Here is a 72,089-nt window from a genome sequence, read left to right on the forward strand (position 1 = left end):
GCAAGAATCAATTGGATAGTGAAATGTGGTACCCACACTGCATTGTCTAGTTGATCCTTGTCACGTGGGTCTGTATCACCATAGGCCCATGACTTTAAGCGTTTTTATTCCAGTTGGGTGGTCTTCAATGAGTCCCCTTCCCCCTCCCCTTCCTTCATCAATTCCTCAAGTTCTCATCCTCCTCTTCCTCCCCCATGGCCACCGATGCCTTTACCACCTCCACCTCTACCTTTGTCGGAATTTGCATAGTGCCTCCTTCCTCACTAGTCTTAGCCTCCCCATCTCAATTTGGTTTCCTATTTTTTTCATATACGACCAAGTTGTTCACTTAACACTAATTAAATGTTTTACGGAACATATAATATTAGTTAACAAATTTTTACACATTAGGTTTGATTACATATAAATAATTACTTTTATTATGTGTTACTTTTCTCAATTAATAATATTGTTAATTAATTTAATTTTAATTAAAATACTATTTAATTTGCTAATTAGACAACGTTTAAAATGTCCATTAGAAAATGCTAAAATGTTATGTAACATAAATATTAATTAAAATTTTATTTAAAAATTAGTAAATGACTAATATCTTAATTAAACACATTAGTTTATTTAATAAAACTATTAACATAATGTCATAATCATATATTATTTATTATTTACTATAATATATTTATATTGAAATTTAATAATATTGTTATAATAAAATTGACTCTCCAAATCCACTTATTTATGAGTACTTATAATCAATACTTACCTTACATACAACCAAATTAATGACTTTTTAATATATTTTAAATTCAATATTTATTATTATTATTATTATTATTATTATTATTATTATTATTATTTAGATAAGTGTTTTTTTCCAAGAAAGTATTTTTTTTTTTATAAAAATAGTTCTAAATGACTCATAAAACTTTAATTAATGTAATATTAAAAAAATTAAACTTCTAAACTAGCATTCCCTAAAACCCAAAAAAAAAAACTATTAAATTATATTAAATAAATTTAAATCTAAATTTAAAAAAAGAAAAAAGAAAAAAGAAAACCTAGTTTGGCATTTTGAGAGTGCAGCCGAATCCTTTGAATAAAACAATAATGCAAAAGTTTATTCTTGGCAAAGAAGAAGACAAAAATGTATGGGTTTAATGTTGAGAAATTTGCGCTGTAATTTACTTGTGGGCATAAAAAATGTTTGCAATCAGCTGTGTTACACACTACCAAAGGCTATCGCAGTCCATCTTCCAAACTCAAAATTACACTGCTTTTTTCTTCTTCTTCTTTTCTTGGTTTATTAAGTTCAGACAACCGTGAATTCGTTGTCCATCTCTCATCTTACTTTGGACCTTTCTTTTAAAGTTGCTGGTTCAGTTGAGACCTCAAAGTAAAAGCCCCCTCAAATTATTAGAGTAAACTCTGGAGGACGCTTCCAAGTCCCTCCCTTGCGTTTTACTTGGCGCTCGTGTTCAGAGGTTGATAATCTCGATCTTGAATTGGATTTGGAATATCTGTGAATTTAGACTAAATTCTATACAAATTTTATCGAATTATGTTCAAATCTATACAAATGTTTTGTAATGATGAGAAGATAATCTGTTGTTGTATTCATCTCTGTAGCTCTGTTTTCTTCGTAGTTTTGCTTGTTCACTGTAATTTTCATTTGCAAGTTGTTCAGGTCTGTACTCTGGTAGGCTGATTGGCCTTTTTTCCTGAGAAGACTTTTTCATTATGTCTTCTTTTTAAAATCGTAAAATATCATGCAAGTACGCTGCTTTTGGATGGTTAGGAATAGCAAAATTTGAACTCTGTTCAACTGCAGAAATATTTGAAAAAAAAAAAAAAAATCATTTTGGGCCAGATTAATTAGTTTCCAAAATAAATCGTTAAGCCAAATTACTTGACAATAACTTACCTAAATTTATGAATTACGCAAGAAAATTTCTTCCACCAATGCAAGTTGGGGAATAGAGAATCACAAACAGTAACATTGGATATAAACCCAGCAATGGCATCACAACCAATTGGCCATCAAGCTAAAAACCCAAGCGACAATCCACAACCTGTTGGGAGGGATATCAACAAATAATCACAACGGAATAATTTTTGTCCTTATATGCAAGCAAATATAGTGTATCTCTACTTTTATACGTGCTGAAAATAATAAGAAAAATAATTAATCACACAAAGCCATAAGGACACAAGCAATTTTTTATGTGAAAAACTTCCCAAGTGTGAGGAAAAAAAACCACAGGATCTAGTCCAGTTGAAACTTCCACTACCAACAAAATAATGGGTACACTAAGTCTTCTCTAATCGTATTTAGATGTTACAAATATATCTCATCAAGATAACAACAATTTTAGCAAATACAAAGAGAATTTGAGAGAATAAACCAAAATCATTGTTATTGTTCACGGGCAAAAATCCCAACTCTCAAGTTCAAAATCCGATTTCCACCGTTCAGATTGTAGCTCCTTAAGTCATGAATCTCTCCTCCAAATTTCAGCTTGATTGGACAACAGACGAAGCAGGATCGAAGTCTTGATAAAATTTGGGCAGCATGAGAAAAATCACATTTTTCTCTCTTTCTTTTGAGAAGTGACGGCTTCTCCCTTTTCCACTCTCTTTTTATAACTTTCTTTAAGTTATCACACTAAATGGCTGATCTTTGGGCTTTTAATAAATCTCATGTGGGCTTTCCTCCACATGAAAGGAAATAACCCAACAAATCTCTCCCTTTTCAACTATATAGAGGGAATCACCATCCCGCCGATTGAATAACAAACTTCAAACTTCTCTTTTGCCAGTGTCTTTTTCAACATATCAGAATCATTATCATCAGTGTGAACCTTCTCAAGTTCCAGTAACTTATCGTTCGACGCATCTCTGATCCAATGGTATCGTACATCAATGTTGTAACGACCTGCTTAATTAACATGATTTTTTTTTTCTACTGTAATAATTATCATACTCTAATATCATAACATTATCCTAAGCAGCGAGAAGTATAATACAAATAAACATTTCCATATATAATGATATACCATACTATACAATACCAGAGTGCTATCATGTTTCCCAAAAGAATATATACATGTGTTACTAAATCCCTAAAATTGCCCTCTGCTAGTTAGGGCAAATACAAAAACCCTCTACTGTACTCACTTTGCTGTCAGGGTACTACAGACGCCCCTCTACCTGCGAGCCTGATCTGCTCGCCTACCTGGATCACCTGAAAAAGGTTTCAACACTGAGATGAGCCAACGCTCAATAAGACGATATATGCTATTACTAGTGTGTGGCAAATGAGTCATCATATCATAAAAATCCGTTTCCATATAATCATGTATATCTAGATCTATAAATAGAGTAAAAATCATAATATTCATTACCATTTTCATGTCATTTAACACATCTGTATTTAAGTTACTATTCAAAATACTTCTAACGTACATAAGTAATTTCCTTGTCTCTGTAAATCAGAATATACATAATAATAACTGTAAACTTTTCCTTGTGGATATCTGTATGTCATGATTTAACCCCTTATGACGTGGTTGTGCGACCCATAGGCGGGATCTACACTGGCTAGTCGACAAGGTAAATCACTATATTCCTTCGGTCGATCTGCCCACCTCTACCCATATCTGATGGGGAGCCTGTCCACATCAAGGGCGCTATACGATTGACCTACAGCCTATTATCTGAATAGGCGGTTGCACTCTGTAAACTGTATACTGCATGTAGCTACGGTACCGTGCTCTGTAAACTGTATGGTCCAACAGGGTCTGATACTATATACATATTCATATATATACTCTTTCACTATTTTCATCATGTTTTCAAAATTACCATAACGCTATCTTTCTATTCTGTACATACTATAACTGTAGCATCTCGATGCTATCTCTGTATAACTGTTTATATATTCTGTAAATGTTCTGTCTGTATACTTTGAATGTTATGGTAATAGAAAACATGGCATGCTTTAAACTCTGTAAATCATAATATTGGAACTACGTAATCATAATATTGTATCCGTAATTCGTATAATCATGGTGTTAAAATTTGTAAAATCATGGTACTATAATTCACATAATCATAGCACTGAAATACATAAAATCATGAAACTACAATTCATAAAACATACTCCCATACTACATACATATTCTCAAGCCACACCATACTTGAGTACATAATTTTCATAAATAAATACGCTGCATAATATTAAGAAATTTCCTAGCATAGCATATATCACTTACCTTATCTTTAAAAAACCCCTACTGTACTCTAGCCCGATACCCGCAGGGCCTCCTACAAAACACCTTGAAACCAATATTTGCCATAACTAAACATTAGTATTTTTCTGTCTGTATCATTTCCTATAACTACCACAAGGCCAAAACGAGACTAAAAGGTCTTACCCTGAATTTGGGATGATTTCCAACTCCGATTTCCCGACGATCTACTTTGGTAGATGCGTAGAGAACTTCGCCAGGAGCGTCATGGTAGCTTCAGATCGTCGATTCGGTCACTGGTGCGGCCAAAAATGAAGAAAGAAGGGAGAGAGAGTCGTAGGAGAGAGAGAGAGGAGAGAGAGAGCGGCGAGAGAACTAATAAAAATCCCGGTTTTCCTCCTTTTATACTGTCAGGTTCGTCGATGAGCGACGTCACTTCATCGACGAATCTTTAGTAATTTCGTCGATGAAGCCCTATATTCGTCGACAAAATTCAGACCACCCTAGACCCTCTCTCGATATTTTCTCGTTGACGAAGCCCTGTGTTCGTCAACGAAATCCTTAAGGCTTTTGTTGATAAAACCTAGTATTCGTTGACGAAGTCTACGGCCTCTTTCTGTTTCTGTTTCTGTTTCTATTTCCTCTACCTCTTACTATTAAAATATTATTATTCTTCGGGTCACTACAAATGTGCTTCAATCTTTCATGAAAACTAGAATTCTTAGCAAGATGAATAACACTCTCATTATCACAAAACAACGCATAACTCTGCTGCTTGAAACCAAGTTCTTTCAAGAATTTTTTTGCCCATAGCAACTCTTTAGTCGTTTCCGTTGCTGCAATGAACTTTGCCTCTGTCATTAAAAGAGCAATACATTGCTAAAATCTCGATTACCAAGCTATAGCCCCACATGCAAAAGTTATCAAATAACCCAAAGTAGACTTACGAGTATCCACATCCCCAGTCATATCTACATCTGTGTAGCCAACTAACAATGGTTGTTTGTTTCCCAAACCAAGTCTCAAACTGGAAGTTCCTTAAAGATACTTCATGACCCACTTCACTACATTCTAGTTCCCTCTTCCCAGATTTGACAAGAATTGGCTAACTACACCAACTGCATAGGCTATATCTGGTCTTGTGCAAACCATTGCATACATCAAACTTCCTACTGTTGAGACGTAAGGAACTCTTTCCATGTCTTCCTTTCCCTTATCTATAGAAGGACATTCCTTTGTACTTACTGTGAAGTGGGTAGCAAAAGGAGAGCTAACCACTTTAGCTTTGTCCATATTGAACCTCTGAAGTACTTTCTCAATATACTCCTCCTATGACAAATATAACTTCTTGGCACTCCTATCACCACTGATTCTTATGCCAAGAATTTTCTTTGCTAGCCCCAAATCCTTCAGAGCAAATGACTTACTCAATTGCTTCTTCAACTGGTCAATCTTTGAAGCATTCCTGCCAACAATCAACATGTCATCCACATAAAGCAGTAAGAAAATAAAATAATCATTAGAGAATTTTTGAACAAATACACAGTGATTTGAAGTTGTCTTCTTGTAGCCTTGCTCCCTTATGACAGACTCAAACTTCTTTTACCACTCTCTCGGTGCTTGTTTCAAACCATATAGGCTTTTCTTCAGCTTGCACACATAATTCTCTTTCCCTTTCACTCTGAAACCCTCTAGCTGCTTCATATAAATCTCTTCCTCCAAATCACCATGAAGGAATGCAGTTTTCACATCCATCTGCTCAACATCCAAGTCAAGACTAGCTGCTAAGCAAAGCACTGAACGAATCGATGACTTCTTTACAATTGGAGAGAAGATCTCATTAAAGTCAATACCTTTTGTTTGACCAAACCCTTTTACAACCAACCTAGCTTTGTACCATGGCTGTGAAAAGAACTCATTTGACTTCTTATTGTAAAACTACTTGTTCTCCAAAGCTTTTTTTCCTTTAGGTAGCTTCACTAACTCAAAGGTGTGGTTTTCATGCAATGACTACATCTCATCTTGCATGGTCTCAACCCACTCTGTCTTGTGTTCATCTTCCATGGCTTCTGAAAAACACTGGGGCTCTCCCTCGTCAGTCAATAACACATATTGTTCTACTGAATACCGAGTTGAAGGATGTCGGTCTCTGGCTGACCTCCTGGATGGAATTTCTAGTGGAATCTCTAGCACTGTCAATTGCTCATCAGTCTCAACATCTCCCTGAACCTATAAGGGAACATCCACATCACCGCTACCTTGGTGGTTATCCTAAACATCATTCTCAACCTGAGATGGAAAAATTTTAAAAGGAACTAGATCCACATTAGTCAAATTGTCACCTTGCTGAGATATAGATTTCTCTGCCTTCTCAATATCTTGAATCGTCTGATCTTCTACAATTACGACATCTATGCTTCTCACAATTTTCTTCTTAACTGGATCACAAATCTTGTATCCAAACTCATTTTACCATAGCCAAGGAATATACACTGTTGCGTTTTCTCATCAAGTTTGGACCTTTCATCTTTTAGAATATGCACAAATTCTTTGCACCCAAAAACATGTACGTGATTATAGGAAACATCCTTACCTATCCAAATTCAGTCTGGCACATCAAACTATAGAGGAACATGTTGATTTAAGGTGTAATCCCAAGAGGGGGGGGGGTGAATTGGATATTAAAAATAATTCACTTAATTTTTTGTTACACACTTCTTATAAGCTTACCAACTACTTCTAGTTGCTCAATTATGTGCGAGTGTGGCAATCCTATCTATGCATGCAATATACTCAATTTAAATATAATACGGAAAATAAAGAGTAAAAGGAAGAGAGAAGACAAACGTGATTTTACGAGGTTCAGCCGACTTGGCCTACGTCCTCACCTTGAGCAACCACTCAAGGATTCACTAAAAACCCTGCTCCTTAAAGTGGGACGGAGCTTCCCTTACAAACTGTTGCTTACAAGAGGTACAACTCCCTCCTTATCCGCTGCTCATAAGAGGTACAACTTCCTCCTCACACCCGGTTCACAACCCGAACCGTGTTTACAATGAAATCTGAAAATAACACTCAAAACACTGCTTCTAACAAAAGCTTGTGAGTACAATTCAATTTCCTAGTACATTAACATATGATATAACTTGAAGCTCAAGAATGTATGAGAAACGATACAATCGTTTGATGTATGATATGTGTCAACACACAAATTTGTATTTAATCAAAACTCCCAAGTGAAAATATATTTGGAATGCTTTGGAGTCCACTAGGGTTCTTGATTCACTTTGTAAAGATGTTCAAGTATATTTGAAGTGAGCTATTTAACAAAAATTTGACTTGAATACAACTCAATCAAAAATCACAAAGTTTTCCTTCAAGTTCCAATATTTTAATCAAAGTAAGTTTTTCAATAAGAAACCCAATGAACAATGTATATGAATATGTGTTTATGTACTTCTTGAATTTCAAATCAATCAACCAAGCTAACAAGTTTTTCTCAAAACATGATCTTCTCAAAAATCAGTTTTTATATGTGAATACACACTCAAGATCAAAACCTCTTTATAACGATAAAAATGTAAACAGATGAGAGGTTCTTGAAAAATAATAACTTGACAGATCAAACCTTAATACTGGATCAAAGTTTAGTTGGATGAATGAATGTCCTTTTGATTTCAGTAGAGATTTTCCCAAACGAAGATGGAAGAAGATTGAAGTGCAGAAAATTGGCTCTAGGGTTCAATTCTTACAATGAGATGTATATCTTTCTTGTTATATCTCTTAGCTTGTCTCTAGGGTTTAGATATTCATAATATATATTATATTACCCTTAGAATTAATCTCAGCTGTTGGATTAATAAGATACTTCGCGTGTCTTTTTAATAAAGAACTGATTTTTAGGCTTTCCCGCAAGTTTAGGCAACCGAACTCGACTTCGGGCTCCTGAAGTATCAACTTCAGGCACCTGAGTTTCCAAGGTCAGGCGACCAAAGAGCCTCGGCCAGGTTCTGTCTTCTCCATTTAATTCTTCAGGCGACTGAATTTAATCTTCAGGCAACCGAAAAAATTCTTCAGGCTATTGAGGTTTGAGATCAGGCGACCGAACTCCCCATTCTCTCAAATTTTCATTCCTAACTAAAAAAATCTGCTTGGCTTCTTTTCTTGGGTCTTTCATAAAATATATTTTTCATGATTTTGAAAACATTTCAAGGTCCATGAGAGTTTCCTAATGATGTGCATGAAATGCATGAATCCTAAAACCATTCTAAGTTATAATGAGCCTCAAATTAAATCATATGAAAATGTTAATACATGAGTTCTAAATACCCTTTCCCAAGATATTCTTGAACTTTGCCGCTTGCATCTTGATTCTCGTACTCTTTGAGTTCCATGGATCTTTGCCAAGATTTGTTAACTTTCCGTGCATGCTTAGTGTAAGTCCTATTCACAAACTTAATGCACAGATCAAATATCAAGTGATTTGTCATTATCAAAATAAGATTGGACTCGTAGAGTCAACAAAACACATCGTGTAAGATTCAACACGTGAACAACAGTGCTTAATGCCTCCCCCCAAAAGGATTTTCGCAACTGGACTTGTGAATACCCTATTGTTTGCAATACTTAACGAGTGTTCTGTTCGTCCTTTCTGCTATGTCATTCATTGAGGAGTTTTCGAAGGAGTCTTTTGATGTTGAATACCCTGTTGTGTGCAATACTCATCAAATGGATCAGAATACTTTTCACCGTTATTAGTCCGGATGCACCTTAGTTTCTTTCTAGTCTGTCTCTCAACTAAGGCTTGAAATTGCTTGAACTCAGCTAACACTTGGTGTTTTTCAAGGTATATACTCACAACTTCCTTGAATGATCATCTATGAGGGTCACAAAGTATCTAGAGCCATCAAGTGTTCTCATCTTCATAGGGCCACACACATTCGAATGTACCAAATCCAGTATCTCTGACTTTCTCAAACGAGGAGAATTCTTGAAGGAAACTCTGCTTTGTTTCCCTAACAAACAATGAGTACACCTTTTTTGAAGTATACTTTTTAGTCCACATAGTTGACTTTTCTTCCCCAATGGAGCTTGTCGCGACGTCCCGAGAGCGCGTGTGCCCCGGGCGGCGAAATCAAAAATTAATTTAATATTTTCATGGAAAAACATGGATATCGGAGTCGCCACTAACCGTTAGTACGGTTAGAACACATGATTACTACCCCGTTAGGGGTAGAATCGGTCTACATTACTAGAGTTGGGGCCGGGAGTTCGGTTACGCGAGGGGAAGGTACGAGCACCCCCTACGCGCCCGTTCTTACGAACGGTACCTAATTAATTTGAAATTATCCCTAAGTTAATCTAATAATTATTTAAATTACTCCTTTTTATGAATTTATAAATACATGTAAAAAATAAATAAATAAATAAATAAATAAATAAATATATACATGTATATATTCCCTCAGAGCTTAGGGTACGTGATGCCCGAAGGCTCATACCCCCGCAATAAAATCATAGGGATTAAAATCGAAAGTACTTAATAACTAAAATATAGTAATACTAAAATAACAACAAGCTAATACAAATACTAAAAATAACACAATCGAATATACGTATACTTTAAAATAGAATATAGTAAAAATAATAATAATGCTAATGATGATGATAATTACAATAATATTAATAATAATGTACAAGTAGTATACTTATGTTTCTAATATTAATACACGAACAATATAATAATATTACCAATAATCATGTACAAAAGGGTATAATTTTACTGCTAACCCAACACCTATAATACTAATAATAATATGCAAGCAACGGATTGCTCATACTAGTAAGATCGATGTGATAATAGTACTGATGTAATCGATGTAGTAATAATATTGATAATAATATCTAATGAATACAGTAATGTTACTAATAGTGATATACAATCAGCGTAATAATAATCTTACTAATAATGATATACAAGCGATAGGAAAGTTTTAAGCTATGAACACACATGAATACTAACACCAAAAATATGAACTTGGAGATTAAAATTTTTAAGAACAAATATTATAAATTCCATGATGATACAATATAACAACCAACAACCTAAACATAAAGATCCACCATTAAAATACTATCGACAACAATAAAATTACAATAAAAATATTTAATATGTCCATCTAATGTAACCAAGATTTGACCTTTAAACACTGAAACTCCCAACAAGAATTTGCATCAATAATAATAAATTAATTAGTATAAAATACCAACCACAACAATAAAAATATTTAATATGTCAAGATAATGTAACAAAGATTCGACCTTTAGACACCAAAACAACTCCCAACAAAAATCCTGTAACACTAATAATAAATTAATTAGTATCCCAACAAAAATATAATCATAGTTGCATCTAAGAAAGTATTTAGAAAATAAAACTCCATGATACTAAAAAAAATATAAAAAGAGAAAAAGAACCCGCATGTGTGTGTGTGTGTGTGTGTGTGTGTGTGTATGGGTTAAGGGAACTCACCAAGGGGTTGCAGGAACTGAGTATGGGTCATAGGAGTTGCAGCAGCAGAAGGAGACGACGACGGCAATGGGCGAAGTAATGGCTAGTGGTAAGAGGCGACGGTGTCTAAGCAGTGATGACGAAGAGAACTCTTCCAGCGTCGGTGGTGGTTGACGGTTGTTCCGCGTGGCCGGAGCTATGCAGAGGGGCTGCAAAGCTGAGTGGCTCTCGGCTGTGGTGGCCGGGAGAGACAGATAGGGCCGGCTGGGATGCTGTGCTGGTGGTGCGGCCTGTGCGCGGAGTTGACGAACGGTGACCGAAGATGAGGGGAAGAAGAAGCAGCCGGCGAAGCAAAAATCAAAAGTAGGTTTTTTTTATTTTTTTTTATTTTTTTTGCTGTACGCCCCGCTGCCCTGTGTGTGCAGCGCCGCCCTGAGCTTCTAGTGGTGCCGGAGCTTCGAACGGAGCAGGGGCCTAGGGTGGCGATGGAGGAAAGCCTGGCGGCTGTTGGAGGAGGGCCTGGAGGCTGCTGGAGGTATTGTCAAGCCGTGAGTTGGCTGTGAGGCGAGTGCAGTGGTCGTGAGGTGAGTTGGATATAATGAGAGAATGGAGAGATGAGGAGGAAGGGAGGTTGAAGGGTGAGGGATCCGACTATGTGGAAGGAAGAGAAGATGATGGTTTTTTTTTTTTTTTGTATTTTTGGCTCTGTGGCTGTGCTGTGCGCAGCGCCCCCCGCCCCCTTCTTATAAAAATAATTTTGGAAAAAACCCTAAAAACATTTCCTTTTTGGTTTATGGTATTTTTCTTTTTTTGGAAATAATATATACTACTATTATGGTAATAAGGAAATAATAATAATAATAATAATAATAATAATAATAATAATAATAAGGTAAAAATAATAATAATAATAGTAATAACAAAGATAAATAAATAAATAAAATAATAATAATAATAGTAATAATAAAGGTAAAAATACTAATAATAATAATAATTAAAAATAATGTCAATAATAATGAAAATAATAAATAATAATAATAATCATAATAAACAATATAAATAGAAAAAAAAATAAAAGTAATATTAATAATACAAATGAAAAATAATAATAATAATAAAGAAAATAATAATAATAATAAAAATAATAATAATAATAAGATTAGTGAAAATTAATAATAATAATAATAAGAATAAATAAAATAATAATAATAATAATAAAATAACAATAATAATAATAATAGTAATACATATATTGGGCCTGGGTAAAAATGGGGTGTCTACAGAGCTAATCCTTTCTCACTCATGTGAGCCTGTCTCTTGTGCCATAACTCTATTGTACCATTATCCTCCATCACATTAACTATGTTATTGGAGATTTGCTTGCAGAACGTATAATGCAGAGTGTTACATGCCTCGAGCCACAAACATAGCACCCCTAGTGAGCTTCCACTAGCCATCACTGAAAGTGCTGCAGTACCCTTCATCATCAAGTTTACCTGCAGAAATCAAATTCAAACGAATGTCAGAAATATGCTTCATATCTCTAAGAACTAAACTCGTGCCATTATTTGTCTTCAGATACACATCCTCGATTCCAATGACTTTAACCAAGCCATCATTGCCCATATTTACTGTTCCAAAGTCACCAGATCTATAGGATATAAAGAGATCCTTTCGAGATGTAGCATGAATTGAGGCACCACTATCAATCACCGAGCTGGTCTCATGGTATGCAACATTTATCAACTCATCATCATAAACAATGAAGAATTCTGCGGAGTGGTGGTAGTAACTCTATCATCACCATCTTTGTTATCTCCATTCTTCGTTCCCTTCCCTTTCTTATTCTTGTTTTTTTCTTCAATTTCCTTCAATATTTCTTGATGTGTCCTTTTTTCCTACAACGATGACACTTAACATTTACAAACTTGTTGGACTTGCTTTTTCTATTATCTTTATTCTTCGGACCTCTGCTCTTACTTCTCCCCCTCTATCTTGTAACCAAGATCTCAAACTGTGAAGAGGATCCCTATGTTTTTCTTCTTCTCTCTTCCTTTAGCAAACAACTTTTGACCATATCCATTGTGATTACACCTTCTAGAGTGAAGTTAGACAATGAAGTTCTAAGCGTCTCCCAGGAGTTTAGTAATGAACCAAGCAACCATAACCCTTGTATCTCATCATCAAACTTAATACCCATTCCAACCAACTGATTAATAATTCCTTGGAATGTATTCAGGTGATCATATAAAGGAATCCCATCTTGATACCTCAAAGCCATCATTTGTTTAATCAGAAACAACTTATTATTTTCTGTCTTTCTAGCATATAGTTGTTCAAGCTTACTCCATAGAGAACGTGCATTTGTCTCTCCACTAATATGATTCAAAATATTATTGTCTACCCACTGCCTGATATACCCACACACCTATCGATGTAACAAAGTCCATTCCATATTAGACCTCTTTTTTTTTCCTAGTTTTTCAACACGAAACACCAGTAGGTAATAATCTTTCACATAAAGAAGATCCTCCATTTTTCCTTTCCATATGTGATAATTTGAACCACTGAAATTAATCATTCTGCTCGTATTTGCTTCCATAACTCAAACTACCAACTTGACAATCTGTCAACCGGACTCTGATACCACTTTGTTAGGAGAGATATCATCAAACAACCACAAAGGAATAATTCTTCTCCCTATATGCAAGCAAATATAGTGTACCTCTACTTTTATACGTGCCGAAAATAATAGGAAAAATAATCAATCATACCAAGTCATTTTTTACGTGGAAAACTTCCCTAATATAAGGAAAAAAAATCACGGGAACTAGTCCAGTTGAAACCTTTACTATCAACTAAATGATGGGTATACCAAGTTTTCTTTAATCGCAATTAGAGGTTATAAATATATCTCATCAAGATATCAATAAACTTGACAAATACAAAGACAATTGGAGAAAATATATCAAAATTGTGGTTACTGTTCATGGGCAAAAATCCCAACTCCTGAGCTCAAAATCCAATTGCCACCGTTCAAATTGTAGTTTCTTGAGTCGTAAACCACTCCTCCAAATTTCAGCTCAATCGGACCATCAAATTTTTCTCTTTCTTTTGAGAAGTAACTCCCTTCTCCCCTTTCTTTTTTTAACTTCCGGGTTATCACAGTAAAGAAGTGGGCTTTGGACTTTCCTCCACATGGAAGGAAAGAACCCAACACAACCTTTACATGTAAATATGAAGACAGTTACACATATAAAGTTGCCATTCAGCCAGCGGCCGGTTAATGATATGTACCTTTTGAAGACACTTGCTGGGTATAATATCGGTGAACAATCCATGCCTGTGGCTGCTATGCGCTGTATGATGCTATCTTTCTATTTGTAAAGAGACATAAAAAGGACAGAGCGAAAGAGAGAGAGAGAGAGAGAGAGAGAGAGAGAGAGAGAGAGAGAGAGAGAGGATGCAAATGAGCGGTTTGTGTGCATGCAAAAGTGTGACAAGAAGTCCCTAAGCTATGGATACAGAAGAATATTTTAGGAGAGAATGAAAGAATGGTGGAGATAGAGCAGAGTAATCCAGATACAGAGTTAACCGCCCCAAGTGTTCTCTAAATTATTGTATCTTGGGGAATCTCCTGCCGGTGAGGAGTTCAGCCTCACATGGCCAGCTCCCACACTCTTTGAGCTATAAATGCTCCAAGATGAGAAAGGATCTCAGCATCTCCCCTGCCTTCCTCACTTCTTTACATACTCTGTTTCACTCTGTTCTGGCCCTCTCTGCTCGCATATGGCTCGAATTGGGTTCGCCTTTGCGGCTTGTGTTTTCCTTGTGCTTTTTATTTGTCAACAAATCCAGTCTGCTGAAGGTAGGCATTTAGCGAAAAATGCATTTGATGAACTTCAATCCACAAGCCAGTCCCGATTGCCACTTGTGAAGGACATGGACTATTTTCGACCCACATCCCCTGGTAATAGTCCCGGTATTGGACACTCTGCTTCATTAGCAAAGTCTCGGTTGCCTCCAGATCACAGTCCTAATGTCAAGCATTCTCTTCGAAATTAGGCAGCACTCTCAGAGTGCGAATGTAAAAATATCCTTCTGTGCGTTGTTATGAATTCCTATGGGAAATTAGCTAGCGGTTTGTCTTTGTATGCGGTGGCATAAGAGCTTGAAATTTAGCTTGCCTAAGAATGCATGCTTTGTACAAATTGTGTATTCGTGCATGTAATGTAATTAGGTAACCTAGGTAGTTTGGCCTTATCGAATATTTTAATGGTTAGATTCATAAATTATCAACACAAAAAAAAAAAAAACAAAAAAGAATTTTGGCCATGGAACTCGTCCATGGCTAAATGTCATTTTTCATAGCTCATTATCTTTTTGCGACAAAAATGTGTCATTGCCAATTTCGTCACCAAAAAATTCATTGTGAATTGGTCTGCGGCATCGCCATAATTTTTCCAAAGGCAATGCTTTCCCTTAATCCGTTGCTAAACTAGTCATTCAAGCTTTAAACAACTATTTTGTCACCGATAAATTGTAAAGTCGTAGCAAGAAGTTTTAACTATGAATTATACTATGTAGGAAGGGCAGGAAAGAATATGGGACACCAAGTGAGTTACTTTCTATTGTATGATCTAAGTCAAACTTCTAATTAATTGAAAAAAAAAAAGGTAATGTAGTTTGCATTCTTTAATTAATTATCATTCTAATGGCAGAAATTGATCTTATAATATTAGAGAAAGATAAAAATAATTGTTGCCTTTTGAGAGGTATAGTAAATCTGAATTACAAAAGAAGGTGTAGCATATCTCCCATCTCATGCAGCTCCTTTCTCAAATTTAAACTTACAATAACTTCCAACATCATTGTCTTTATGCTCAAGACATTCTTTAAGGGTATTATTGAAGACTATACGAGGATAAAGTAACAAAACTTATCTCCAAAAGCCTAATTCATAAGTCCAGGGAATTTATAACAACTACGTTAGCATAGTTGTGAGCCAAATATATTATTGTAGGTATCCATTTCATTTCTATCTTCAACAAAAAAAATTATCAAGAATAAAATTTAAGTCACTAGTTGGAACAAATATTCGATACATCGAGTCAAATGCGTATAAAAAATTACCTAATTTATTTAAATACATAAACATGGTGAAATTAAGTTAAATCCCGTTATACACCCCGTGTATCTAATTATGTCGCGTAAGCAATATGACCCTACACAAGCTTATGTGATACGATTAGAGTAAATGAGAAACATAACCCTGTTGTTGAGTTCTTTTTCACTTCTCTGCGTGGTGTAAGTAGTTTATGTCCTACAGTTAGAATGAAATATAATTAGAGTCTACTTAGATGCGTAAACATATGAAGAATATCTTTTATTTGTATATTCATATAATGGGCACCAATCTATTAATTTAAAATAGTTAGAATATTAGTCTTTAAAAGAAGTGATTTTTTATATATTTATTTTAGTATGCTCTTAATATCTCTCATGTATTATGATATAGATGGAGACATCATTTATTTTTTATATAAACATTCCATGAAGAGTAATTTACGGTCAAAATTAAACTTGACAAACAACTAAATTTACCATAAAAATACATTGCATGTGTCACGAATTTCTTGAATCTTTTTCCTAAAATATGATTAAAGCTCTAGGACTTCTAGTAGCAGCAGCTCTAAATCCCCAATGGAAAATCTACATTGCTTTTTCTTTCTTTAAATGACATAAAATTTTGATGTTTAAAGACAAGTTTAAGTTACATGTAAAACTTGATTCACTTAGGCAAATATATAGAATTCATGAGTCCAAAATCACCTCTTAACAAGTAATAGACAAGCATCATAACACACGTCCATGAAAGGACCTACTTATATCATTCATCAAACAAGCTAGTATATTCTTTTATGGGAAATATTGGGAAGGGACTATTACTTCATGTAAGATTTAGAATCCATCAACTATAGAAAATCACATTATCATTTGAATCATAGAAATGAGATTTATAAATTATTAGGCGTAGATCTCAATGATGTGGGTGCCATAATATATTAATGGGACCAAAAGCTTTTCATTCCTTTTCACATAACAAGAAGAGAGAAGGTATGTAAAATAGAGTGTGCCACTAGCATTTTCCTTCTTATTTCTTTTGTGACACTAGTCAACAAGTGAATTCTTGAAGTATTCACCCACTCATTTTGCTGCGATTCAGACTTAATCTCGCTTGCCCATTTGATTTAGCATTACTCATACTTAAACAGCAAAGCTTGCTCCATTGATGCCAAAGCTACGGACCAAGCAGGGCTCAATTTCATGTCAACCGACTTTCGAAACTAAAAGGATCTCCACCACTCTCGCAGACTCCTCAACTTGCCCAACCAGCTGAGACAAATGATAAAATCCTATTCCGCCAGGACTCTCGCACGCCACCCACTGCCACTCCTATTTAAAACCGATTCTTTGGCTCTTCCATAATTCAACATTGTGCGGTATCTTAACTATCAGAATGTGAATGGCCGGTTGGAGTTCACTTTTTTGGGCCAGAATATTGCATGTGCCATTGCTGTCAAAGTGCATAGCAGAATCCATGTACTCTACGCTTGATTACGATCGAGGATAAGACTAACATATATAATGCACAATGCATGTTGTGATAAAGTAACTCTATCCATTAGTCATCTTTGAGTAATTCAAGGCAGTATAAATGTAAGAATAGTGTGTAATATCCTTTTTAATTATTTATTTTTTTAATAATTTAATTATTTTAAACCTTTTTGTTGGTTTTTATTCAATTATGTGAATTTTATTTTTTGTATTTTTACATTTACTTTTTTGTGATAGTAAACTATTTTCAATTGTAGAACAAATTGAATATTTGTGGTTATTATTATAGTTTGATTTAAAAGAGAATATAGCAAAGGATAGCTCCCAAAAAGAAAATGTTGTAGAACAAGATAGGCTCAATTGAAGATGATTGATAGAATGGCCAAGTGGTTGGTAAAATAGACAATGACAAAAGGATCAAGCTCCAACTTAGATGAAAGAATCAAGCTTCCAATTGAATGCAAAAATTGAACCTTACTCATATTCAATAGATGAGCTCTATTCAAATTCAATAGATTAATGGGCCTTACTCATTAATATGGGCAAATCTAGAAGATAATGTAAACAGTTATTGATGAATTTATCAAGGAATGTAATTATAAAATAACAAGGCATATTTTTGTAGTGAGATTTGCATGCAATAAAATTTATTTCAAAGGTTAGCTCAAAAAGTTGTAGGACGAGACAAATAGGCTCAATTGAAGAAGATAGTAGAACGGCCAAGTGGTAGAATAGTCAAGGACAAATAGATTGAGCTCCAACTCAAATGAAAGAATCAATCTTCCAATCGAATGCAAAAATTTAACTTTACTCATGTTCAATTGATGAACTCTATCCATATTTTGACAGATTGATGAGCCTTACTCATAAATGACAAATGAGCTTTCTTCATAAAAATGGATAGATGAGCGATGCTTATATTCAATAGATAATATCTACTTATGCATACTTAACAAATGAGCCTTGCTCATATTTGAAAAATGAGTTCTACTCATATTTTGATGGATGGGCTTTGTGCCTACTCGACAGATGGGTTCTACTCATAGAACTCATATATCTTATTTACTTGTCTCAAAAAGATGAGATTTTCTTATAAAATTGCATGCATGATTGCTCAGTTTTGAAAGCTTGAGGGGGTGAATTAGGTATTTAAAATTTTATTATGCGGAAGCTTGATTTATTTTAAACATTTTTAACAATTTCAATCACAATCTAAATCACCACAGAACTACTAATCAATGAATGACTATACCAATAAGCAATCCTAGATATATATGAAATTTAAAAACACAATATGAACTTTACCTTCAGCAAATTCAAATACCAACGCTGAATTAAATTAATCAATGAGCAAGTATTCATTTAAAATAAGATTCAACAATATAATTCAATCAAGTACCCTTCTTATACTTGAACAATCAACCAACAAAGATAACTTTACCTCAGCCAATCAAACTTAACTCAAAGTTTTAGCAATCATTTGATTCTCAACTAGAAATTTAAACAATACAAAACGTTAACAAATCGATTTGATTATTCAAAGTAATCCAAATCCAAATTCAGCATTCAACCAATTTTCCTAATAAATTTAAAACATACACAACAGTTAAATAGTGTAAAAAGTAAAGAGAGTTAGAGAAAGAAGATTGAACACACACATTTTTTACAAGGTTCGGCTTCCCGCCTACATCTTTACCCCAAGCAACTTGCTATGAGGATTTTCCTTTCTTACTCTGTTCAATAGGTGGAGTAGCTTCTCTCCATTGAAAGGTGGAGACTCCTCTCTAGCAAGAACACTCTCTCGCTAGGCAACAACTCTATCCTCGAGTCCTCAAATTGCAAAACAACAAATTAGTTGTTTGTACAAGTAGATTACTCTCATAACAGAGCTGATTTTGTACAAAGATAAACATACTATGTACTCTAAAAAGCAATTTGCAATGAAGCTCACAAAGAAATTAAAGGTTTTCTGATTTGTAGTATGAGAATTTCAGTAGTATGAATTAGAAATCAAATTTAGAGCTCAAAAAATAAGCACATCAGCTTTTCAAGCATGAATCAAAAAGTATTGAATGTACTTCAAAAGTATTCGTTTCCCTAATGCGCAAATAATAAACCTTATACAACTTAAGAAAGAATTTTACCGTTTTCCCCAAGTTTGGAAACCATATCTTGTAATTTTGGAAAGAAATCAACACAGTTCATAAGTTTAAAACATAGACTTTAGTCACTTGAACAATATGTTCAGTCGCCTTAACCATTTAAAATAAGCACTCTAGAACTAGCAGTTGCAATTCAGTCGCCTAAACTCATAAGTTCAATCACTTGACCCTGCTCGGGTGACTTGAATTTACTTCAGTCGCTTATACCAATATAATTTTGATTTCTTCACACTAACAGTATGATGTAGGATGGAAACTATCTACCTAGTCTTACGGTTCAACCCTCACACAAGCATATACACTTAAAATACTTTAAATTAGGAATTCAATTAACTAAACATAAACACCATAAGTTATGCATTATTTCACATGTTCAAGGATTTTGAAAAGGTATATGACTTGTCTAGAAATTAAGTCCCAATTGGTGCTTTTACAAAGGAATCAAGTTAAATGCCGAAAAGTTGCTTTTTCAAAGATTCAATAATATAAATTCTATGTTAGCAAACTAATATTCATACAATTGATTTAAGCTAGCAAGTATCAATATTGATGATGGAGTCGTTGGGTGTAATTTGGGTGTGGCCATGTGGGTGTTGGAAGGAAGGTGGTCATGTGGTGAGTGGGGAAGATGATGATGGAGTCTCTGGATAGAATAGTGGTTTCTCACCACCAAATCTCTAGAGAGAAGGCGTAGCCTCACACTACACAATCAAATTGATTGGACAAAGCTAACAAGCTTTAACAAAGGAAATTCCTTTAAATATTGAATATCAAATCTTAACTGTATTTTCGGGTCTTACAATGAAGATAGGTAAGCTAACATTGAGAAGGGAGGGGTGGGGGGGAAGGAAGACAAGACATTAACTTAGCTAATAATTCCCACACAAGCATGGGAGACATAGCTAATTAATACACACAACTTACTAACAAATTAAATACTTAACACAACTTACTAAATTCACATATTAAACACTCTCACATGCAAACTAAGCTTAAGTGTCTTGCAATATTACAAATTAAATACAAACATATGCTAAAGAAAGTCAAATCCATGTGGAGCCCATTAGAGCATGTGGGCCCACATGGGTCTTCTTGCTTCAACACTTCACTTTGAGTCTTCAAGCACCTAATAACCTTGAAATAACATACCCAAGCAAAATATAAAGTCAACACAATAACAAGGTCTTCCATCAAAAGTTTTCCATCCAATTCAAGCATATGAGGTTCAAATTGAATGGGGTCAGTCCTGACATGTTCATTACATTGACTTGGATGTGTTGGAGCTGATGGTGGCCAAAAACTCCTCCTGAGAGCTTTTTGCCCCTTTAGAAGCAAAGTTAGAATACAAACAAACTTAGTGGATTTTAGCACTCTGGTATCCAAGTCAGGCATACGAGGTCCAAACCCAACGGGGTTAGTCCCGACACATCTCTGACATTGAGCTTGACGTGTCAGAGATGATGGTGCCCAAACATTCCTCCCCGATTGAAAATTATACGCTTAGAGGCGAACTTAATGGGGTCTGTCCTGACACATCCTTTACATTGACCTGGACATGCCGGAGCAGAGAGTCCCAAAAAATCCTTCTTAGGAGCTTTTTGCCCACTTAGAAGAAAAGCTAGAATATAAACAACTTAGCAAAATTAGTGGATTTTAGTACTCAGGTGTCCAACTCAGCCATACGAGGTCCGAACCAAGTGAGGTCAATCTCGACACATCCATGACATTGAGTTTGATGTGCCAGAGCTAATGGTGCCCAAAAATTCCTCCCCTATTGAAAATTATCTAGTTAGAGGCAAACTTAGTAAACATAGTTGATTTTAAGCATGTAGGTGTCCAATTCGGGCATACAAGGTCCAAAATGAATGGGTTCAGTCCCAACACGTCCGTAACATTGAAATGGACATGCCAGAGCTGATGGTGGCCAAAAAATCCTATCCGAGAGCTTTTTTCCTACTTAAAAGTAAAGTTAGAATACAAACAAACTTAGCAAACTTATAGGATTTTAGCACTCAAGTGTCCAAGTCAGCCATATGGGGTCCAAATCAAGTGTGGTTAGTCCCAACATGTCTGTGACATTGAACTTGACGATGCCCAAAATTTCCTCCTCGATTGAAAGTTATACAGTTAAAGGCGAACTTAGTAAAACTTAGTTGATTTTAAGCACTCAGGTGTCCAATTCAGACATACAGGGTACAAAATGAATGGGTTTAGTTCGGATATGTCCATAACATTGATATGGACGTGCCAGAGCTAACGGTGCCCAAAAGCTCCTCCTCGGAAGCTTTTTTCCCACTTAGAAGCAACGTTAGAATACAAAAAAACTTAACAAACTTAGTGGATTTTAGCACTTAGGTGTTCAAGTTGGACATACAAGGTCTAAATCGAGTGGGGTTAGTCCCAACATGTCCGTAATGTTGAACTTAATATACTGGAGCTCACAGTCCCCAATAATTCGTCCGTAATTGAAAATTATGCGCTTAGAGGCAAACTTAGTAAACTTAGTTGATTTTAAGCACTTAGGTGTCTAATTCAGGCATATGAGGCTCAAACTGAATGGGGTCAGTCCCAACACGACTGTCATATTGACCTAGACAAGTCAGAGCTAACGGTGTTCAAAAACTCTTCCCCGAGGGCTTTTTGTCCTTTTAGAAGCAAAGTTAGAATACAAACAAACTTAGCAAACTTAGTGGATTTTAGAACTCAAGTGTCCTAATCAGGCATACGAGGTCCAAACTGAGTGGGGTCAGTCCAGACACATCTATGACATTGAGCTTGACATTTCAGAGCTGACGGTGCCCAAAAATTCCTTCTCGATTGAAAATTATGCGCTTAGATGGAAACTTAGTAAACTTAGTTGACTTTAAACACTCAGGTGTCCAATTCGAGCATACGAGATCCAAACTGAATGGGGTCAGTCCTGACACGTCCGTCACGATGACTTGGATGTGCTAGAGTTGACGCTGCCCCAAAACTCCTCTCCAAGAGCTTTTTTCCCACTTCGAAGTAAAGTTAGAATACAAAAAAAACTTAGCAAACTTAGTGGATTTTAATACTCAAGTGTCCAAGTCGGGCATGCAAGATCCAAACCGAGTGGGGTCTATTCTGACTAATCAAACTTAGCTATTTAAAATTGTATCATTTTTTTTTAACAATTTTCGATTATTCGATCATTTTTTTCTATCAAATCACTTATATTTATAGTATGTGTACATATATGTTTAAAAATTGTATAATATTTTTTTGTATAATTATTACTTTGTAGGGTTTGTGGCTATCACAACATCAGGAAAATATCAGGAACTATAGTTGGATGCAACTTTTGAATTTTTCCATATTTTTTGTTATTTGAACAGAATGAATTTTTATCTTTTAATTTGAATTTGCATTTGTATTTGAATTTTTTTATCAATTTTTAGTTCAATTTTGAATAATTTATGAATTTTTTTAGTAATTCTGGTTTAATATTATGTATGCTAAAATGTAATTACAAGTTTTTACAGGAATTAATTAATGAATTAAAAAAAATTGTTTATTTTAAAGTATTAGTGATGCTTTGAAACTTGTCACTAATAACACCACTACAAAGTATTAGTGACCGTTTGAAAAATTGTCACTAATTATGCCCCTATTAGTGACGATTTGAAAACTGTCACTAATAGTACCCTTACAAAGTAGTAGTGACGGTTTTCAAACCGTAGCTAATAGTTGCATTAGTGAGCATTGGTGACGGTTTTCAAACCGTTGCTAATACTTGAGCTTTAGTGACGATTTTGAGCCGAGAAAAATGTAGAATTTATAGTGACGTTCTTAGGCTTTTAGTGATGAAATGAAACCATCACTAATACTCCATTATTAGTGATGGTTTTTAAAATTTGTTACTAATAAGTATTAGTCCTCGTCATTTTAGCGACTAAATTGAAACTGTCACTAATAATGACTAAACCGTGACTAATAACTATTAGTGATGTGTTAGCTTTACTGTAATCCTAAGACGGGGGGTGAATTGGTAATTAAAAAAATTAATCTCCTAGCTCACTCCACTAGTAGCAGTATTATACAAGCCTAAGGTCAATCTAGTGCATATAAAATAGCGAATTGCACAAGTGATTTAATTAAGCATGCACGATAAAGCAGTAAATAGAAGCAACACTAGAAATGTTATTGAGGTTCGGCAAACTGCCTTTGTCCTCGTCTTGGCTCACAAGCACAAGGATTACACTATAGGCCCACTTAATGGGTGGAGCGACACCTAAACACAAACAGGTCAATTAGCATAGGGCTAACCTCAACCTACACAACCAATCATTCCAGGCTGGATTATCGCCCCCTCAAGTCGTGCTTAGAATGCAATAGAACACACCAATCATGTAATGACAATAAGTTCAATGGTGTAAATGTGCAATCAACACTCAGAATAGTGATTATCTCAAATCAGGCACAAGAGTGATGCGAACCTCAATCGACGTGCGTTGAAACCCAACAATCAATATTGGAATGTTTGCCCAAGAAAGCTAAAATTCAGATTTTTGGATAGAAAACCCTAACCCAACATTTATAAATGAAACATGAACCGAAGGTATAAAGTAACAAACCTTGACCCAGTGATTATAATTAAATCACGAAACTGAAGGCGTAAAGTAACAAACTTCGACCTAATGATTATAATTAAATCACGAACCGAAGGTATAGAACTTGAATGCCACAAGGAAGAATAATTGATAAGTTCACAAGTTCTTTAAAGAACCAAAAGAAGAAACAAAACCTCACGTTTTCTTGATTTCTATTCCATTATTGACTTAGGTGTGGGCTATTCCCTAATAGCCTTCACCTTTTCCGCATCCACCGCTATTCCTTTCACACTAACAACATAGCCAAGAAACACAACTTTGTCCAAGCAAAAGTAACATTTCTTTAAATGAAAATGATCAATATGCTCATCTAAGCTCTTGCTATATACCAAAATATCATCAAAATATATCACAACAAATCTACCTATAAATGCTTGCGATGCATGATTCATTAACCTCATGAACGTACTTGGTGCATTAGTCAGACCAAAAGGAATTACTAACCACTCATACAATCCATATTTAGTTTTAAAGGCAATTTTCCATTCATCACCCTCTTTCATTCTAATTGTATGATACCCACTTTTCAAATCAATTTTTGTGAAAATACATGACCCATGCAGTTCATCCAACATGTCATCTAGCCTAGGAATGGGATGTCTATACTTTACCATAATGTTGTTGATAGCCCTCCAATCAACACACATTCTCCAAGTTCCATCCTTCTTAGGCACAAGTAGCACTGGTATCGCGCGGGGACTCATGCTCTCTCTCATGTGTCCTTTAGCCATTAACTCCTCAACTTGCATTTAAAGTTCCTTTGTCTCATCTGGATTACTGCTATAGGTTGGTCGGTTAGGAATTGTCACACCTGGCACAAAATCAATTTGATGCTCTATTCCTCTAATAGGTGGTAATCCACTAGGTACATCATTAGGAAACACGTCCTTATATTCCTGTAACAAAGAGATAACAAAACTAGGCAAAGATTCGTCAAGTTCATTAGTACTAAAACATACCTCTTTGTACAAGTGTATAAATATAGGCTGACTTCTATAAAAAAGCACTCTTGACGTCACTCGCCTTAGCATAAAAACTCACTTTTTTTTTCTCTCATTTTCTTCACTCTCTCTTTTCTTTTCACTCTCTTTTTTCTTTTCACTCTCTTTTTTGCTTTCAATCTCCTTTTCATCATTTTTTTTGAACTCTCTGTCTCACAAATTTTTTTTAACTCATTCTCTTTTTTCAATTTCATTTGATCTTCATACACTTGTCTTGGAGTCAACGGGAAAAGAGTAATAGTTTTACTGTCTTTTACAAAAGAATGCATATTCTTGAATCCGTCATGAGTGACCTTCCTGTCAAATTGCCACGGTCTGCCCAATAATATGTGACCCACATGCATTGGAATAGCATCATAAAGTACTTCATCCTTGTACTTCCCAATTGAAAAAGAAATTAGCACTTGCCTATTTACCTTAACATCCCCACAATCATTCAACCACAGCAACTTATACGGTCTAGGGTGTTTTAAGGTAGGTAAATTCAATTTTTCAACTAACATAGTTCTAACCACATTAGTACAACTTCCCCCAATCAATGATCATACTACATACCTTGTTATTGACGTGGTATCTAGTATGAAAAATGTTCTCCTGTTATATTTCCATGTCATCCTCTTTGGCTTGAGCACTTAAAGCACGCCTAGCCTCAAGTGACTCACCCTATACCGGATACTCCACAGCATCATCACAAGTGTCCTCAGGCGGTGGCATTTGGTCATCAACGCTCTCGATTTCGGTTTCCACCTCAACATCAACACATGCTATCATGGTCCCTTTATTTGGACATTGTGAAGCTATGTGACCTACTCTCAAACAACGAAAACACTTAATATCACGATTGCGAGTTTGGGATTCGATTTTACCTTTGTTGACATTGGGGACTTCATCTCTCCTTTTTGGAAGTTTGGTTTTGGCCTTTAAAACAGATCCTTCATCTTTCCTTCAATTTGACCTCCATGAGGTAAAGGAGCCCGAATTTTGAAATGACAGAGTTCCTTTTCTTTTAAGCTATCATTCCTCCTTTATTGCCATGTGCACCATGTCCTCCAACTCCACGTAGTGTTGCAACTCCACCACATTGGCAATGTCCCGATTTAGCCCATTCAAAAACCTTGCCATGGTAGCTTCCCTATCCTCCTTTACATTAGCTCGAATCATGGCGATTTCCATCTCCTTATAGCAGTCATCCACGTTGTTGTAGCCTTGAGTAAGACTTTATAATTTCTGATACAAGCCCCTATAGTAGTGACTAGGGACAAACCGCCTCCTCGTGTTGACCTTCATTTCCTCCCACATCTTAATAAATCTCTCATGGTTTCTCCTCTTGTTTGTCACAAGTTGATCCCACCATATTATTGCATAGTCAGTAAACTCAATGACAATGAGTTTTAACTTTTTCTCCTCGGAGTAGTTGTGGCATTCAAAAATCAACCCCACCTTCCTCTCCCATTCCAAGTACACTTCAAGATCATTTTTCCCTTGGAACGATGGTATCTTCATTTTGATGTTTCCTAGGTTTCTGTCAGTCCCATCTCACCATCTCGAATCTCTTTAGAAACCTCTACCACGCCTTTCTCCCATTGGTACAAACCTACCCTCACCGTTCAATAAAGCTTGATCATCTTCATCTTCGAACTCGTCCTTGTGGTCGTCATCAAAATCATCGACGTGTGCACTCCCTTTCTTGCCTTCTAGCATTAGGGACTCTTTGGGGATGCCCCTCACGCCAAGTAGCAATAAGAATGTCTTGCCTATCCATCCGATCTTGAATCTCATCAAACACCACGTTCATGCATTCAAATTGTTGTTGCATAGCCTCCAACATGAAAGACAACTCGTCCCTTCCTTCTTTATTTGATGTGTCACCCCTAGAAGACATATTTTGAAACTATAGAGAAATGTTAGAAATAATTCCTCACAACACTCCCTCATGTGTTTGCGCTCAAATTATGTCACTAACACTCGTGTTTCACTCTTAAATTGGCTTTTTCCCGATATTAGTCTCACACTCTCTTGCCTTTTTCCACTCGTAGTTTCCCTTTCTCAGTTCTTTTTCTAAACTAATAAACTTGATCAAGAAATTCAACTTGTAGTATTTAAACCAATACCGACGGCAAGAAAATATTATAGAAGTAATAGATCAAAGGAAGAGGACAATAGTCAGATTTTGAGAGAAATGAAACTATAGAAGTCATGATTCAAGAAAGAAAAAAATTAACTTTGATAAGTACGAAATGATAGTATCTGTTGCTTCAATATCATCTTTTTTATTTTTATTTTTTGCTCTCTTTTCTTTTTTGACGTCTCTTTTTTTTTTCTTTTCTTTTTTGATGCCTCTTTTTTTCTTTTTTCCCTACTTGGTACACATTACAAAACAAGAACAATGAATAATAAACATAAGCGGAACAAGATAGGATGATAACAAGAAACAAATGATAAAAGGATAGTAAACCTAATTTTAGAATCCAAGCTCTGATACCAAATGATGCAAACCTCAATCGATGTGCGTTGAAACCCAACAATCAATATTGGAATGTTTGCCCAAGAAAGCTAAAATTCAAATTTTTGGATAGAAAACCCAGACCCAACATTTATAAATTAAACGCAAACCGAAGGTATAAAGAAACAAACCTTGACCCAGTGATTATAATTAAATCATGAAACCGAAGGGGTAAAGTAACAAACTTCGACCCAATGATTATAATTAAATAACGTACCGAAGGTATAAAATTTGAATGCCACAAGGAAAAATCCTTGATAAGTTCACAAATTATCTAAAGAACCAAAAGAAGAAACAAAACCTCATATTTTCTTGATTTCTATTCCATGAATGACTTAAGTGTGGGCCATTCCCTGATAGCCTTCACCTTTTCCGCATCCACTGCTATTCCTTTCGAACTAACAACATAGCCAAGAAACACAACTTTTTCCAAGAAAAAGTAACATTTCCTTAAATGAAAAATATCAATATGCTCATCTAAGCTCTTGCTATATACCAAAATATCATCAAAATATACCACAACAAATCTACCTATAAATGCTCGCAATGCATGATTCATTAACCTCATGAGCATTAGTTAGACCAAAAGGCATTACTAACCACTCATACAATCCATATTTAGTTTTAAGGACAGTTTTCCATTCATCACCCTCTTTCATTCTAATTTGATGATACCCACTTTTCAAATCAATTTTTTTGTGAAAATACATGACCCATGCAGTTCATCCAACACAACATCTAGCCTAGGAATGGGATATCTATACTTTACCGTAATGTTGTTGATAGCCCTGCAATCAACACACATTCTCCAAGTTCCATCCTTCTTACGCACAAGTAGCACCGGTACCACACATGGACTCATGCTCCCTCTCACGTGTCCTTTAGCCATTAACTCGTCAATTTGCATTTGAAGTTCCTTTGTCTCATCCGAATTACTGCTATAGGTTGGTCAATTAGGAATTGTCACACCTGGCACAAAATCAATTTGATGCTCTATTCCTCTAATAGGTGGAAATCCACTAGGCACATCGTTAGGAAACACGCCTTCATATTCCTGTAACAAAGAGACAACAACACTAGGCAAAGATTCATCAATTTCATTAGTACTAAAACATGCATCTTTCGTACAAGAGTACAAATATAGGCTAGCTTGTATAAAAAGCACTCTTGACGTCACTAGCCTTAATATAAAATTTCACTTTTTTTTCTCTTATTTTCTTCACTCTCTTTTTTCTTCTCATGCTCTCTTTTCTTTTCACTCTCTTTTTTGCTTTCAATCTCTTTTTCATCTTTTTTTTTTTTACCTCTTATTCTCACAAATTTTTTTTTTTTAACTCATTCTCTTTTTTCAATTTCATTTGATCTTCATACACTTGTTTTGGAGTCAATGGTACAAGAGTAGCGGTTTTATTGTCTTTTACAAAAGAATGCCTATTCTTGAATCCATCATAAGTGACCTTCCTGTCAAATTGCCACGACCTACCCAATAATATGTGACCCACATGCATTGGAACAACATCACAAAGTACTTCATCCTTGTACTTACCAATTGAAAAAGAAATTAGAACTTGGCTATTTACCTTAACCTCCCCACAATCATTCAACCATTGCAACTTATACGGTCTATGGTGTTTTAAGGTAGATAAATTCAATTTTTTAACTAAAGTAGTGCTAACCACATTAGTTCAACTTCCCCCCATCAATGATTATACTACATACCTTGTTATTGATGTGGCATCTAGTATGAAAAATGTTCTCCTGTTGTATTTCCATGTCATGATGGCCTTCATTTCCTCTCACGTCTTAATAGATCTCTCATGGTTTCTCCTCCTGTTCGTCACAAGTTGATCCGACCATATTATTGCATAGTCAGTAAACTCAATGATAATGAGTTTTACCCTTTAAGTACGCTTCAGGATCATTTTTCCCTTGGAACGATGGTATATCTTCATTTTGATGTTTCCTAGGTTTCTGTCAGTCCCATCTCGCCATCTCAAATCTCTTTGAAACCTCTACCATGCCTTTCTCCCATTGGTACAAACCTAATAGAATAGAAATCAAGAAAACGTGAGGTTTTGTTTCTTATTTTCGTTATTCGGAGAACTTGTGTGTTGACTTTTTGGGTCCATCTTATGTTTTGATCATGACAAACCACAGTATCTCATCTATGTGCTTTGAGTATTTGAACAGGTTTATTTTTCTAAGCATGAATGATAGATGAGAAATGGAAGTCGAGACGCACTTAAACAAGCATACCCTGGAGTTTTCTATGGAATTGCAAAGGAGCAGCGCATGAAGACCAATTTTATTTTCAGTTGAATTATTATATTTTATTTTATTCATGTTGGGTCTATAATAATTCAAAGGTCTGTAATAATGAATACATGACATGCATGGTAGGGACTATAAGCTCAAGACCATTGTTTGACCTTAGGGATTGGTCGACCGACGCCGAATTTTTTCGTTGTCCTAAAAAAGACCTAGAATGACCCTAGGACACTCACACATGCATATATATATATATATATATATATATATATATGTATGGTCATTTGAATAGGGTGATTGCATGCTTAAACAAAACTGAAATGCACTAAATATGCACATTCGGTCGACCGTACTCTCAAGTACAAATTCCTCCCAATTGACCGAACCGGTGCTAGGTCAACACTTTGGCCCCAGCCCGGTCGACCGAACTTGCCTAGTTCATTTTCACTCAGTCGACCAAACTCACTAGGAGTCAACACATTGACCATCTGGTTGACTAAGCCCAAAATGCATAACAACGTCCTGATTGACCGAGTTCCCTCGTGTGAGAACTCAACGGTCTGGTCAACTTAACTAGTTAGTTCAAAAAGTTCTTGGTCGACTGAACCGAGCTAAATAGGAAAATCTCCCTAGAACCTCCATGTACGGTCAATAGAACTTGTAGTTCAAATGATGCCTGGTAGACCAAACTATGCACAACTCGGTCAATCGAACTTCCTTCAATCGATCGGTGCTCTCGGGTTGCCCTATTATTTTTACTGCGGTTAAAGTTTTTAAACAGGGTTAATTTTCCTAATGATTTTTAAAATAAACCTAATAATACCTTGTGCATCCCCAAAGGCTATAATTTACCCCTCTTATATATATATGTCTTCATTTTTCCAGATTAGAGAAAGATTAGGGAAAAAGATTAAGAAAGATATTCTTTCAATTTTCCAATCCTATTTTTCACATACTACTTCCATACACTCTTATACTTCGAATTTCTTGATTAATCAAGCTTTGTGAGAGTTTCTATTGTGTTTATTGTAGCTTTCTTAATACTCTCAATACTGTGCTTGTAGTTCGTTGTTGATTTTTCTTGAGAGTTAAGCAAAGAGTTATCCCACTAATTTCATTCGATAAATTTAGTGTTGGGAAAAACTCAAAAGCATGAAGATCTTTGCATCATCATTACAAGACTCATATAGCTATAATTTTTTGTGTGCAAATATTTTTCAAGCTACAATATTTCAAGCTACTCTTGCACTTATTTCATTGAAGGAAAATATTTTGAGTTAGTTTGAATATTTGATTAACATCTTTGAAACTCTGATTTGTTTTTGAGATTTGTTATAAGTTTTTTCAAAGAAATAGCTCATTAGAACACTCTTGAGCATATACGTGATTATACATTGCTGAGTGTTTGCTTGCACAAAGATCATTACGTACATACTCTCACATATTTCTTGATATATTGACATTGTTTAGAGAGTAGTCACATTAAACTTCATTGAGCTTATAGTTCTTATCTTTTGGAAGTGCATTGGTTATTGCATGCGCGTATTGGTACAAATCTACTTGTTGGAGAAGCACTAAAATTGTACACAAAATTAATATTGTAAATCTGTTGTATTCCAGGGGTGGCCTGATGAGGCAGTAATCCAGCCCGGTAAGGATTGTGTAAAGGTTGGGGTCAGCCTTGTGAATTTGATTTAGGGCCTTCTCCATCCAAGAGTAGCCTCCTCACCTGTAGTACTGACAGAATCTGTGGTGTTGGACGCACACACGATCCCACAAATTCGTACTCTTGTTCTTTAGGAGGTCTGAAAACTACCACCTTCATACGACAGTAAATCATAGCATAACGGGAGAACAACCAATCCATCCCCAGAATGACATTGAACCCCGACATGTCATATACAACAAGATTTACCAGTAGCAGCTTTTCCTAAATTTCCATTAGGTAGTCTACCAACATCTTCTTATAGAAAGATACACTCCCAGATGATGTAGTAACAAACAACACCTCATTTATGTCTTGGGTCTCAACCCCACACCGTCCTATAAGATTTACAGATATAAAGGAATGGGTTGCACCCGAATCAAACAAAACATAAGCTTTATTCGAAATCAATAATAAGGTACCTGTCACCACATTACCTGCATGCTCAGCATCCGCTAAAGTAAGAGAGTATACTCTGGCCGGAGCTATATTCGTCTGAATGGTTCCCCGAGGTATCTGATTGCTCCTTCGGTTCCCACTAAATGCCAGCACATCTTGCTTCGATGCATGACAATCACGAGACATGTGGCCTGGTTGGCCACAGTTGTAGTAGTTACCCCCAAATGACTGGCACTCACCCTTGTGCCACCTGTGGCATCTGGTACAATGATCACTAGTCTGGCTTATCTGAGAATCTTGGTGTCGCGACGTCCCGGGAGCGCGTGTGCCCTACTTAGGCACAAATACATGCTCAATAGGATAGTAACATGATATGGACCTATCGCATGATTACGTGTGAAATTCATGCATGGAATGCATGGATGCCAATGTAACCTAACTAACTACTTTGCTTAGCTTTCTAGGAAAAGTCCCACTAACGAGAGATTTCAATACAATCATTGCTGGGCCACAATTTAAATTCAACTCTTCCCTCAATCGGTCCATGTATCTCAGATTCTATGAAGGGTCAAATTATGATCTGAGATTGAGGTTGACCCAGGTTGGTCAACCCATTGGATTTGTTTGGTGCGGACTTGTGGACTTTAGTGTGCACTTGGGCCTCAAGTATTTTAAAATATGGGCTTCAATATACTTCATGATGGGATCAGGCCCTAATTTTAAAAGGATTTGGGCTTGGATTGTTTAGAAAATATGGGCCTGGATTTTTAGGGTAATAAGGCCGAAGCCCATTTATGGAAATCTGGTTTTGACCCATTTTGAAAATCAGGCCTGGACCGAGTTTTTACTTAGGAAAAGGTTGAGCCTATACTTGTTATTTCTCAAAAAAATTGGGCCCGAGTTATTTGAAAAGGGTTGGGCCGACCCATATTTTAAAATGCTTGGGCCAAGTGCTCCATTTTTTTGAAAGGATGGGTCTTGGTCTCATTATTGGGCTTTTTCAGAATACTAACTAAGTAGTATGTATGTCTAAATGTATGTCAAATGCATGATATAATACAAAGTATTTCACATATATGCAACACACTATTCATGGAGAATGATGTGGCTCTTGTCCCAACCTAGGGTAGGTACGTATGTATAGGGTTCTTCATGGCTCTACCCTAGTTAAGGAAGACTATAGACAAGTATGTGTGGGTAGGTTCTAACCCTATTGACAAAAGGTTCCCAGTTTGGAATTTCATCCTCCCCCATTGGGGTCCGGATAAAACCCATACTGAGTGGAGTGGTTCGCGGGTCCCATCAAGCTCTGCCACGAAGGGACTGACGCTATTACACTCCTATCTAGTCCTAGTAAGGAAAGCTCGGGTATAGAGCGTGAGAGTGTGTGAATTCAATTTTTTAACCTAATCCCGCTATCCCCACATTTATTCACATGCTATAAACAATATGGAAACAAGATATCTACCATTAATATATATATTCAAAAGACAAGGAAACACAATATATGCAATTAATATGTTTATTCACAAAAATTTGGAGACAAAAAATAAGGAAACAAAATTTTTTTTTTTTTTATTAATTAAGGTTATTCACAAATTATGGAAGTAAAATATTTACGATTAATCAAGGTTATTTATGAATTACTATATTTGCAAAATAAGGAGTAATTAAAAGATTTATTAAATTTAAACTTGGGATAATTTTCAATTAATTAATGGCTCGACTCTCTACGTCCCCAGCGGAGTCGCCAAGCTGTCGCGACGTCCCGGGAGCGCGTGTGCCCCGGGCGGCGGAATTAAAATCAATTTAATATTTTCATGGAAAAACATGGTATAGGAGTCGCCACTAACCTTTAGTGCGGTTAGAACACATGATCACTACCTCGTTAGGGGTAGAATCGGTCTACATTACCAGAGTTGGGGTCGGGAGTTCGGTTACGCGAGGGGAAGGTACGAGCACCCCCTACGCGCCCGTTCTTAAGAACGGCTCCTAATTAATTTAAAATTATCCCTAAGTTAATCTAATAAATCTTTACATTACTCCTTTTTATGAATTTATAAATACATGTACAAAATAAATAAATAAATAAAATAATAAATTAATGAAGATAATATATACATATATATTCCCTCAGAGCTTAGGGTACGTGATGCCCGAAGGCTCATACCCCCCGCAATAAAATCATAGGGATAAAAAAAAAATCAAAAATAATCATAATAATAAAATAATAACAAGTTAATATAAATACTAAAAATATCACAATTAAATATATGTATACTTCAAAATAGAATAAGGAGAGTAATAATAATAATAATAATAATAATAATAATAATAATAATAATAATAATAATAATAACAATAGTAATAAATACAATAATAATACTAATAATAGAAATATTAATAGTAGTAATAATAAATAATAATAGTAATAACAATATTAATAATGGTAAAGATGATACGTACATAGAATATTATGGAAATACAATAATTCAACTATGGAAATAATTAATAAATATATCAACATGGAAACAAGATTATGGAAACAACTCAGACTACAAAGATATTATGCAAGCATATACAAGTATGATATGGAAACATAGAAAAACCTAAAATTGAAACACAATAATAATATAAAATATGTATGCTAATATACACTCGAATGCGCATGAATATGCAAATAATTATATAAGGCAATCACAATAATAATACCAATATACAAACTATACACAACAGGAATGTGCATTCAAAATAACATAAATATACAAATATAAAAGACAATAATAATAATCACATAATATGAAAAAAAATATATACATATATATATAATAAAATAAATATGCAACATAATAATATGAAAAATAAATATACAACAAGATAAGCACACAATACAATGATATGCATAATAAATGTACAATAAAATAAACATGCATCGCAACAATATAATTATGCAAAATAAATACACAATAAAACAAGCATGATAATATTAACATGGCAACGATATTAAAGTATACAACAAGAAAAATATATCAAGAATACTAAACATTAAATAATGAAACATAATAAAGAAAGAAAGAAAAAAAAAAGCTAAAAAACATCATCATCTCAATACCTAATCCTAAATAGTACAATACCAATTAAATATATATGTATACATTTACACACACATAACACAACAACAATTGTACAATAATATTAAATATTTAATATATACGACGAATACAAATATATGACCTTTAAACACAAACTCTGACGATTAATATCTCATAACAGTAATAAATTTATAAATATGACAAGAAACGATATAAACATGAATATCAGCTAAAAAGTCTCACCACAATATTACATATGTAACAAATACGATAAAAATTTAAACTTTAAATATTAGAACAAGTTCTTACAATAAAAATTCTATGATAATAATAATACAACAATTAATACAACACAAGTAAAATCAAAATAATTACGTTAATACAATTAATATAATAATAATAATATGCAAGCAATTTACTAATAACAATATACAAATAACAATAGCAATAAAACTTAACTAAATAATAATAAATGACAATCAGTGTGTGTGTGCATATAAAGCATGCATAAATAAATAAGAACAAAATTTCCACTTTATAAACTGAACCTATATATATATATATATATATATATATATATATATATATGTATATTCATGTTTGTGTGTGTGTGTATAGACAGCCGTGCAAAGGTGCTTACAGAGGGAGGCTGAGGGATGGAGTAGGGATCGGAACAGGACCGGAGACGAAGACCGGCGCACGGTCGCCGGGAGCTGTGACGGCGGGTATCACCAGAGTGTTGCAGCGATCTGGAAGCTGCTGGTGGGCTGTGGACTTCTCTGCGGCCTGCTGGAGGAGACTCGGGTGCTGCCGGAGAACTGGGGTCGGTGGCCGCTGTTGGTGCTCGTGATGGCTGGGGGGAGTGACGGTGATGGTGACACCATGCGGGGTTACAAGATATGAAGAGTGGCCGTGAGCAGGGAGCCGCAACAGGAAATCTTCTTCTGCTGGTGCGGCTGTGGAGGATGGTCGGTGCAGGGGGTTCTCGGCTGCAGTTGGTCGGAGTGGTTGCGGAGGGCGAGGGAGTGGTGCTGAGAAGAGGATGGATGGGAGGCTGGGTGAAGAGGGTGGCAGGCAGTGCTGTGGTGGAGGCGGCGGTATTGGTTGTTGAGAAGAGGATGCCGAGGGAGGCAAAGAAAGGTTTTTTTTTTTGTTAGGTTTCTTCTCAGTTCCTCTGCCCCCCCGGCTGTGTCTGTGTCCGTCTGTGTGTGCGCTGCCCCCTCATATAAACATTTTTTTAGCAACCCTAACCAACCTCTTTTCCTTTTTTGGTTTTTTGCATTTTATGGTATTTTTTCTTTTTGGAAACAATATATATGAGAATAATTATTAATATGGTAATAATAATAATAATAATAATAATAAGGTAAAAATATATATATATATATTAAAATAATAATAATAATAATAGTAACAACAAAGATAATGAAATAATAATAATAAACAATATAAATAAAAATAAAAATAAAAGTAATAATAATAATACTAATGAAAAGATAAATAATAATAATAATAATAAACAATATAAATAAAAATAAAAATAAAAGTAATAATAATAATACTAATGAAAAATAATAATAATAAATAAGATAATAATAATAATAGTAATAAAATACTAATGATAAAATAATAATAGAGTACTATTGATGAAAATAAGAATAGTAAGAATAATAAAGTACTATTAATAATACTAATAATAATAATAATACAGAAAATAATAATAATAATAATAATAATAATAATAATAATGATAATAATAATAACAAGATAAATAAATAATAATAATAATAATGATAATAAAGATACTAAAAATAATAATAACAACAACAATAATAATAATAATAATAATAACCGAAATAATAATAATAATAATAGTAATAACAAAGATAAATAAATAAAATAATAATAATAATAATAGTAATAATAAAGGTAAACATACTAATAATAATAATAATTAAAAATAATGTCAATAATAATGAAAATAATAAATAATAATAATAATAAACAATATAAATAGAAATAAAAACAAAAGTAATAATAATAATAAATAGGAGAATAGTAATAATAGTAATAAAAATACTAATGATAATAAAAAATAATAAAACTAATAATGAAAATAATAATAATAATAATAATAATAATAATAATAAAGTACTATTAATAATACTAATAATAATAATAATACAGAAAATAATAATAATAATAATAATAATAATAATAATAATAATAATAAAAATAACAAGATTAGTGAAGATTAATAATAATAATAATAATAAGAATAAATAATAATAATACTAATAATAATAAAATAATAATAATAATAGTAATACATATATTGGGCCTGGGTAAAAATGGGGTGTCTACACTTGGCACTCGGTATTTTGACAGTAACCTGGGCCCTTACTCCTCTTCTTCCACAATCCCTGTTGAGATCCTTTCTGAGAACCAGAAGGTACTGTCCTCTTCCTCGATTCCTGATCCACCTCATCCTCTTGGATACCGGTCTCAATCACTGTGGCCTTATCCACCAACATCGAGAACTTGCAGATCTGAAGCATACCCACCAGTCTGCGGATATCCTTCCTCAAACCTTTCTCGAACCTCCGAGTCTTCTTATACTCGCTCGAGATCATACATGGTGCAAAGCATGATAACTCTATGTACTGTGCCGTATACCCCTGCACCGACAAACTCCCCTGAGTTAACGCAGAAAACTCATTTGCCTTCGCATCACGTACAAAAGTCGGGAAGTATCTGTCGAAGAACACCTCCTTGAAACGGCTCCACGTCATGTCCTCAGGACCACCTCTCTGCTTCTCCGGAAAACTCACCACAGTCCACCATCGACCCGCCTCCCCAGATAGCTAGAAGGTGGCACAAAGGACTCGCTTCCTATCCGTGCAGTGCAGGACCTCCAAGATCCTCTGAGTCTTCTCCACCCAATCCTATGCTATTGTCGGGTCAGGTCCTCCAAAGAACGTCTGAGGATGCATGCATGTGAACCTCTCAATGGTGCACCTCGTAGCAGTAGGAGAGCGCTCGTGTCTCCTCACACTCCACCCGATCTCCCATAATACATGCCTCGTCAAACCTCGAGGTAGAAGGAGACTCATCAGTCACAGTCTCCTCGGAGCCACTTCCCAGGTTATTATCCTTGGGCTCTATTCTGCAACATAATAGGAATCTATCAGTGTCCCTGCAACACATACAGTTGACACAATGATCTACACTAATCGTGTTAACTACTCCCTACCAAGTCTAGGTCTGTCCTATCACATCGACATGAAAGTCATCAATGATCTGCCGTGCTTTTACTGGAATCGTCATCCCAGGAAAAACATAGAATACCGTCGACAAATCCCAGTCTAGCAACCGAACAACCCTCAACCAACTCTACCCATATCCACATCCTATACTCTAGTATATACTCACAACTAAGCCTAACCAAGTCTACAAGATCTAGTAACCTGGTTAGCTCTGATACCAAGTTGTCACGCCCGAAACCCCAAAATGGGACCCAAGGGTGAAAATGTAATCTAACCTGTCCCTGTATCTGATCAAACATCCAAAGATACAGTAGAATGTATGAGGGTCCGACCCCGTGGGGTTCCCAGACACCCTAAACACATCTAATCACAAACATATACGCAGCGGAAAAAGGTCATCTATATACACATATACAGTACCATACCAGAGTCTATACAAGAGCAGAACATGGCCCTATCAAAAATGTACATACAGGTGCCCAAACACATCTCAATGTGGCAATCCATCAAAAGTACAATCCTAGCACTTACCCAAGCGCTAAACGCAGTACACCAGCCACTACGCTCTCTACACCAGGATGCTAGTTCCCATTACTCGAAGGACCTGTAAAAATGTATGTACAGCGGGGGTGAGACACCTCTCAGTAAGGAAGAAGGCAGGTTATATCAGTGTGTTACATTTGAGTGTTATCATGATACAACATACACGTAGTTAAATGCATTCTAGTACTAATTTCCACAGTGTATACACGCACCCATACACATACACATGATTAGCAATCCCGGTGTTGTCACACCCTTCGGCCCAAAGTCAGCCCGCGACATACGGAGTTGGCTCGTAGCCAACCCGCGAACACAGCGCCACCAACATATGGCTAGTCCCCGACTCCTATGGCATCATACCAACGCATAACTGGTGGATCTACACCCTTCGGCATGATCTGCCGGAATAGGCTCTCACCCTCGGATATAGAGTCTGACACTCTTGCCCACATGGCAGGCGGTAAAATACACGCCCTCATTTATAGAATCGGACACTTTCAGTACCTGAAACAATTTTAGAACCACGTTCCTACTAGCATTTCAACATATCACACACACATGCACACTTATATAACCAAACAAACCACACCCATTTGGTAATCTAAATCATGGTTTTCCAAAAAAATACAGTTTAAACAAGTCAAGGAACGGTCATCCCAATATCACAGTATAAATCACACATATACTTGATTTTCAACAAAACCAGGGATGCAGCCCGTCGCCCCCTTTTTCAAAAACTATAATAATGAAAAACTCATAGTTTTCCTTGTTAGATCCCCCCAAATGAGTAGCTAAAACACATATAGGACCATGGACCACAGTTCCATCGAGTCCAATTTCAAAAATAACCAATATAAACATAGTTCCCCTTACCTTTTCCCCGAAAAGCAAATCCCGAACTCCAAGGCCCCTAAACAGTGAGCCGAGTTCCAAAACCTACAAATCACAGTACATAATATACTCACAAGACTGTTACCTACAAAACTACCGAATCAGAATTGAAAACTGAGCCTTACCTCTATTTTTTCGCCAAAACCTGAAATCTTTGAAACGAGGTCCCGATCCATAGAAGTTGTAGAGAATCCTTCCACAATCCTCGTGGTAACTTTATATTCCCAATTCCATCAACGATCGGCGAAGAAATCTAAAAAGAGAGAGAGTAGGGAGAGTTCTAGAGAGAGAGAGAGAGAGAGAGAGATAAGATTGACGTTTATTAGCTTAGAAGTAAATAATATTCTATTTATAGCCCTTTTGACCTGGCCCAATTCGTCAATGAAATGGTGTTCTCGTCGACGAATTTTTCACTGACTTCGTCAACGAATCGGTGGCCTCGTCGACAAATCTGAGATCACCGATTTTTCTGAAACTCCTTGGCTTCTCCTCGTTGACGTGTCTCTGAATTTCATCGATGAGAAGAACAAAGACTTCGTCAACAAAATCTGGCTTCGTCAACGAAATATGCCAAATTCCCAATTTGCCCCTCTCTTATTTATTTAGACCTAATTATCACAGTTCGGGTTTTTATACTTGCATGCTTAAATTGAATTATATATTACTTGCTCAAATCTATTAGGTACAAATTTTATGGGGAAATGTTCAATTTACAGACGGCATGCTGCCAAGGTTTTGGTAAATTTTTCCCAAAGTAAAACCTTGTACAAAGATGATTATAATCAAATAAATGTTAAAATATTTTTTGAAAGGATGAGTGCAAATCGATTGAATATTAAATTTCACCCTTGCATCATCATCGAGAACATTTAGAGGAGCTAAGCTCTATCTCTAAAGAAAGAAGATAAAAAACTCATATGCATCATGTTTTACTTTTTGAATATTAAGGCTTTTCTAATAACTTTAAACATCATATCCTGCTTTTCAAGCTCTATGTTTTGATATGGATTGTTCTCAGTCATGTGCTTTATTTCATGCCTTAATATATATATTATGATGCATGTGTGACCTATAGGGATGATTATACTGGTCGAATGGTAAAATGAATAAATCTTAATCCAATATATTCATTTTAAAAGACTTAAAAAAAAAATGATTTCTTATACTTCTTGGCATGTTAAATGAAATTTGTCTTTCACTGGTACAAACAACTTATTTCATATAAGCTATAATTGAAATCAATAGGGGGAGCATACAAAACCAAAACTCTATCATATTATGCTCTCCAACACTTTTTAGCTTAGATCTGTTTTGAATTATGTGTGGCATGTGCTTAATGTTCTTATTGAAAATCATAATTTGAAACGTGTTAACTTGCCATATAGTATTTGTTTTTGCCATATGATCTTACATGTAATTGTTAAATCTTTAAGATCATTGTGGTTGTATTTTTCTGGTTATATTTTTGTTTGTGCTTAATTGATAAACTAGAAAAAATTTTGTTTGCAAGATCTTTAAAGTCTTCTTTTTAGAGCAACCCCCAGTACTTTTTGCAATGCATGGCTATCGTATCTCTTGCATGATAATAATTATACTTATGTTTCTCGTTTTGATCCATACTGGACTATTTGAGTTAGTTATTGTGGATAATTGTAAATTTGAACTCAATCAAGTCATTTCTATACAATTATTTTTTGGAAAAATGCTCTAATTTCAAACAGCATGCTGTCGAAATTGCTAAAAATTTTCCCAACCATATCTTGTATTTAAATGATTATTATCCATTGCTTGCCTATAAGCTTCAATGTTTTTATCTTGGCCCTTTTTGCTATTGCCAAAAGGAGAAGACAAATTTGGGTAGTCATTAAACGTTAAAATGTTTACACTTTCTTTATGCATATTTTTAGGGGGAGCCTTTCTTGGCTATATCCACTTTTGCATAAGGTATTTATTATCATAAAAAAGGAGGAGATTGTTAACCTTATAGGTCATACCCTGTTTTGATTATGACAAATAATCAGTTATTTAATTTCTATCAAGTTTGTGTGCAGGTTCATATTAGCAAGATCATTTGATGGCATGTGAAGACTTAAAGAATAAATACCCAGAAGATTCATTTGTTATAATTTATATTATCTTCATTTTGAATCTTTAATAGTAAAGTAGGAAAGGTCTGTAATAATTAATGTATATCATGCATGTAGAAACTAATAGGCTTAAAGACCTTAGAATAACCCTAGGTCCTTGCACTTACATGTAAAATAGTAGCCAAAAAAATAACATATATTATCAGGGAAATGAATTGAATTAAAATAGGACTTAAAGGACTAAAAGAATAGGGTTTCAAGTGACCGAACCTTGGTATTCCAAACACCTCGATCGACCGAACCGTTGACTAGTCAGTGTATTGACCTGATTTCAAGCGACCGAACCCAAAATGACTTCACCGTCCTCGGTCAACCGAACATAACACCTGACTTTTTCCAAAAAATCGGGTGCCCAAGCTTCATGTTCAAAATAACCCCGGGCGACCAAATGTTCAAGATTGGCATACCGAACTTGAGACCAAGCAACTGAACCTTAGACATACTGAAAAATCGCCTTAGTCAGCAAACCGAATCCTCATTCAGGCACCCGAACTTCAAAAGTTCACTTTTTCTGTTGTGACTATTCGGGCCACTGAACCTATAGCTCGGTTGACCGAAACTCTTTGGTTGCACAAATTTTTATCGTGGTTAAAAAGGGTTAAATAGGGTTAATTTTCCTAAATATTTTTAAAACAAATTTAAGAATACCTTTTGTATCCCCAATGGTTATAAAATTGGGCAAGTCTATATATAAGGGTTCATTTGCTCTTATTAGCAATTAATTAGCAACAAATTCTCTAAAAATTTTCAAAGCCCATTCTTTCATACAAAGTCTATATACTCTCATACTACCATTCTTTGAGAAATCTAATCTTGTGAGAATATCCTTGAGTGATTAGTCATTGTTGGTTGTTGCTAAAAACCCTCATTTGTTTATTATATATTTGATTTTCAGATTAAGGGTTGAGCTTAGTCCCCCCCCCCCCTCCCCGAGATATAATTTAATAAATCTTTTGTGTGGGAATTCATTGTTGGTTGTTGCTAAAAACCCTCATTTTTTTTTATTATATATTTGATTTTTCAGATTAAGGGTTGAGCTTTTTTCCCCCCCCCCCCCCCGAGATTTAATTTAATAAATCTTTTGTGTGGGAAAACTTAGAGCTTGTGGGTCTTAGCATTCATATTGTAAGACACCTTAGCTCATATTTTTGATTGTGCAAAAATCTTTTCACAAGCTCATTTTTGAATATTTCTTTGTGCTTTGATATTAAGAAAATATCTTTTGAAATATTCCGATTACTGTTTGTGAAAGTCTTTGAAACCCTAAATCGTTATTGATATTTGCATCAATACGTTGTTTCAAAGATTAGCTTGTTGATACACTCTTATGCTTGAATTGAGATAGTCATTACTTTAAGTGTTGATTACACACATACACCATTGAGCTTATAGTTTTTACATTATTGGTGTGCATTGATTAATACTGGTACAAATCCATTTGGTTGACAAACATATATTTTGTACACATCTTGTAATGTAATTTATTGTATTCCAGGTGTGGGCCTTAAGAGGATGACTTGCCCTGGTAAAAGTCTTGGATTGGCTTTGACCCAGTTAGGAAAGTTAGGTGCATCATCCTAGTAAGGTGTTGTATACGTTGTCGCTTCACCCGTGAAGTGAGCCCTTAGTGGAATCTTTGTGCTTGTGAGCCAAGGTGGGGATGTAGGCAGTATTGGCTGAACCCCGATAACATTTCTTGTGTCTGCTCTTAATTTTCGCAATTCAAATTTCAGCACTTGAATGTTTGTGATTTATTATTGTGAATGATTGAGTTTTTCCTAGGTCATACATACTGCTGCTAGATAGTTATACTTGGGCAGAAATTTTAATTATGCAATTCACACCCCTCTTGGGAATACACCAATTCCTACACAATGTTATATTTTTATTCAAAGATTTAAGTCTACTAATTATTTGATAGCAAGAACATAGATCAGCGTATTATTCAAGATTACTTTTAAAAAGGATCTTAGTTTCTATTTTTGCATGAAGTACTTTAAAATCAAACCCTAAGTTTCTCCAAAGCATTTATTTATAAAATTATTTTTGGGAGATATTGATTTAAGGGTAGATTTGTGAAGCATCTCATTCGTCATATAAAGATCATATTAATACATATATAATGAGCTTCAAGCTTTTATCATATGAGTATGTACAAGAATTTCTATTGCACTCACTAGTTTGGTTAGAAGCAATTCGAGCTTTGCATAAATTGAAATTTTTATATTGTATTCACGGTTCGGGTTGTGAACCGGGGTTGAGGAGGAAGCTACGCCTCTTGTAAGCAGTGGATTGTAAGGAAAGCACTGTCCCAGTTAAAGGAGCAAATTTTTAGTGGAATCCTTGAGTGAGTTGCTCAAGGTGAGGACGTAGCCTGGGGTAGGCTAAATCTCATAAAAACTATGTTTGTCTTCTCTCATCCTTTAATTCCTTTTAATTTTCGCTTGCATTTAAATTATCCGTCATTGTGTATGAATTGAGCATTTGATAATGTTGTGAGTAATTGGGTAAAATTATATGCTTGACAAAGACACACATTAAGTTGATTAATTGTGAAACATTAAGCTAGTTATTAAGTAGATTACAAGTTTGTAATTGATAGTTTTCAAAATTAGAACTTGAAGGACTTAATTTTTGAAAATACCCAATTCACCCCCCTCTTGGGATAACACTGGAATTCACATTTGGTATCAGAGACAAGTTTACATAGACTTAACCATTATTTTTGTAAAAGATCACAATGGCACATACCGGTGTAACCCCGTTCGGTGAGGGACATTCGTCCACTAGACCACCAATCTTTTGCGGTGTAAATTACACCTACTGGAAACGAAGGATGAGTGTATGTCTCTTAAATGTTGATTGGAAAGTGTGGAGAATAGTTTCTAAAGGAAATCATGTTCATATGAAAGTAGTTAATAAAGTAAATATACGTAAGATAGAAGATGAGTATACTAATGATGATTGGAAATCTGTTCAAATAAATGCTACTGCAATAAACCTTCTATACTGTGCACTAGATGTTAATGATTTTAATAGAGTAATGGCCTATAAAAGTGCTAAAGAAATATGGAAAAAATTAGAAGTGACATATGATGACACTAAGGAAGTAAAAAATAGTAGGACAGATATGCTTACTAGTGAATATGAGGCATTTCAAATGACTGCTGATGAGTATATTCAATCCATGTACAATAGATTCACAGACATCATGAATTCATTAAATGTTCTAGGTAAATCTTACCCTACTTATGAGTTGATCAGAAAAATCCTTAGGGGACTACCGCCAGTTTGGGAAGCTAAAGCTACTTCTATAGCCAAAGGAAGGAATATGAAAGAGATGTCAGTTGATGAAATGATCGGATCGCTCATGACTTATGAGCTAGCAATAAATGAGAGGAAAAATAAGCAGAATAAAGTAAAGAGAATTACAACTCTTAAGGCATCGTCTAGCAGCTCTAGTGAAGGAAGTGACTCAGAATCAGAAGATGACATGACTTTACTAATAAGGAAGTTTGGAAAGTTCCTAAAGAAGAATAAGAAGTTTAATAGAAAATTTTGGAACTCGAAATTAGAAAGAGGTGAGTCTAGCAAGAGGAAATAGAAGGAAGATTTGCCAACTTGCTACAATTGCATAGAGGTTGGACACATCAAGCCTGAATGTCCTAAACTAATCAAAGCCTCCAAGAAAAAGAAGAAGGCTCTTAAAGTTGGTTGGGGCACCCACAACACAAGTAGTTCAGACACGGAGTCTGTGTCTAATGGCACATGATGACCTTGAGGTATAATCATTTTTCTCAACATCTTCTTATTATTCCAGCGATTCTAAAAACCAAAATAGCATGCTTTCTTATAATGAATTGCAGCAAAAATATTTGTACAATCTTAAAATGCTTAAAAATAAAATTAAGAAAATTTCTGCTTTGAAGTGTAAAGTAAAAGAACTCTCAAAGCTTATTGAAAAGCATAATGAATCCCATGCATCTGTGATAAAAGAAAAAGATTTAGAAATTAAGGAATTGAGAAGAAATTTGAAAGACAATTCTAAAGTTATTCATAAATTCACAGAGCGCGAAAGTAACTTTGAAAGACTTCTTGGGGCACAGAGAAATTCCTTTGATAAAGAAGGACTTGGTTTTAACGGAAAGGATAATTTGAAACAAAAACATCTTTTCATGGGTTATTTTGTAAGAGAATCAAAAGGCTATGCTCCATCAAAAGACTCTTATAAATATACCACATGCTTTAAATGTAGAAAGATAGGTTATATAAAATTTGATTGTCCTTTTAAGAACAAAGATGTTAAAATGAAAAAGGTATGGAGAGTTAAAGGAGATTCAAGCAATAACCCCTATGGACCCAAGAAAAAAATGGGTACAAAAATAGTTACTTAAATATCTATTGCAGGTGTGCGTGAGATCATCCTCCACAAAAAATAGATGGTATATGGACGGCAGATGTTCACGTCATATGACTGGGAATAAAGCTAAATTCGCATCTAACACAACAAAGGACGAAGGATTTGTCACTTTTGGGGACAATGCAAAAGGGAAGATCATAGGAGTAGGTAAAGTTGGTAATGATCCATCACTTATCATAAATGATGATTTATTGGTTGATGATTTAAAATAAAACTTATTAAGTATAAGTCAACTGTGTGATAAAGGTTATGAAGTATCTTTTCAACATGGCAAGTGCTTTGTTGAATATAAAACTGATAACAAAATTCTATGCACTACTGAACGTCATGAAAATGTATATACCACCAGTTTTGATAGCTTAACTTCTCAATGGGCGACATGTTTCTCTGCTATAAATGAAATTAGTTGGATTTGGCATAGGAGATTAGGACACGCAAATAGAGACTTAATATCAAAACTAGTTAAGGGATCCTAAGACGAAATTCGTGAACGATCAAACCTGTGATGCATGTCAATTAGGAGAAAAAGCAAGTTTTAAAAAGAAGAAAGTAATCTCCCCTACTAGACCACTACAAATGCTACACTTAGATTTATTTGGTCCAATCCCAACTCAAAGTTTAGGAGGAAAATCATATGCATTTGTTATCATTAATGATTATTCTAGATTCACATGGGTACTACTTTTAGGTTACAAAGATAACAGTTTATTAAACTTTGCAAGAACATTCAAAATGAAAAGAGATATACTATCACTTAAATCAGAAGTGTTAGGGGTAGTGAATTTAAAAATCAAGGTATGGAAGAATACTGTGATTCACTAGGAATATTTTATAACTTCTCAGCTCCTAGAACACCTTAAAAAAATGGAGTAGTATAGAGAAAGAATAGGTCTATACAATAAATGACCAGAACTATGCTTAATAAACACAAATTGCCTAAGTACTTCTGGGCTGAGGCAGTAAATACTGCTTGTTATATTCTAAATAGAGTCCTGATTAGACCATCTCTAAATTAGACTCTATATGAATTATGGAATGACCATACAATGAACATTTAGGAAAGTTTGATATGAAATCTGATGAAGCTATCTTTCTAAGATATGCCTTAGATAGTAAAACCTACAGAATATATAATAAATGAACATTAACCATTGTAGAATCCATTCATGTTGTATTCGATGAATCCAATCCATTTGCTCAAAAGATTGATGAGGATGAAATTGAGATTAATAAGGAAATTATCTTTTGAAGATAACTCAGAAAAGAGAAATGAAGTCAACGACATATCTTCTGAAGATAATCAAGTAGAAAAAGAGATTAATGAAATACTTAGAGAATGGAAGAACATAAAGAATCATCCTATATATCAAATTATAAGAGAACCATCACGTGGAGTAACTACTCGATCCTTACTTAGAAATATGATTAATCATTTTGCTTTCTTATCACAAGAAGAACCTAAGAATGTGGGTGAAGCAATTGAGGATGAATCATGGGTAATATCTATGCAATAAGAATTAAACCAATTTGAGAGAAATAAAGTCTGGAGATTAGTTCCTAGGCTTGAGGATAAGACAATTATTTGAACATAATGGATATATAAGAACAAGAAAGATGAACATGGAGTAGTTGTTAGAAATAAGGCAAGACTACTAGCCAAGGGATATAACCAGTTGGAAGGAATAGATTTTGAGGAAACCTTCACACCTGTAGCTAGAATGGAAGCCATTTGAATGTTGTTAGCCTATGCTGTTTTTAAGGATTTCAAGCTGCATCAAATGAATGTCAAAAGTGTATTTTTAAATGGCTACATCAATGAAGAAGTATATGTAGAACAACCCTCAGGTTTTGAAAGTTATAAGCATCCAAATTACGTTTATAGACTAATTAAAGCCTTGTATAGTTTAAAGCAAGCTCCTAGAGCTTGGTATGAAAGGTTAAGCGCCTTTCTACTAGAAAATGGATTTACTGAAGGAAAAATTGATACAACACTCTTCATAAAAGCTAAAGATGAAAATCTGCTCCTAGTACAAATATACATAGATGATATCATATTTGGAGCAACAAAGGAAGAGCTGTGTAATGAGTTTACATAGTCTATGCAAAATGAATTTAAGATGAGCATGATGAGAGAACTTAACTTATTCCTTAGACTTCAAATCAAAAAAGAAAAACATGGAATTTTTATAAATCAATCAAAGTACATTAGAGACTTGCTCAAAAGGTTTAATATGGAAGATGGTAAAATTCTAGGAACACCTATGAGTTCTTCTTTAAAATTAGACAAAGAGGAACAATGTATACCAGTAGATGTTAAACTCTATCATGGGATGATTGGTAGCTTACTATATCTGACTACCAGCAGGCCTGACATAATGTTTAGTGTATGTTTATGCACACGATTTCAAGCTGCACCTAAGGAGTCTCATTTATTAGCTGTCAAAAGAATACTTAGATAGTTGATTGGAACCATTGAACTTGGATTAAGGTATCCTAAGTATACTTCTTTTGAGATTACTACCTATTTGGATACAGATTTTGTCGGTAGTAAAGTGTACAGAAAAAGTACAAGATGCACGTGTCACTTCTTAGGACATTCTTTTGTATCTTAGTTTTCAAAGAAACAAAATTCAGTTACTCTTTCCACAGTAGAGGCAGAATATATAGCGGCTGGAAGTTGTTATGCTCAAACGCTTTACATGAAATAACAACTTATGGATTTTGGATTATAATATGACACAATTCTTATAAGATGCGACAATACGAGTGCAATAAACATCTCCAAGAATCCTATATTACATTCATGAGCTAAGCACATAGAAATTAGACATCATTTTCTTCTTGATCATGTGCAAAAAGATGTGACACTTGAGTTTGTTTGCACAAATGAACAATGGGCGGACATATTCACGAAACCACTTTCGAGGGATAGGTTTATCCAAATTAGATGGGAACTAGGTCTGATGCATAGTCGAGAAGTTGCCCAGTGTCACATTAGACTACATAATTAAGGAGGAGCAACTTACATTAAAATTAACAACTGGTTAAAATTTTCACTTTTGGAAAATTTGTTCACATTTGGTATTAAACTCAGAGCATGGTTATTGCATGTTAAATTCTTATGGACACATGACACATGTTTGTGCTCACATAAACCTTAGGACTTTAATGGATTGATTTTCTTATCCATGTCTATGTAAATTGAAATATTGTGTATGTTCACATTGAAATTTGATTCAACAACGCAAATATAAATTAGCAAGGGGGAGAAGTAAATTGAATAACACAAGGAGATATATTCCATAGCACAATTTTGACACGTAAATGTTGAAATGTATTTTGATTGCAAAGATAAGATATATTTATGTCAGAACAATTTTTTTTCTATATCTTTTTGTTGATGTCAAAAAGGGGGAGAAGTTAGTAAGAAAAAATGGTTGCTTTGCTTTCCTTTGTCGAAAGGGGGAAAATGCTTTGCTTTTCTTTGCTTTTTCAAAAAGGGGAAAATGGTTGCTTTTCTTTCCTTTCTCAAATGGGGGAGAAGTTAGTAGGAAAAAAATTTTTTTCTTTTCTTTTGAAATAAAAGGGAAGATCTTTCAAAAAGTCAAAAAGGGAGAAGTTGTACTAGTAAAAATATTGTATATTATACAATGTGTATGAATTTCATGGTGTGTAAACTATATTGTTATATTGCTGAATTCTAAATTATGCATTATTTGAGGGGGAGCCTTGTTAGACGTAACCCATTTTTGCTCATGTGTTTGTCATCATAAAAAAGGGGAAGATTGTTGACTCTATGAATCTAATCCTGTTTTGATAATGACAAATCACTTGGTATTTGACCTGTGCAACTGAGTTTGTGAATAGGATCATGATTTATAATGCACAAATGGTAAACTTGTATGGAAGCCACGAGAAACCTAAAGTACATATCACTTGACTCAATCCATGGAACTAGAAGAATAAAATGATGAGGAAGCAAACTTCAAGTTCAAGATCTTCAATGGAAATGGTTATTGTAGACACCCTATTTTTACCCGAGGCCAATATAAAAAAATTTTATTATTAATATTATTATTATTATTATTATTATTATTATTATTATGTTTAATATTATTATTATTATAATAATAAATAAAAAAAGATAAGAAAGTAGGGGGGCGGAAACCTAGGGTTCCTCTACTCCCCCTCATTCCTCTATAAAACAAAAAAATGTTCAAAAATGTTCATATGAGTGCAAGGTCGCAATTTGTTCCCTATGGGCCTACGCTCACACAGAAAAATGTTCAGACACAGAGAAACGGTCCTAATAGGGTGGAACCAATTCCTATGCCTTATCTGGAATTGTTCCCCCAATTGCTCGAAAGAAGGCTCATTTCCACGATCCCTGGAGTAGCCATACGACATCCCCTACCACAATGGTATGACCCAGATGCTAGGTGCGCGTATCACTCCAATTCTCCGGGTCACACCGTGGACAGCTATTGGACATTTAAGCACAAGGTACAATCATTAAGGGATGCAGGTTGGTTACCGTTCAATGAATAAGCAGCTAGGGATCCAGAGTAATCTTTTACCCGATCACAGGGAAGGAAGTTGTTGTAAAAAGATCTGGGAGCTCAAGCCAAGCAAAAGAATATGTCAGTTATGGATCCTGGAGCTCTAGTAAGAAGTTTGAATGGATAGATTTGCTCTTTGACCGCATGAACGAAAGTACACAAGGGGCAAGCTTTTGACTATCTAGTTTATTTCATGTAATGACGTCATTTTAATTCCCTTTCTTCTTGTAGTCTGTCGACAGTGTTTTCTCGGACAATTTCCCTTTCATAAATAAAATGAATTATGCATTCCCTCACATCACTTGAGTCATGAGTTCAGTTGCCAAAAATTTGTTTGCTCATGTTTCATGCAAAGATAAGGAAAATGATAATACCAATATTCATGAGCGAAAAAGTAATGTTAATCTTGAAAACCAAATATGGGAGGCGGAAGGAGAGGAAGATGAAACAATTTCCCTCACCCTATGAATTCATATGTTGCGAAGAAGTAAAGAATCTTGAAGGAATTCAGTAAAATATTTATGTCGTGCTAAGAATTTCACGTCAGTTCGTTACTCATGTTTTGATCAAATGATAGATGATCATCTTTGGCCAACCAGTATTCAAAAAAAACCAAATATTGATTTACCATTTGTTAACCTATTTGAGCTTTATTGTTAAACCCATTTTTCTTAAAAGTCAGTTCACCAAAAAATTAACCTGAGTTGGATCTCCTAGCATTTGGCAAGTCATATTAGACAACAATAAGCTATCGAAATGATGGCACACCATTTTTCTGCTACCCAAAATAAAGTCAAAAAAGAAATCCCTTGTAAGCCTTTTTGAGTTTGGAAAATTTAATTCTTGATTAACTCGTCAAAAGATCACACCCCATACTGGGGCATTTTTAAAAGGATCAGTTCCAAATAAGGTCCAAATAAAATGTCAAAGTTCCTTCATGAAAGGAAAAGCAAAAGGAGCGGTAAAAGAAGAATATATAGAAAAATGAGAGAAAAAGAAGGAAAAATAAAGAATGAAACAAAGGAGTAACTTCATATGTAATCTTTGGCCAATTTACCCTTGATAAGATCAATAATTTTAAGGCTTATTTAGCCTTTTTCTTCTTTAACCTATACCCTTAACCCAATTTAGGGGCATTAATATTGGACTTGGAATTCGAAAATCTGGTCACGGTTAGAGATTGGGTTGTTGTTTACAGGCACGTTGGATAAAGAAAGTTCACGCATCATCATATATTTGATGCATTGCAAAAAAAAAAAAAAAGCATACGTGTCATATCATGCATTATGCATAAATATCCCCATGTTCTGGAATCACATCAAACAACATGCATGCACTCTTGCATTCTAGCATCACCGATAGCCACATTCAATGCATCATATAACATCATTCAGTCATACTCATCTTTTCATACATCTCTTTTCATCATTGTCCAAGCAACCTTTGTCTCACTAAAGTTTGAGTCATTATTGTGTGCTTCAGCGTTCGGGTTCCTACACTCGCTGTGAGTCACCCTCCATGAACTATAGCTTAGTTCCTACACCCGGTGCCAATCACCCTTCGTGAACTATAGCTCGGGTTCCTACACCCAGTGCAAGTCACCCTCCATGAACTATAGCTCGGGTTCCTACACCTTGTGCAAGTCATCCTCTGTGAACTATAGCTCGGGTTCCTACACCCAGGGCAGGTCACCCTCCGTGAACTATAGTTTGGGTTCCAACACTTGGTGCAAGTCACTCTCTATGAACTATAGCTCGGGTTCCTACACTTGGTGCAAGTCACCCTCCATGAACTGTAGCTCAAGTTCCTACACCCGGTTCGAGTCACCCTCCGTGAACTATAGCTCGGGTTCCTACACGAGTGTGAGTCACCCTCCGTGAACTATAGCTCGGGTTCCTACACCCCGTGTCAGTCACTGTTCCTAAACTATAGCTCGGGTTTCTACACCCACTGCGAGTCACCCTCCGTGAACTATAACTCGGGTTCCTACACTCGGTGCGAGTCACCCTCCGTGAACTATAGATCGGGTTCCTAAAGCCGGTGTGAGTCACCCTCCGTGAACTATAGCTCAGGTTCCTACACTAGGTGCGAGTCACCCTCTGTGAACTATAGCTCGGGTTCCTACACCCGATCCATGTTATCCTCATGTGCTCTTAAAACTGGTGCAAATCAGTTGTCATAGATCATTTTTGTCTCTTTTGTTATATTTCGCCCAGTCCAAAATTTGTGTCTTTTATCTTTGCAGGCTTGTTGTTGTAAAAACATAGGAGAGTTCCTACCATTGAAGCAACAAAGTCTACAAAGAGGGGCAGTTGTTGACACCCCATTTTTACTTGGGGCCAATATAACAAAATTTTATTATTATTATTATTGTTAGCTTTACAGTGATCCCAAGAGGGGGGGGGTGAATTGGTATTTTTAAAATCCTTCCCCTAGGTATTCCTCCTAACAGCAGTATGTTCACAATCCTATGGTCAATCTAGTGTGAGTAATATCAGAAATTAAATAAAGCAGTTTAATCAATTACACAAGCACCAGAAAGCAGTAAAGAGAAGGGTGACACACAGATATGTTATCAAGATTCGGCCAACTGCCTACGCCCCCGCCTTGGCTAACCAACACAAGGATTATCACAATAACTTGCTTACTTAAACGGGTGGAGCGACACCTAAACAAACTAGGTCAATTAGCACAGGGTTGACCTCAACCTTTACACCAATCCTTATCGGGTTAGATTACCGCCCCCTCAGGCCACACTTGGAATCACTCAGATATACAATCAAAATGTACAATATAAGGGTGCTTTCACGTAAACCTGATTTGTACCCCAAATGCGCACAATCACAAACACCACCGATGATTTAAAATGTAAGCTCAATGTCGTCTAAATATTTCAACTCTCAAATATGTTTTCTATCAGTGTAATGCGTACGTGAGAGTGTCAACAAGCAATCTTTGTATTTCAATATGTTCTTAATCAAGATGCTCAAACAAAGATATCATGCAAGTCTCAAATATTTCAAATAGTAGTATGCGTCAGTCACTTCAATTAGTGTTTATGCTTGGTTTGCAAAAGCTAAGCAATCTTTGTATTCAACAAGTGATATGAACTTGAATAAATATTGCCACAAAGATTAGTATATCAAACACAAATATCCTTCCACAAAAATGTCAATATGAATATCACAAGATATTTGAGTAAGTTTGAAAGTATTTTTGCAAGCCAAAAACCAATACAAACTTCCTAAGATATTGCAATGAGAATGCAACACTCGGAAGTTCAACACAAGTCTTCTTAAGACAGGCTTATCAGAAAAGCCTCCTAAGAATACTTAGATTATGCTCTCGTGAAAAAATCGATTCAAACACTCACAAAATGAGAAAACAAACCTCCAACCAATAACACTCAAATACACTTACAAATGATACTGAGATGAAGTAGGTAAGTTTGAGTGGATTTGGAAATAGTATGAGGAATAGGAAGTATTTAGCTTGAGAGAGAAATTTGATTTTTGTTTTTGCTAATCAATGCTTATTTCTCCCAAATGAAAGGGTATATATATAGACATACCAGAATTTTTGACCGTTGTGGACCTATTAGGGATTGTTAGAAAAGTTTAATGATGTTTAAAACATTTTAACCCTATTTAAAAATTTTAACTGCGATAAAAAATTAGGTGCAACCCGAGAGGTCTGGTTGACCAGAACAAGTTTGGTCAACCAAGACTCATATGGTTCGGTCGACTAGGAGGATTTTGAACTAAATGGTCGGTAGACCGAAAGTTCCTTTCCAAAGGCGATTTTCCTATTTTACCGAGATTCGGTCGACTAGACCATTTTGAACTGGATGGTTTGATCAACTAGACCACTACGAATTTTCCCGAGGATTCTCGGTCAATCAGGTAGTTGGAGTAGAAAGATGGTTCGGTTGACCAGATGATCAAAATGTTGACCAAAGAGGGTTTCGGTCGATCGGGGCTTTTTGAACTACATGGTTCGGTCGACCAAGGCCTTGGTCAATAGTTGACCCAGACCTGTTTCAGTCGACCAGGGCAGAATGAACTTCCTGATTCGGTCGACCGAAAGTACACAAAGTGTGCATTTCGGTCCCGTTTTAATACACACAAATCCTAATGAAGTGCCTAACAAACATAGGTGCAAATGTGTGTGTGTCCTAGGGTCATTTTATGTCCAAATAATGAAGACACCAAAAAAGTTTGGTGTCGGTCCCCCTTGGTGTGTCCTAAGTTCTTTTCTCTCCCTTTCTCTCACGCGCACCCAGCCCTGACAACCTTCCTATCTTCCCTGCTCTCTCCCTCTCCCATTCTTTTGGAACCTCAGTCTCTCCTTTCGTTGTAGTCTCTATCTTCCTCCACGAAGCCACCATTCTAGCCGTGGCTTCCAGCTACCAACTCCCTGCCTAGCGGTTCTGCTACAACCGGCCACCCTCAGTGACTCCGGCCACCCCCAACGGCTCGACTATTTCAGCCACCCAAGGACCTTCATACCAACTGCAACTCCAGCCGGCTGTCTCCTATGCAACACCTCTGCTCTCGGCCAACCTCAGCAACAGCCACCCATAGCTGAGATGACACACCCTCAACTATGATTCCAGCCACCCACAGCCGATACGACACACCCGCAACCATGACTCCAACCACCCCTGCTTCGGTTCTCTCTAAATTGTTGCAACCATTGGCAACCAGCTCATCTCCAACAAACCATCGGTCTCACCAGCGAGTCACAACCTCACTCCTCTCCTCGCTCACCAGGTAGCCACCACGACTCGGACAACTCTCACGCAACAAGCCGAGCGGCCCACTGCTGCTCCGCTCGGTACTACCCACAAACAACCTTGCCACAACCAAAATGACCATCACCCACGGGCAGCGGCTAACACAAAAGCCGACGGCCCCTCTCCCAGTTATCAACCACCTGTAGTGCCTCCAGCAGTCGTTAACACCTCAAGAGATCACCGCGCCTCATGTAGAACCCGACTCGCTGCCTCTAGCAACCGTAAGCACTAGCAACAGCTCCAGCTACCCTTTTTCCGATCACCCATCACAACCGCCTTGCCGTGAGCCCCCTCTGTCTCCTTGGTCATATACACGCAACACACTTTTACTCACAACAAACACACACTCACACATTGCAAACCACACACACACCTGCACACACACTTTTACACACACGAACACACACAGAAGAACACAGAAGCGCACACCTTTACACACACTAACTCACGCACACGGCACACACTATCACACACTAAAATACCCCCCAGTACACGGCCCACACACACACGACACACCCCCTGCATGCTCAGTATATAGTATTAGCATTATTGCATTTTTAGTATTCGAGTATATAGGATATTTTTTATTATGGTATTCTTAGCATTTTTAGGATCTTAGCATATATGGCGTTTTAGGTATTTTAATATATTTAGTTATAGTATTATGGCATTTTTATTATGTTTACATATGGTGATATTTATTATAGTATCTTAATATATATAGTATTATGGTATTTTATTATTTAATATATATATATATATATATATATATAGTATTATGGTATTAATTTGGGTATTGGTAATATTCTCATTATTATTATGTGCATTGTGGTATTGTTGTATTTTTGTTTATTCCATATATTTACATTTAGTATTCTAGTTTATTATCCTATTATCACTATCAAAACCTCCCAGAAATTTTAAAAATATCATAAAGTATTTAGAAAATCTTATAAAATTTTGAAATAGCTTTGGGAGTTATTTTCATAAAATATTTTCTTGATTTTTATCCCTATGATTTTAATGAGAGGGTATGAGCTTTCAGACTTCACGTACTCCAGTTCTGAGGGAATATATATATATATTTATATATATATATATATAAATATATATCTATTTTTGTGATTAATTTCTTTACTCATATATTTTGTAAATTTACAAAAGGGGTAGTTTTAAAGACTTTTTAAATTTACTTTGGGATAACTTCATAATTAATTAGGTACAATTCGTAAAAACGGGTGCGTAGGGGGGTGCTCGTACATTCTCCTCACGTAATTGAACTCCCGATCCCAACTTTGGTAACACAGACCAATTTTATCCTTAATTGGGTAGTAATTAAGTATTCTAACCACACTAAAAGGTTAGTGGTGACTCTAATATTCCTATTTTTCTTGAAAATATAAAATACAACTTTTATTTCGCCACCCTGGGGCACCTGAGCTCCTGGACGTTGTGATAGTTATTTAGAATTGAATGTATTTACATAGTTCATATGATATACTTCGAAACTCAAACATTCCCTAGACTGACCTTAGGACTCATACATTTCATGAAATATTCATTTACATTAACTCTAGGTGGAATAAATTTTTTGAGGCAAATTTTAGTGCCCTCGTCGACAAACCCCATGGCCTCGTCGACGAAAGCATGAAGGCCACTCAGCGATAAATAGTGTTGTCTCGTCGACAAAAAAATACCAAGAGCCCAAAAGTTTCCAATAGTGCTCTCGTCAATGAACTCATGACCTCATCAATGAACGAGTGTTGTACACTCGTCGACAAACGTACCCAATTGTGGACGAAGGTCGCATCGCAAAATGACATTTCAGGGTGGACACGGACATAAAACCTTTATTTTTAATTGATCTAATGGCCAGGATTTAATCTGAGAGTGAGAACACTATTTAAACACACCCTAAACCCTAGAGACACAAGAAGAACACTTTAGAGAGACTAATCTTGTGATCTTGTGCTAAATGTGCCTCCACTCAAAAGAATTTGACAATACTCTACTGCATCTATAATCTTTGGGCAAATCATCTAATCTTTTCGAAGGAATTTTATCTACACATCTTGCAAGCATTCCTTGGTGATAGGGGGTTTGATAAATAAGTGGTTGGTTTGTGATTCCAGTATATATATACCTCAAAGTTGTTTTTTCATACTCATATATCTATTATTTTTATTGAGAAGAAAAATTCATGTGTTATTACTTGAAAAATTTATTTGAGAAAGGATTTTGCTAAAGGTTGAATATTTGTGATATTCAAGTTTTTAGTTTCATTCAAAGACTCGATATTTTTTTATTGTAAAAACTATTTGATTAAACTTTTAGAGCTTCTAAATATATATTTTGAGGAGTATCTTTTAAGTAGTTTGTTTAAATCTTTGCAATATTAAAAGTTATATTTTTATTCAAAGATTTAAGTCTACTAATTAATTGATAGCAAGAACATAGATCTACGTATTATTCAAGATTATTTTTAAAAAGGATCGTAGTTTATATTCTTGAAAAAAGTACTTTAAAATCAAACCCTAAGTTTCTCCAAAGCATTTATTTCTAAAATCATTTTTGAGAGATATTGATTTAAGGGTAGATTTTTGAAGCATCTTGTTGACTCTACGAGTCCAATCCTATTTTTATAATGACAAATCACTTGATATTTGATCTGTGCATTGAGTTTGTGAATAGGACTTACACTGAGCATGCACGGAAAGATAACGAGTCATGGACGCCATAAAGTAAAGCTTATACATTTTAGAAAGCACCATGGGACTCAAAGAGTATGAGAATCAAGATGCAAGCCGCAAAGTTCAAGAATATTTTGGGAATAGGTATTTAGATCTCATGTACTTACATTTTCATATAATTTAATTTGAGGCTCATAACTTAGAATGATTGTTAGGATTCATGCATTTCATGTACATCATTAGGGAATCTTCATGGACCTAAAAATGTTTTGAAAATCATGAAATATATGTTTTATAAAAGGCCCAAGAAAAAGAGTAAAGCATTTTTTTTTAATTAGAAAAAGGAAATAAAAAAGAAAAAGAAAAAAAAGAGGGGACTTTGGTAGCCTAAAGTTAACCTTAGGCGCCTGAAGATTTTCTTCGGTAGCCTGAAGATTAAGTTCAGTAGCCTGAAGAATTAAATGGGAAACACAGAACCTGATAGAGGTACCTCGGTCGCCTGACCCTGGAACCTCAGGCGCCTGAAGTGGCCACTTCAGGAGCCTGAAGTCAAGTTCGGTTGCCTGAACTCGCGGGAAAACCTAAAAATCAGTTTTTTATTAAAAGCTTGGGCAAATCAAATCAGATTTTCAAAGGGAACTTGTTTACTCTACTGGACTTTAATCTAGTATTGAGGTTTGATCTTTCAAGTTATTAGTGTTGTGACTTTTCATCTCATCTCATTGCTTGTTCTTGACTAAGTATTGAAAAGTTTTGATCTTGGTGTGCCTATTCATATAAAATATATTTTTGAGAAGATCATTACTTGAGAAAACTTATTTAACTTGCTTTATTGATTTTTTTATTCAAGTGCGTATTTTCTAAAGGATATATATATTTTAGTTATATTACTACTTGATTAAATATCCTTGGTACTTACAACTATACATTTAATTGAGGGATATTTTCTGAAAATTAATATTCTCAGTTTGTGATTGAATACATGAAATAAGGCTTTGTGATTTTGATTGAGTTTGTATTCAAGACAAAGATTTTGTTAACGAGTTCACTTCAAACATACTTTTGCATCTTTACAAAGTGAACCAAGAACCCTAGTTAACTCCAAGGCATTTCAAATATATTTTTACTTGGGAGTTTTGATTAAATACGAATTTGTGTGTTGACACATATCATACATCAAATGATTGTATCGTTTTTCATACATTCATGAGGTTCAAGTTATATCATATGTTAATGTGCTAGGAATTTGAATTGTACTCACAAGCTTTTGTTAGAAGCATTGTTTTGAGTGTATTTTCCAGATTTTATTGCATACACAGTTTGGGGTGTGAACCGGTGTGTGAGGAGAGAGCTGTATCTCTTGTAAGCAGTGGAGTAGAAGGAAGTTGTGCCTCTTGTAAGTAGCGGATTGTACGGGAAGCTCCGTCCCACTTTAAGGAGCAGGGTTTTAATGAATTCTTTAGTGGTTGCTCAAGGTGAGGACGTAGGCCAAGTCGGCTGAACCTCGTAAAACTGTGTTTGTCTTCTCTCTTCCCTTCACTCTTTATTTTCAACATTGTATTTAATTTGTGTATATTGCATGCATAGACAGGATAGTCTTGCACTTAAGTAATTGAGTAACAAGAATTTATTGGTAAATTTATAAGAAGGGTGTGAGAGGTAACTAAGTGCCTTAAAATTTTTTAAATACCCAACTCACCCCCTATTAGGATTACACCTTAATCAACATTTGGTATCAGAGAGGGTTTACTTAGACTTGATAGATAATTTGTAAAACGATCATATGGAACACATTGGTGTAACTCCATTTGGTGAGGGACACTCATCCACTAGACCACCCATTTTCTGTGGTGTAAATTACACCTATTGGAAATGTAGGATGAGCATATATCTACTGAACGTAGATTGGAAGGTTTGGAAAATTGTCACTAAGGGAAATCACATTCCCATGAAAGTAATTGATAAGATTAATGTACCTAAAACTAAAGATGAATATACTAAAGAGGATTGGAAGTCAGTTCAAAATAATGCCACTACCATGAATATACTTTTCTGTGCACTAGATGTCAATGAATTTAATAGGGTAATGACATGTAACTCAGCTAAAGAAATTTGGGAAAAATTAAAAGTCACATATGAAGGCACTAAGGAAGTAAAGGATAGCAGGATAGACATGTTCACTAGTGAATATGAAGCATTTAAAATGACGGTTGATGAATCCATACAATCCATGTATACTAGATTCACACACATCATTAACTCTTTAAATGCTCTTGGAAAAACTTACCCTTCTTATGAGTTGATCAGGAAAATACTTAGGGGATTACCTCCAATGTGGGAGACTAAAGCTACTGCAATAGCAGAAGGGAGAAATCTCAAGGAGATGTCGGTGGACGAACTCATTGGATCACTCATCACCTATGAGCTGGCAATAAACGAGAGGAAAAATGAGCAAAGCAAAGCTAAGAAGGTAACTGTACTTAAGGCATCATCAAGCTATTCAAGTGAAGGAAACGATTCCAAAACGGATGATGACATGGCGTTGCTCAAAAAGAAGTTCGGAAAGTTCTTGAAGAAGAACAAAAAGTTCAACAGAAAATTCCGGAACTCTAAATCAGAAAAAGGAGAGCAAAACATGAAGAAAAAGAAGGAGGATCCACAAGCATGTTACAATTGCCGAGAAGTTGGAAACATCAAGTCTGAGTGCCCCAAACTCATAAAAGCTTCAAAGAAAAAGAAGAAGGCGCTGAAAGTCAGCTGGGATACACACAACACTAGCAGTTCAGAAAATGAATCCAGCAACGACGAGGTTGCCAATCTTTGTCTAATGGCACATGATGACATTGAGGTACAATCATCTCTTTCATCATTGTCATACTATTCTAGTGAATCTGAAAATGAAAATGATATGATGTCATATGATGAACTGAAACAAGAATACCTATACACTATTAAAATGCTTAAGAAGAAAACAAAGAAAATTTCTGAGTTAAGAAGGAAAGTCAAAGAACTTTCAATTCTTGTTGAACACCAAAATGAATCCCATGCATCTTTTATAAAAGGATAAAGAGTTGAAAATTGAGAAGTTAGAAAAGGACTTGAAAGACAAACTTGAAATTATCTGTAAATTTACTGAAGGACAAAACAATTTTGAAAAGCTCTTAGGATCTCAAAGAAATTCTCTAGAAAAAGAAGGGCTCGATTTTAATGGTAAAGAAAATATGAAGAAAAGACATCTTTACATGGGGTATTTTACAAAAGAATCAAAGTCATTTGTTCCAACTAAAAATCATTATAGATATACTAAATGCTTTAAATGTAGAAGGTTGGGTCACATAAAATTCCACTGTCCTTTCAAAAATAGAGATGTGAAGCTAAAGAAAGTATGGAAGGTCAAAGGTCAATCTAGTACTAACCCCCCTGGACCCAAGACAATCTGGGTACCAAAGCTAGTTGTTTAATTATGTCTTACAAATCTGCTTAAGATCCACATCCTCAAAAGATAGATGGTATATGGATAGCGGATGCTCATGCCACATGACCGGAGATAAATCAAAATTCACATCCATCATACTCAAGGATGAAGGGTTTGTTACTTTTGGTGATAATGCTAAGGGAAGGATCACAGGTGTCGATAAAGTTAGTAATGATTCCTCACTCATTATTGATGATTTGTCATTAGTTAAAGGTTTAAAGCACAATTTATTGAGCATAAGCCAACTATGTGATAAAGGTTACAAAGTATCATTTGAACATGACAAGTGCATAGTTGAACACAAAACTGATAATAAGACACTCTTCATTGCTAAGCATCATGAAAACGTATATACAACAAGCTTTGATAACTTAACTAAACAGAGTGTGTCATGCCTATCTGCCATGAATGTATCAAGTTGGATTTGACATAGGAGACTAGGACACGCAAACATGGATTTAATCTCAAAACTCTCTAAGAAAGAATTAGTTAAGGGACTGCCTAAGACTAAATTTGTGAAAAATAAAATTTGTGATGCATGCCAACTAGGAAAACAAGCAAGATCAAGCTTTAAGAAGAAGAAAGAGATCTCCACTACTAGGCCACTACAAATGCTACACTTAGACTTATTTAGACCAAACCAAATTCAGAGTTTAGGAGGAAAGTCATACGCATTTGTCATAGTTGATGATTTTTCACGATACATATGGATACTATTCTTAGGTCATAAAGATGAAGCATGTGAAAAATTTATAAATCCATGCAAGAAAGTACAAAATGAAAAGGGATACACAATTACTAAAATTCGAAGTGATAGGGGTAGAGAATTTAAAAATCAAGGCATGGAAAACTATTGTAACTCATTAGGAATTGCCCATAATTTTTCAGCTTCTAGAACACCACAACAGAATGGCGTAGTTGAAAGAAAGAATAGATCTATACAAGAAATGGCCAGAACCATACTTAACGAACATAAATTACCTAAATACTTCTGGGCCGAGGCAGTGAATACCGCCGGCTATGTGCTAAATACAGTTCTAATTAGACCATCACTTAATAAGACTCCTTACGAATTATGGAATGGTAATAGACCAAACATATCATATTTTCATGTTTTTGGCTCTAAGTGTTTTGTGCTTAGAGACAATGAGCATTTAGGAAAATTCAATGTAAAATCTGATGAAGGTATCTTCCTAGGGTATGCTTTAGATAGTAAAGCCTATAGAGTATATAATAAACGAACATTGATGGTCATAGAGTCTATTCATGTAGTGTTCGATGAGACAAATCCCTTCTCCAAAAGAATTGATGAAGATGAACCTGAATTAAACAAGGAACTAAAAGAACTATCAATTGAGAATGATTTAGAAAAGAAAAATGAACTTAAAGAACCATCCATTGAAATTGACCAAACTACAAATGAGGCTAATGAACCACCTAGAGAATGAAAATACATAAGGAATCATCCCATAGATCAAATAATAGGTGAACCATTACGTGGAGTATCCACTCGCTCCTCTCTTAGGAATATGATGAGTCATTGTGCATTTTTATCTCAAGAAGAACCTAAGAATATGAGTGAAGCTATAGAGGATGAATCTTGGGTGCTATCCATGCAAGAAGAATTAAATTAATTTGAAAGAAACAAAGTGTGGACTTTAGTTCCCAGGCTAGAGGATAAGTCAATCATAGGGACCCGATGGGTATATAAGAATAAGAAAGATAAACATGGAGTAGTTGTGAGAAAAAAGGTCAGATTAGTAGCTCAGGGATATAATCAAGAAGAAGGTATAGATTTTGAAGAAATATTTGCCCCTGTAACTAAGATGGAAGCCATACGTATGTTATTAGCATATGCAGCTTTTAAGGATTTCAAGCTATATCAAATGGACATCAAAAGCGCATTTTTAAATGGCTACATAAATGAAGAAGTGTATGTAGAACAACCCCCAGGCTTTGAAAACCATAAGAATCCAAATCACGTATATAAACTGACAAAAGCCTTATACGGTTTAAAGTAAACTCCTAGAGCTTGGTATGAAAGGCTAAGCGGTTTTCTATTAGAAAATGGATTTATAAGAGGAAAGATAGATACAACGCTCTTCATAAAGGCTAAGAACGATAATATTCTTCTAGTTCAAGTATATGTAGATGACATCATCTTTGGCGCTACAGATAAAGAATTGTGTAATAAATTTGCCAATACCATGCAAAATGAATTTGAGATAAGCATGATGGGTAAACTAAATTTCTTCCTAGGACTTCAGATCAAATAAGAAAATCATGGAATATTCATAAATCAATCAAAGTATATTAGAGACCTACTCAAAAAATTTAACATGGAAGACAGAAAAATACTTGGTACAACTATGAGCACTTCATTGAAATTAGATAAAGATAAACAAGGTATACTAGTAGACGTCAAGCTATATCGTGGAATGATAGGTAGCTTGTTATACTTGACTTCCAGTAGACCAGACACAATGTTCAGTGTATGTTTGTGCGCAAGATTTCAGTCTGCTCCAAAAGAGTCTCATTTGCTAGCTGTTAAACGGATACTTAGATAATTGATAGGAACCGTGGACATTGGGTTATGGTATCCTAAGCACACATCATTTGAAATTCTTAGTTATTCAGATGCTGATTATGCGGGTAGCAAAGTGGATAGGAAAAGCACTAGTGGTACTTGTCACTTCTTAGGAAACTCCTTGGTCTCTTGGTTTTCCAAGAAACAAAATTCAGTTGCTCTTTCCACAGCTGAGGCTGAATACATAGCGGTAGGTAGTTGTTGTGCTCAAACGCTTTATATGAAACAAAAACTGAAGGATTTTGGACTAACTTATGAAACAATCCCTATAAGATGCGATAATACGAGTGCAATAAATATATATTACATTCACGAACTAAGCACATAGAAATACAACATCACTTTCTTTGTGACCATGTACAAAAAGGGGATGTAACACTAGAGTTTGTATGCACGGATGAACAATGGGCAGATCTCTTCATGAAACCACTTGCGAAGGATAGGTTTATCCAAATTAGGCATGAATTAGGTCTCATGCATCGTCGAGAGGTTGCTTAGAATCATCTCTTATGATATATTCACCTGGTATTGCATTGACCAACATTTTTACACCTTTTTGTTGATGTCAAAGGGGGAGAAAGTTTGGAAACAAAAATAATAAAATGGATTCATGCAAAGCTAAGTACAAAGGATGAGATATACAAAGGGAGAAATCTAGCATATCATATTCATTATGAGTATATTTCATATTTCATATTTCATTTGGATTTAGGCTAAACACCTTGTGTATGAACATGAGCATATTATCCTTCATTAATTATTTGATGCATTAATTGAGGGGGAGCCTTGTTTAAGTGTAACCCATTATATATATTTTTTGCTCGTGCATTTGTCATCATCAAAAAGGGGGAGATTGTTGACTCTACGAGTCCAATCCTATTTTAATAATGACAAATCACTTGATATTTGATATGTGCATTGAGTTTGTGAACAGGACTTACACTGAGCATGCACGGAAAGATAACGAGTCATGGACGCCATAAGTAAAGCTTATACATTTTAGAAAGCACCATGGAACTCAAAGAGTATGAGAATCAAGATGCAAGTGAAAAAGTTCAAGAATATTTTTGGAATGGGTATTTAGATCTCATGTACTTACATTTTCGTATGATTTAATTTGAGGCTCATAACTTAGAATGATTGTTAGGATTCATGCATTTCATGTACATCATTAGGGAATCTTCATGGACCTAGAAATGTTTGGAAAATCATGAAATATATGTTTTATAAAAGGCCCAAGAAAAAAAGCAAAACATATTTTTAATTAGAAAAAGGAAATAAAAAAAGAGGAGGGGACTTCGGTAGCCTGAAGTTAACCTCAGGCGCTTGAAGAATTTCTTCGGTAGCCTGAAGATTAAATTCAGTAGCCTGAAGAATTAAATGGGAAAAATAGAACCTGACAGAGGTACCTCGGTCGCCTGACCCTGGAACCTCAGGCGCCTAAAGTCGAGTTCGGTTGCCTGAACTCGCGGGAAAGCGTAAAAATCAGTTTTTTTATTAAAAAGACTCGCGAGCTATCTTATTGATCGAACGGCTGAGATCAATCCTAAAGGTAATATACTATATATTATGAATATCTAAACCCTAGAACACAAGTTAGACACACAAGAAAGAGAATAACACACCTTGTTGCAAGATAATTGAAAAGTGTTATACAAATGCCTATACATCAATCTAAAATCTTCAAGCTTGGGCAAATCAAATCATATTTTCAAAGGGAACTTGTTTACTCTACTGGACTTCAATCTAGTATTGAGGTTTGATCTTTCAAGTTATTAATGTTGTGACTTTTCATCTCATCTCATTACTTGTTCTTGACTAAGTATTAAAAAGTTTTGATCTTGTTTTTGAGAAGATCATTACTTGAGAAAACTTATTTAACTTGCTTGATTGATTTTTTGATTCAAGTGTGTATTTTCTAAAGGATATATATTTTAGTTATATTACTACTTGATTAAATATCCTTGGTACTTACAACTATACATTCAATTGAGGGATATTTTCTGAAAATTAATATTCTTAATTTGTGATTAAATACATGAAATAAAGCTTTGTGATTTTGATTAAGTTTGTATTCAAGACAAAGATTTTGTTAACGAATTCACTTCAAACATACTTTTGCATCTTTACAATGTGAACCAAGAACCCTAGTTAACTCCAAGGCATTTCAAATATATTTTTATTTGAGAGTTTTGATTAAATATGAATTTGTGTGTTGACACATATCATACATCAAATGATTGTATCGTTTTTCATACATTCATGAGGTTCAAGTTATATCATATGTTAATGTGTTAGGAATTTGAATTGTACTCACAAGTTTTTGTTAGAAGCATTGTTTTGAGTGTATTTTCCAAATTTTATTGTATACACGGTTTGGGGTGTGAACCGGTGTGTGAGGAGAGAGTTGTATCTCTTGTAAGCAGCGGAGTAGGAGGAAGTTGTGCCTCTTGTAAGCAGTGGATTGTATGGGAAGCTTCGTCCCACTTTAAGGAGCAGGGTTTTAGTGAATCCTTTAGTGGTTGCTCGAGGCGAGGACGTAGGCCAAGTCGGCTGAACCTCGTAAAACTGTGTTTGTCTTCTCTCTTCCCTTCACCCTTTATTTTCAGCATTGTATTTAATTGTTGTATATTGCATTCATAGATAGGATAGTCTTGCACTTAAGTAATTGAGTAACAAGAATTTATTGGTAAATTTATAAGAAGGGTGTAAGAGGTAACTAAGTGCCTTAGAATTTTTTAAATACCCAATTCATCCCCCCTCTTGGGATTACACCTTAATCAACACATCTCATTCTTCATATAAAGATCAAATTGATACATACATATTGAGTTTCAAGCTTTTATGATATGAGTATGTACTAGAATTTCTATTGTACTCACAAGCTTGGTTAAAAGCAATTCGAGTTTTGTAGAATTTGTAATTTTTATACTATATTCATGGCTCAGGCTGCGAACCAGGGTTGAGGAGGAAGCTACGCCTCTTGTAAGTAGCGGATTGTAAGGGAAGCTCTCTCCCAGTTAAATAAGCAAATTTTTAGTGGAATCCTTGAGTGGGTTGCTCAAGGAGAGGACATAGGCTGGGGTAGGCCAAATCTCGTAAAAATCGTGTTTGTCTTCTCCCTTCCCTTAACTCCTTTTAATTTCCGTTTGCATTTAAATTATATGTTATTTTGTATGAATTAAGCATTTGATAAAGTTGTGAATAATTGGGTAAAATTGTATGCTTGACAAAGACACACATTAAATTGATTAATTGAGAAACATTGAGCTAGTTATTAAGTAGATTGTAAGTTTGTAATTGATAGTTTTCAAAATTAGAACTTGAAGGACTTAATTTTTGAAAATACCCAATCCACCCCCCTCTCGGGATAACACTAGAATTCACACTTTCCATGCCTTTCAATCCATGGTTTGTAGATAGATTCTCGTCCTTTATTTCAAAAAAGTATAGTTTACACCACATAAAATAGGGGTTCTAGTTGAGGATTTACCTTGACCAAAAGGGGATACACCATGGTGTGCCATATGGATCTTTATATAGCTTCTAATTAAGATTTTCTATAACCCCGCTCTGATACCAATTGAAAAGGAAGGTGTAATCCCAAGAGGGGGGTGACGTTGGAATTTAAAATTTATTTATGCCCTCTTTAATTAATTCTCTTTGAACTCTTTTTGGTTTCAGCAAACACACATACAAAGTTGGTTTTGTGGAAAATTTATTTAGTTATAAACTTTAATGAATGAGAGATCTAACTTGAATATTTTTTTCATCAATATAGTTCAACCAACCAAGATTACCAAAACAAGATTCACAATATAGAATGAATTCAGTAATGCTTCCAAGATTTAGCAAGTGAGTAACTTAAAGTAGAGTTTAAGAATGTAGCTTATAAAAGCCCTATATTAGTGAACTTGATTTCTAAATATTAAGCACAGTGTAAATTTCCAACACTCTTCCAAAAACTCAGAATTTAAATAAACTTTCAATTAATGAGTCTTGGGTGTTAACCAATCAACGTCCTCTCTTATGGTTTCCACAATAAATATTGATCAACCAACGTACTCCCTTTTTGGTTTTCGTAATCCCAAAGTCAAAATAATTTTTAATTTATTTGTAATTCCATCAACGTAGTTTATATGAACAGAAAAATTAAATTCCAACCCCGCAGTTTATATGAGCTAAAAATTAAATGAGAGTAGGGAAGAGAATGAGACGTGAGTTTTACAATGTTTGGCTATACTCGCCTACATCCTCGCCTTAGACAAACACACCCAAGGATTCCACTACACTACTCCTTTACGGGTAGGAGTAACCTTACACACTCCTTTGATGGGCAGGAGCAGCCTTACAATCTCTCCTTTAATAGGCTAGAGTTTGCCTTTCCAAACAATACCCCACGCTCGGTCCAACAATGATTCATAGACTTGAACCATCTGAAAAACAAGAAACAAATTTGGTGTATAAAGACACTCTCAATAAGAGCAGATTAGTACAACAATTAAGCACTACAATATACTTCAATTCAAAATAACAATTGAAAGAATTTGAAGCCTTAGAAGTATATCACCATGAACTTTCTTTGTAGATTGAAAGAATTTAGAGTAGGCTCAGAAATTTCGTGAGAGATTCACAGTAAAACTCAGTAAGGAAATTCAGAGAATTTGAGAGAGCGAGAGAGCTTTAAGAGTTTTGAGAGCAAGAGAGCTTGTTTGCTGTGTATTGCTTGGTGTATTGAATCCTTAGCCTTGGGGGGGCATTTATAGATGTTTAAACAAGAGTCTTTTGTATTCCCCAAGTGACTTGGAGTGTTTCCTAAGTTTTCATAATGTTTAGAATTCAAAAAAATCAAATTTGGAAACTTCCCATTATATTTAAAATTTGAAATCTCGAAGAGTCGATTGACTAGAAATAAAGAGTCAATCACCTGGATTCATTAAAACACTGAAAAATTCAAACTTGGCAAGGAGTTAGTCAACTGGGAACAATGAGTTAGTCGCCTGTACAGACTTTGTCAATCGCCTAGACAGACAAAAAAACTTGATTTTTCATTTTATTTCCAATTTCTTTTTGCTCTTTTGCTTTCCCCAAAATAATTTAACACTTTTGAAAAATATTTTATGGGGTTTTTCAAAATATGGTCTCTAAGTCAATGTGTTTCCTAATAAGCTTCAAATCGAAACAAATCATCATTTGATTGAAGTACTTACATAGAGACTCTCTTAAGACTTTAAACACATTCTAAGCTTGGAGTCTTCATGCTTTCCATTTGCTTGAGTCCATCTACCCTTTGAGCTTCAATTCTCTAAGCTTCATAAAATCATCTTTGAATCCATGATTAAATAGTATAAGCTTTATGAGATCTTCTTTCTTTGGAGTATAAGCTTTCAATAATCCTTGTGCGCAATTGGCCTTGTATTCACATGCTTGAGTCTTGAAATATCTTCATTTAACCAAATATGTTAAGTTTCTCTGATTTGTTATCATCAAAACAAGATTTTAAGGCTTGTAAGGCCAACGCAACCCTCTTGCTAAGCAACAATTCAAAGCCCTGAATCATTAAGAACAAAAAAACAGCAATACAAGCTTGTTGTACAATAAAAAAATACTCCTCAACAGGGCAGAATTTGTACACGTTAGAAAACAATATACTTCAATAAATCAATATGAAAGTGAAGTTCAAAAGTATATCACCGATAATCTAATTGTATAGTGTGAAATTTAGAAAATCAGATCAAAAATTCGCTAGGTTATTAGCAAAAGCTCACAATAGCCGTTTAGAAATATTTTTAAGAGTATAACACGAATTTTGAATTATATGTGAGTATTGGTTAACCTAATTTGTGAAAAGAATAACTTTATATTAAGTAGAAACCTTAGTTACTGTTTTCCCTAAGTTTGCTTCAAGTTTGGAAACCCAATCGTTCAAATTTAGAAACAAAATTCGCGGTATTAAAATTTTAAAACATAGACATCAGTTGACTAAGCGATTGGGTCAATCGCCAGATCTTCTTTAAAATACCGCATAAGAACAGTCAATAGCAGGTCATCCGTCTGACCTTGATGGTTCAATCACCTGATCCCATTTTGTTCTTCTATTTAACAATGTTAGTAGCATAGCAATCGCCTAATACAAAAATTAGTCACTTGATCACTAACCAATTTGTGTTTTTCGAATTCTTGATTCCAAAACTTAACTTGGTAACTTGGAAAACTTATTTTAGAGTTTATGAAAATATTTTCTATGTTTAAAAACATGTCTCCAAGTCCATATTAATGAATCCTAAGAGCTTCAACTTCAATATTGAGTAAAGAAGTACTTACGTGAGACTTAATCAAAATATAACCAACTAAGTTCCTAAGTCTTCATGTTGTAAACCTTTCAATATCCAAACGAGCTTTGATCAATTCTTCACTATTCTTCATGTTCCTCTTGACTAGTAGTTTTAAGTATAAAGCTTCAACAAAACTCTTCAAGCACAATCACTTGATTTTATAAAACCACTTAAGCCCTAAAACTTAACTTAAACAAACACAATAAGTAACATTGATTTGTTATCATCAAAACGAGATTAAGCCTTGTTAGGTTAATAATCTCTCCCTTTTTGATGATGAAAAATAAGAAGCTCGAATGAGAAATCCTTAATAACACTCCCCCTCACACTTAGATTGCCCTTATCAAGTCATTATATGAATATTAGAACTTTCAAAACTCATATCAGAATATATATCAAGCTTTCAACACATTCAACATATATCAAGCTAAGTATAATTCCCCATGAATGAACTATTTTTCTAAACACATTCAATGTTTAATGTTTAATAAGGTTAGAAATTAATTCTTACAGTATACTTCTTAAAAATTTAGAGTATTCAGATAATTTATATTATATATACGATATATATATATATATATATATATATATATATATATATATGTAATCTCAATTTTCATTCTCTTATTTTGCAATACTTCTCCCACTTTTGACATTAGCAAAAAGGAGTAAAGCAGACAAGTAACATGCAAATCATCGTAGGACCAAAAATCAGCAATCAGTTTACAGAGACATGGTCCAAAATTCAGTATGCAAATCTCAAGTCAAACATCCTTGAAATTCTCCAAGAAGATATCCAATATCCAACAAGCAAAAAATATTCAAGAGAATCCAAAATTAGCATGCAATAAAAAATAGCCAAAATAAACATTAAGAGGAAGTAGCAAAAGAGAAAAGAGTATTGTCAAGAGCTGTAGCAAAAAAAAAAAAAAATACTACAATCCATTTGTTTGTAGGAAAATAGATTAAAAAAATTTTTTTCTTTAGCATTTTTGTCACCACCATTGGATCATCATCACTGCCTAAGCTTGTGTGACGACTCGATTTTTCTACCATTTTTTTTTTTCATAAAATAATAGATAATAACATTCCATCATTTACCACATATCCCTGATACCATATATCAATATAGCCCGACCCGAAATGGGATACCGGATGTCTGACCATCAACACACACAAACCATGCAGTGGAATACATAAAGTGTGTGGGTCCCAAAATACAATACCAGAGTACTATAACCTCTACA

The 72,089-nt window shown here is 35.0% G+C and overlaps 1 protein-coding gene across 1 annotated transcript; it reads right to left on the reverse strand.

The window, feature by feature from the left end:
• Nucleotides 1-35,770: 35,770 nt before the first annotated feature.
• Nucleotides 35,771-55,609, reverse strand: LOC131153165 (protein TRACHEARY ELEMENT DIFFERENTIATION-RELATED 7A-like). The gene is made up of 2 exons (XM_058105330.1): nucleotides 55,473-55,609; nucleotides 35,771-36,347 (listed from the first exon to the last, which is right to left on the reverse strand). Exons 1-2 carry the CDS (start codon nucleotides 55,607-55,609, stop codon nucleotides 35,771-35,773), a joined length of 714 nt encoding a protein of 237 aa, XP_057961313.1.
• Between the last annotated feature and the right edge of the window lie 16,480 nt (nucleotides 55,610-72,089).

The sequence above is a fragment of the Malania oleifera genome, chromosome 1, assembly GCF_029873635.1.
Source record: "Malania oleifera isolate guangnan ecotype guangnan chromosome 1, ASM2987363v1, whole genome shotgun sequence".
Lineage (NCBI taxonomy): Eukaryota > Viridiplantae > Streptophyta > Magnoliopsida > Santalales > Ximeniaceae > Malania > Malania oleifera.

What these genes read in the sequence shown, in the direction of transcription:
- LOC131153165 (XM_058105330.1), bottom strand. Translation starts at nt 55,609, where the DNA reads ATGGTTGCGGGTGTGTCGTATCGGCTGTGGGTGGCTGGAATCATAGTT. An exon ending in GACAGCCGGCTGGAGTTGCA is followed by an intron (nt 36,348 to 55,472) that starts GTTGGTATGAAG and finishes ATGAGGGGGCAG; the next exon opens with CGCACACACAGACGGACACA.